General features: G+C 36.1%; 7 protein-coding genes across 17 annotated transcripts; 3 read left to right on the top strand and 4 right to left on the bottom strand.

Annotated features, from left to right (window-relative positions):
* Window positions 1–31689: 31689 nt before the first annotated feature.
* On the bottom strand, window positions 31690–32918 carry LOC114368280. Its single transcript, XM_028325597.1, has 3 exons — window positions 32694–32918; window positions 32026–32223; window positions 31690–31863 (listed from the first exon to the last, which is right to left on the bottom strand). Exons 1-3 carry the CDS (start codon window positions 32916–32918, stop codon window positions 31690–31692), a joined length of 597 nt encoding a protein of 198 aa, XP_028181398.1.
* A 4702-nt stretch (window positions 32919–37620) lies between these two features.
* On the top strand, window positions 37621–40022 carry LOC114367956 (trihelix transcription factor GT-2-like). The gene is made up of 2 exons (XM_028325235.1): window positions 37621–38118; window positions 38283–40022. Exons 1-2 carry the CDS (start codon window positions 37889–37891, stop codon window positions 39523–39525), a joined length of 1473 nt encoding a protein of 490 aa, XP_028181036.1. The 5' UTR covers window positions 37621–37888; the 3' UTR covers window positions 39526–40022.
* Window positions 40023–42632: 2610 nt separating this feature from the next.
* LOC114368279 lies at window positions 42633–43470 on the bottom strand. Its single transcript, XM_028325596.1, has 2 exons — window positions 43105–43470; window positions 42633–43001 (listed from the first exon to the last, which is right to left on the bottom strand). Exons 1-2 carry the CDS (start codon window positions 43468–43470, stop codon window positions 42633–42635), a joined length of 735 nt encoding a protein of 244 aa, XP_028181397.1.
* An 8623-nt stretch (window positions 43471–52093) lies between these two features.
* Window positions 52094–53044, top strand: LOC114367959. The gene has a single exon (XM_028325246.1). It carries the CDS (start codon window positions 52246–52248, stop codon window positions 52813–52815), a length of 570 nt encoding a protein of 189 aa, XP_028181047.1. The 5' UTR covers window positions 52094–52245; the 3' UTR covers window positions 52816–53044.
* Window positions 53045–53545: 501 nt separating this feature from the next.
* On the bottom strand, window positions 53546–62105 carry LOC114367957. 11 transcript variants are annotated; one of them, XM_028325244.1, is made up of 13 exons: window positions 61994–62105; window positions 61116–61262; window positions 59869–60084; window positions 59622–59699; window positions 59470–59504; window positions 59166–59374; window positions 58054–58371; window positions 57766–57795; window positions 56716–56814; window positions 55722–55812; window positions 54951–55251; window positions 54796–54850; window positions 53607–53897 (listed from the first exon to the last, which is right to left on the bottom strand). In XM_028325244.1, the coding sequence occupies exons 7-13, from the start codon at window positions 58189–58191 to the stop codon at window positions 53823–53825; spliced, it is 789 nt and encodes a 262-aa protein (XP_028181045.1). In that variant the 5' UTR covers window positions 58192–58371; window positions 59166–59374; window positions 59470–59504; window positions 59622–59699; window positions 59869–60084; window positions 61116–61262; window positions 61994–62105; the 3' UTR covers window positions 53607–53822. The 11 variants fall into 11 exon arrangements, 9 of the variants coding, with proteins under 9 accessions (XP_028181037.1, XP_028181041.1, XP_028181045.1 ...); XM_028325237.1 differs by having other exon boundaries at window positions 58054–58223; window positions 59311–59374; XR_003657291.1 differs by adding an exon at window positions 54628–54690 and having other exon boundaries at window positions 53635–53897; window positions 58054–58223; window positions 59311–59374; window positions 59622–60084.
* On the top strand, window positions 62002–62674 carry LOC114367960. Its single transcript, XM_028325247.1, has one exon. It carries the CDS (start codon window positions 62060–62062, stop codon window positions 62624–62626), a length of 567 nt encoding a protein of 188 aa, XP_028181048.1. The 5' UTR covers window positions 62002–62059; the 3' UTR covers window positions 62627–62674.
* Window positions 62675–63562: 888 nt separating this feature from the next.
* On the bottom strand, window positions 63563–65369 carry LOC114368278 (the record flags this gene model as incomplete). Its single annotated transcript, XM_028325595.1, has 3 exons — window positions 63563–63950; window positions 64898–64952; window positions 65053–65369. Coding segments are annotated over 3 exons (447 nt in total), but the record flags the coding sequence as incomplete, so codon positions are not given.
* Between the last annotated feature and the right edge of the window lie 6361 nt (window positions 65370–71730).

Here is a 71730-nt window from a genome sequence, read left to right as displayed (position 1 = left end):
TTTATCCTCTCAAAAGATTAAGAGTTTTTCTGAACTAAAATGTCTTATCCTCTAAAGGGGTATTTTTCGCTTTATTTTACTAAAGGGGTATTTTTTTATTTTTTGTTATTATATTATTATTTACCTCTTTTTTTGGTTTCCAACGTGGTTGCAGCACGACCGATTGGTCGGAATTTATTTCAACCAAAGTTAACGGATAATACAATTCAAACGATCGGTGGAAATTTATTTTATTTTTAGGTTAAGCGAGAAATGACTTAAATAAAATGGCTTAAGCACGTCAAAAGGGGGTATAAAAAGTGAATGAAACGAGAATAAAAATACATGAAACCAAATGTGGACCACCACGGGTACATAGAATGAATTGAAAAGCTTGGTTTGAGATACTTACCTGTTGAAGACTGAAGAACGATGAAGAACGAATGAAGAACGTCGAAGAACGGTCGAAAACCTTCACGAAATCACTCACGGAAATGTTACGGAAACGTTACGGAAGCGCCTCGGCTTGGATTTTCTTCACGGAAACAATTTTCCTAAGCAAATTCGAAAGAGAGAGAAGTGCCAAAGGGGCTGAACCCTTTTCTACTTCACTTCTCCCCCTATTTATAGAAAATTGGGGGAGAAGCTTGCCACCCAGCTCGCGCAGGCGAGCAGGGTTGCTTCCTCCAGAAGCAACAGCCTTCTGGAGGAATCTTCTGGAGGGCCCAAGTGGGCCTGGTTGCTATTTGCACCCCTATTTTTACTAAGTACACCCCCTGCCCTTTTTTGGTGATTCTTTTTTCGTAAAGTTACGGAAACTTACGAATTTCGTAACGATACTTGTTTTCTTTCCGTAATGTTACGGAACCTTGCGGATTACATAATCATCCCCTTTTTTGACTTACAGAATGTTACGGAACCTCACTAATTGTGCAACGATGCTTCCATTTGATTTCCGGTGTGTCACGGAACCTTACGGATTGTGCATCAATATTTTCTTTTGTTTTCCGGCATGTCCCGGAATTTCACAAATTGCCTAATGATGGGTGCCAAGCACCTCACAAGGACCAAACAAAAGTTGCATGTCATCAAGCAAAGGTCCCCGGACGAAATTAGGGTATGACACAAATGTACTAAGATGCAACAATCAAGTTAACAACCAATACAAATGCCACTAAAAATATTTAGGCATGCAAAAGCCAAAACTTCTTCAAACTTTTCCTTGAGCTTCAAGCTTTAGCCTTAGGTTGTTCCATGTTGCTGCTCCCTTATCTCTAACATTGCCCAGGTGGCTCCTGCCCTAAAAATAGCTAACAAAGTCCAACCAATCTCTGAACCAAATGTATGTGTCATCCCCTCTACTATTCCAAGACGTATCAAGACGAGAGCGACTAAAGCAAACCCAAGATTAATGACCAGGAATGGGCAGTTTCCTTCACTGGGAACAAGCAAGATCCAAACTCATCATCAGGAGATAGTGAGTCCATAGACGAAACTTATACCTCTCCCCCCCCTCCAACAAACATGCTCCTTCTACACAACCGCATCCACTTGCATCACCTAGCCATCTAGACAAATTTAGAAGGGTTTCTCCAAGGGAACCTGTCGCAACCTACCTGATGCAAGCTCCATTGGAGCTTGTAGGCCTAGGATCTTCTTCATCAATGGATTCCTTTGCTTCTTGGAAGATGAATGGCAGCGTAATGGAGAAAGGAAGAGAGAGAGGAGACGCCACTTCAAGGAGAAGATGAGTCTAGAAGAAGCTCACCACCATATGAGGCCATGGATATGAGCTTGGAGGAAGAAGGAGATGAATGAAGGGAGAGGGAGAGAAGAGCACGAAATTTTGTGCTCTAAATGAGCTTTGAAATCTGAAGTTTAATATTCAAATGATCAAAGTTGAAAAAAATGCACCCACATGACCTCTATTTATAGCCTAAGTGTCACACAAAATTGGAGGGAAATTCAAATTTCACTTGAATTTGAAATTGAATTTGTGGAGCCAAACTTTGGAGCCAAAATTTCACTAATTATGATTAGTGAATTTTAGTTATGGTTCAGCCCACTAATCCAAGATCAATTCCAAGATTCTCCACTAAGTGTGCTTAGGTGTCATGAGGCATGAAAAGCATGAAGGACATGCACAAAGTGTGACTATATGATGTGGCAATGGGGTGTAGTAAGCAAATGCTCACCTCCCCCTCTAAAATTTAATTGTATTGGGCTTCTACCAATTTAATTAAATTTATTTCCAACCACACACATCAAATATCCACTTAGTGCATGTGAAATTACAAAACTACCCCTAATACAAAAACTAGTCTAGGTGCCCTAAAATACAAGGGCTGAAAAATCCTATATTTCTAGGGTACCCTACCTACATTATGGAGCCCTAAATACAAGGCCCAAAAATAATGAAACCTAGGGTCATAAGTGGGCTCGTACTTAGCCCATGGGCCCGAAATCTACCCTAAGGCTCATAAGAACCCTAGGGTCTTCTCTTGCATCTCTGGCCCAATCTACTTGGAGTTTTCTATCCAATGCCCTTGCGGGGTAGGATTGCATCATTACCCTTCGACGGGAGGGCTAGGCAAAACAAAAAGGTGCGCCTTCCAAAAAGGAAAACTTGTGGGAGTCACCACCAATGTTTATTCAAGGAAAACGTTAAAAAAAACCAAAAAGAGATCTGCGAATTTTGAAAATAAGGGTTCAGGAGTTGTTTACGCACGGGGAAGGTATTAACATTAGCACCCCACACCCCGTCACAAGGAATGATAGCCTTTAATCGAGTGAGCGCAATGTGACTTCAAAATTATTTATTTTCCCTTTTTACATATTTTTACTTTTTGGGGTCAACAAGGGTGTTGCCCTTGCTCCTACGTATCCTCAGGTGCGATGAGAAATTCAAACCTACGTAGTTCTTTTAAAGCAAGAAAGGTTTGTGTTGAGTTGATTTTAGGCTTTTGAAAGATTCATTTTTAACTAACAAGAAAAAGAGGCCGTTAAGGCATCATACCTTGAGCGATCTCAAGTGACTTTAATGAAATGAAATTCAGTTATATGTTGATTTCCTCTTTGTTTTATTCATTAACTTTCAATATCTTTAAAAAGATGATTTACAGCACTAATGATCAATTGAAATTTTCTTTACAACAAGAAAAAAGATTATTTACGATAGAAGAAGGAGATGAAGATGCACAAAACAAGAGGACCCCTAAGGGTGCATAAATCATATCCAAATCCTTAAAACAAAAACTAACCGGATGACTAATCGGTAGCGCCTTGACCTTGTTTTTCCCTTCTTTCTTCTTCTTCTTCTTTTTGATTTCTCTCAAAATCCTCGTAATACTGAATGTACAACCCCTTCCTCGGCCTCCCTCACACCTGTTTATAGGAAATGAGGGCCTTTGGAACTAAGGCAGCTCACCCAGGCGAGCTGATGCTTAGTCCAAATGAAACTGGATCGCCCAGGCAAGCTGCAGCTCACCCAGGCAAGCTGCAGCTCACCCAGGCAAGCTGGTTCCTTCAGCCCTAAGCAACTTAGGGGCACAGGCGAGCCAAAGGCTAGCTTGGGCAAGCCAAGGTCCAAAAAATTGCTTGAAATGACCCTTTTGCCCCTTCCCTTGGGTATTTTCCACATCTTTGACCAAAATGTCGAACGGTCTCACGTCTTGTGCAAAAACTAGCGTCGAACAACACCTTTCGGTTAGTGAGAATCAAAATATCAACGAATGATAGTTCTCAAACGAAATTAGAGTCTAACAGTTGCCCCTCTTTACTTATCTTTTGTTGAAAATGAAAAGGTAAGTAAAGATAAAGACACTAATTTCATCCAAGAGATCTTGCTATCCAACCAACAACTGGCCAAAACCAAAGAAGTGAAGCCTGTAAAAAGAATAAATGGATGAAGAATCAAAAGTACTAAACAAAAGACAATGTAGTCTTGCACAACAAAATAGGAGAGATTGAAGTCTTGAAATGTAAAGACTGAAGACATTGAAGTCTTGAAAACGTAAAGACAAAAGACGTCAAAGTCTTGGAAATGTAAAGACAGAAGGCATTAAAGTCTTGAAATGTAAAGACAAATGACATTGAAGTCTTGAAAATATAAAGACAGAAGAAATTAAAGTCTTGGAATGTAAAGACAAAAGACATTGAAGTCTTGAAATGTAAAGACAAAATACATTGAAGTCTTGAAAATGTAAAGACAAAATACATTGAAGTCTTGAAAATTTAAAGACAGAAGACATTGAAGTCTTGAAATGTAAAGGCAAAAAGACATTGAAATCTTGAAAATTTAAAGACCGAAGACATTGAAGTCTTGAAATGTAAAGACAGAAGACATTGAAGTCTTGAAAATATAAAGACAATAGACATTGAAGTCTTGGAATGTAAAGGCAAAAGACATTGAAGTCTTGAAATGTAAAGACAAAATACATTGAAGTCTTGAAAATGTAAAGACAGAAGACATTAAGTCTTGAAATGTAAAGGCAAAAGACATTGAAGTCTTAAAATTGTAAAGACAAAAGACGTTGAAGTCTTGGAAATGTAAAGACAGAAGACGTTGAAGTCTTGAAAATATAAAGATAGAATACATTGAAGTCTTGGAAATGTAAAGACAGAAGACATTGAAGTGTTGAAATGTAAAGATAGAAGACGTTCAAGTGTTGAAAATGTAAAGACAAAAGACATTGAATTCTTGAAAATGTAAAGTTAGAAGACGTTGAAGTCTTGGAAATGTAAAGACAGAAGACGTTGAAGTCTTGAAAATATAAAGATAGAAGACATTGAAGTCTTGGAAATGTAAAGACAGACGACATTTAAGTCTTGAAATGTAAAGACAAAAGACATTGAAGTCTTGAAATGTAAAGGCAAAAGACATTGAAGTCATGAATATGTAAAGACAGAAGACATTGAAGTCTTGAAATGTAAAGATAGAAGACATTGAAGTCTTTAAATGTAAATACAAAAGACATTGAAGTCTTGAAAACTTTCACTAAAATGAGAAAACGCATGGTAAAGAAACAAACCCCCAAACTGATCAAAACAACACACATTTTTTTTCAAAAATAATGTGACTAATGGGGAATGAAAGCATACAGATAGAATTTCTCATAACCAAAAATTAGATTTAATACATTTGCATTTCGTTTCTAAAAGAACATTAGAAGAAACACTAGGTCCAACCAAATAGAGGAAAACCGCACAAAGGTGTATAAAAATCCACATAGGCAGGTGTTTCGTCTTAGTTCCAAATCACAGATATGTCATAAATTGATTTTGTAAGTCATTTCCCATCATATCAAAGCTAATATGCATAATCATCATGAATCAATAGGACTTTCTAAGGTCAGACTTTGTAGGAAATTAGTTTTGGTTTCTCTTGCCTTTCCCCCTTCTTTTTATGTGAGTAGGTGAGCAGGCACAAAGATTTGGTTAGTAACTTAAACGGGTGACAATCAAGTCCATTGGCATGCGGAGAGAATTATGGTCATCTGCTACATTTCAAAGATGACAATGTCTTCAAAAGGCGACAATTCCTTCATTTACATTTCGAAGATGACAATGTCTTCAAAAGGCGACAATGCCTTCGCTTACATTTCGAAGACGACAAATGTCTTCAAAAGGAGACAATGCCTTCACTTACATTTCGAAGATTACAATGTCTTCAAAAGGTGACAATGCCTTCATTTACATCTCGAAGACGACAATGTCTTTAAAAGGTGACAATGCCTTCACTTACATCTCGAAGACGACAATGTCTTCAAAAGGCGGCAATGCCTTCATTTGCATTTTGAAGATGACAATGTCTTCAAAAGGCAGCAATGTCTTCATTTACATTTCGAAGACGACAATGTCTTCAAAAGGCGACAATGCCTTCATTTTCATTTTGAAGACGACAATGTCTTCAGTCATTCAAAAGGCGACAATGCCTTCATTTACATTTCGAAGACAACAATGTCTTCAAAAGGTGACAATGCCTTCATTTACATTTCGAATACGACAATGTCTTCAAAAGGCAACAATGCCTTCATTTTCATTTCGAAGACGACAATGTCTTCAGTCATTTCATGCTTTCAAAAGGCGACAATGCCTTCATTTACATTTTGATGACGACAATGTCTTCAGTCATTCAAAAGGCGACAATGCCTTCATTTACATTTCAAAAGACGACAATATCTTCAACCATTTACGCTTTCAAAGGTGACAATGTCTTCATCTCAAAGACTTCAATGTCTTTTGTCCTTGTGCTTCATAGGACTCAACGTCCTCTATTTCTATGCTTTAAAAAAAAGGAAAAATAAATATATATATATATATATATATATAAAGAAAAAAAATAAAATAGAAAAGAAAAAAAAGAACTTCAATGTCTTCATGTTTTCACGGGTTTTACTGCTTGGACTTCCGCTAGTGGCCGGCCGGTTGGATGGTGAGATCCCTCGAACGAAATTAGTGTCTTTATCTTTACTTCCCTTTTATTTCCAATAAAAGATAAGTAAAGAGGGGCAACTGTCATACCCTAATTTCGTCTGAGGATGATCATTTTCAAACATTTGGATTCTTTCCAGCTGAATCGAGCTGCTTAACACCAATTTATGCACATTTCGTAAGATTTTTCAACGTTTCGGAAGGAAATGTGCAAAATACTCAAAATGGGGGCAAAAGGGTCAGTTTTGGGTCATTTTTCAGCCCCTGGGCCACCTAGATAACTTCATGATGAAGTAACTAGCTCGCCTGCGCGAGTAGGGTTGCTTCAGGATGAAGTTGTTTGCTCGCATGGGCGAGCTACCTTTATCCTAAATGCCTTGTTTTTCTATAAATAGGCGTGAGAAGGTTGAAGTAAAGGGTCCTAAGGTTCCTAAGGTCCAGTGGTCCAACAAGAAGAAGAAAGAGGAGAAAAGGAAGCTAAAACGCCACCGAATTGTGACTGCAATCGATTTCTACATCGTTCATCGGTCGTTCTTCATTCGTTCATTGTTTGTTCTTCGTTCTTCATCTGGTTAGTTCAGGCTTTAAGGATTGGAATTTGATTTTTGGACCCTTAGGGGTCCCCTTTATTGTTTGTACATCTTCATCTCATTCTTCGATCATCGGTAATCGCTTTTCTTTTGTAAAGTAAGTTTTAACCGATTATTAACGCTGCAAGTTATCTCTAATAAAGGATAGAAGATTAATGAGCAAAAACCAAATAAAATCAACTCATAAACTTCTTCATTTCATAAAAAAAATCAAGAGATCGTTTAAAGGTCCAACGACTTAACGATTCTCTCCTTTCAAAAATCAAGAGGGTCGTTTCAAGGTCCAATGCCTTAACGATTCTCTCCTTTCAAAAATCAAGAAGGTCTTTTCAAGGCCCAAGGCCTTAACGATTCTCTCCTTTCAAAAATCAAGAGGTCGTTTCAAGGTCCAATGCCTTAAATGAATTTTGCTCAAATTAAAATCAATCTTTCAAAAAGATAAAAAATCAATGTAACACCACAAAATTTCAGACTTAAGGAACTACGTAGGTCTAATTTCCTCATCGCACCCGAGGATACGTAGGAGCAAGGGCAACACCCTTGTCGACCCCAAAAAATAAAAAAACATAAAAAGGGAAAATACATAAAAAAACATAAAAATGGAAAATACATAATTTTTGAAGTCATGTGTGCACACTCTATTAGAGACTGTTGTCCCTTGTGACGGGTGTGTGGGGTGCTAATACCTTCCCAGTGTGTAAACAACTCCCAAACCTTCAATTTCAAAATACGTAGACCTTCGTCTTTTTTGGTTTTTCTAACTTTTTTCTCAAATAAATGTTGGTGGTGACTCCGCTCATTTTCTCCCTCGGAGACAAACTCCTTGGCCCTTGATTTTGGCCATTTCGGGCCTCCGCTGTATGGTAGGTCGCGACAATAGCAATGACCGGGCTTTCCTTGCTGTGGTGATAAGCAAGAAAAGCGTCAATCGCTACTAAATCCACTAGCTCGTCTACATTTGGAAAGAGTACAATCCCAAACACCAACAATGCTAATATATCAATGAATAAAGTCCACTCTCCTTTATCTACCAAAGCTTCGGCCCTTTCCTCCAAGCGCTGCCTTGGTATCCCTACCACCCTATTCCTATTTTGCTTCACTCGGTCCAACTCTTGTGCTGAGATCTTGACCAGTTTTGCTACTCTTGCCATGGAGGGGTAGGAATCTGAAAAATAGATACGAATTTCTTCCTCCCAGCGAGCATCCCAAGATCCCTTCAAACTCTTCTATGGTTGGTACCAACTGAAAGTCCCCAAACATGAAGCATCTCAGCGACTGGTCATAATATTGAGTGAGGGATGCGATGGCTCCAACGGACACTTCTATCATGCCTTGTGGAAGGTTCAACGTTGAACATGATCCATCCGCTGCCCTAGCTCTTGCAAGTTGGCTAGTTCTAGGCTCTTGACTTTGACATGATAAAACCCTTTTTTAAAAGAGGGCGCTTGATTCGACCCCATGTTTGCTAGAATGAAAATTGTGATGAGCAATACTTCAACATCCTATCATAGAAGAGGTATGATGAATGTAATATGAAATGTTTATTCTATGCATGACAAAACATGCTTATCTATAGACACAAGAGTCTAGAAGACCATCCTTTCTTACCCACAATGCATTGGGTATCATGGTTCGTTCGCAGGCGTTACCATGGTGTCCAATGCATGCAATTAAGAAGGTGATGCTGACCTTTCGGCTTCCTGTGACAGAGATGATGAGACAAATGTGATGCATGAGTAATGGCACGATATGAGTATGCATGTGTGAGAGCATGGGGTTGGTAGCACAAAGAGAAACATACTAGACGAACGAGCATGATAGTGCAATAAATTAATGTCAAAATTACATAATAACATGGAAAACATAGGAATGATGCATACAATCATCATGTCATAAAAAAATGCATGGACAGTTCAAGGAAACAACACAGTGTGTTTGTTCCGTGTCCCTAAATTAGGAACCTAATTGAAAGAGCTAAATGTTTGCTATTTAGTGACAACTCCCAAAGGTGGTCACACATAACTTTCGAAGGTTTATAGAGATACCATCCTCTTTGATATCAAACATTGTGGCGGTAAGGACTACCAGCGACAATGTATCATCAAAGAGAAAAACTCTAGATGAGGCTTCACTGTCATCAAGCGAGTTGGAGACCCAGCATGACCACAGATCAACCTCCACTACCTATGTCACCATGAACCCGGGTATAGGTGATGGAAGCTTGCTTGTGGGGCTTCTATGGAGGCTAGATCTTTGAGCTTCAATAAGGTCCTTCAATGGTGATTTTCTACCATGGAGATGCAGCAAAAGAAAAAGCAAAAGAGGTGAGAGGAGGCGCCATCCACTAGGGAATAAGCCATGGAAGAAGGAGCTTCGCCACCAACAATGTGCCTTGGATAAGAAGCTTGAAGAGGATGCTTCAATGGAGGAAAATAAAGAGAGACAGAAAAAGAGAGAGAGGGGGGGCATGAAATTGAAGGAAGAAAAGAGGGGGAGAAGTTGAACTTTGAAGTTTGTCTCACAAGACTCACATTCATCAAAGTTACCACAAGTGTTACACATGCTTCTATTTATAGACTTGGTAGCTTCCTTGAGAAACTTCCTTAAGAAGCTTCCTTGAGAAGCTTTCTTGAGAAAATTCCTTGAGAAACTTCTTTGAGAAGCTTCCTTGAGAAGCTAGAGCTTAGCTACACACACCCATCTAATAACTAAGCTCACCTCCTTGAGATGCTTCCTTGAAAAGCTTCCTTGAGAAGATTCCTAAAGAAGCTAGAGCTTAGCTACACACACCTCTCTAATAGTTAAGCTCACCTCCTTGAGATGAGAAGCTAGAGCTTAGCTACACACCCTATAATAACTAAGCTCACCCCCATGCCAAAAATACATGAAAATACAAAAAAAAGTCCCTACTACAAAGACTACTCAAAATGCCCTAAAATACAAGGCTCAAACCCTATACTACTAGAATGGCTAAAATATAAGGCCCAAAAGAAGGAAAAACCTATTCCAATATTTACAAAGAAGAGTGGACCCAACCTTGGCCCATGGGCCTTCTTTAGCAGCTCTAGCTCAATCCTCTTAGAGTCTTCTATTCAATACCCTTGGGGGGTAGGATTGCATCATCCTCTCCAACTTGGAAAGGATTTGACCTCAAATCCCGAGGCTTTTCATACTCAGGGCTCCTTCCCTCGACACTTGTAAAAAGAATAAAAATATATGTATTAGTGGTGTTGGGTATGTTAGAGTAGGGTAAGGTTTGAAAACCCCTTTCATGGACATCTTCCCATGAAGGAACATGGTTCCTCACCAACTCAATGAGTAGTGCTACAAGTATAGAAAAATATGGGACAAACCTTTTGTAAAAGATTGTTAAGTCATGGCAGCCCCAGATTTCCCTTATACTCGGTGAAGTGGGCATATTAGGAATGACCTTTATTCTCTAAGGGTCCGTAGGAACCCCTTGATCACTATTTAAAAAATTAAGGAAAGTAATGCAATAAAGCATACCTTTTTTCTGTATTTTCATGTTAATTATTCCTACCAAAAAGTATGACAAACCTAAGATGTCCCATATGAGAACCTAAGTCAGTATTGAAACTAAAAATAAGAACCAACCTACCTAATGGGTCCCTATGTACCCAAATCATGATGATGTTGGGTGCATAAGTGATTTTACAAAAGAGGGTTGCACCACTCAAAACATTCATCATGCCACCTATTTTAGGGATTTGGTGCCTAATAATACCTATTTTGGGCACCAACAAAGCACAAAGATTTAAGCTCTTACAAACCAAACCCTCATCCAACAACTCCTTTTCGTGAGGAATAACCTCAAGCCCAAGAGGTGTGGCAATGCTAACAAGTGTCTTTTTACAAAGGAGAAAATGTGGAGGTTGTCTAAGAGGGAAAATTTCTTTAATATTTGTCCTTATTTAAAAATGTCTTTCCTTATTAGCTAATCTCTTGGAGGAGACACTTACCTCCTTACACTCCTCCTTAACCATCAAAGGTTGTCCTTCTTCTTGGGGGTAGATTTCTTCACTATATTCTTCCCTTTTTGCTTCTTCACTTTCACTAGCGGTAGGTGAAGTAGTAGCCTCATCTTGGCTACTATAAATGGCTTGGCCCCTCATAATCATGGTTTTCTTGGTGGGGCATTGATAAGTAACATGTCCTCTTCCAAGACATTTAAAGCACTTCATGGACCTAGTCTTCTCTTGCATACTAGCCTTAAGGGGTTGCTTTTCTATTGTCTTCCCCTTATCATCTTTGGGCTTAGAAGGTGTCACCCCTAAGATGCCTTGACCTTTGTCTTTCTTTGGATAAGAGTGAGAGCCATAAGATTTTGAAGTAGACTTCCTTTTAAGTTGTTGCTCTACCCTTATTTCCCGATCTAAGTTAGCCTCAACATTGTCCTTCCCATGGAAGTATGGGAGGTTAATGTTAGCCTCTTGAGGCTTTCTTTCCTTTTCTCTCCTATGAGAGTGAGGTCTATGATATGACCTATGCCTTCCTTCGTAATAGTCACGAAGTTCTTCACTTAGGCTCTTACAAGAGTTATGACTACTATAGGAGGCATGTTTTTCTCTTTTCATTTCTTTCATTATTTTTCTTCTTTCTTCCACTCTTATTTTCTTTCTTTCATCTTTACTTATTTCTTCCATTTTTTTTTCCTTTTTCATTTCTCTCTTGTTCTTCTTTCCACAACTTAAGGGATCTCAACTCATCTAATATCTTATACAAGGGGTCCATAGGAGTAGAACCCTCACCATTAACACTAGATGAAGAATAAAGACTCATGTTGGTTTCTATATTGTGGTTCTTTCTGGTTGGGGTTTGAAAACAAAAGGTAAAAGAAACTACGGTTGAAACTAGCCAAAATAAACACTAAAAGAGGTGTGAAAGATAAGGTAAAAACTAATTGGTAAAAGGCAAGCTATCTAGGCAGTTTGACTATGGACGGTAAAGGAAATAAGCTATGAAAGTAAGCAAGAAATGTAAACTAGGCGAATCTTAAGAGTGTTTGGATGACCACATTTAAGGTTCCCAACAAAACACTCACAATCCTAAGGGAAAATTGCCTAAACTTATTACACACAAATGGAAGTAGAGTGACCTATTGGAGGTTCCCAAGACACTTCCAATGAAAGGCCTTTTTGTTACAAAACTTGAAAGCAATGAAGGTAAGTAAATTGCAAATTACAAAATTACAAAAAGGTCCTCAATTTTGGTGGTTGTTCTCTCTTTGGTGATTCACTCAATTTGGAGTGCTTCTTAGTACAATATCTCTTAAGGTGGTTGGCCCCTAGCTTTTTGACTGAAATTCTTCAATGGATGGCACCAATCCTCATTTCCAATTCCCTATATGGAAACTCACAACAAGGAAACAAAGAGACAAGTAATAACCAAAGACCAAAAAATAAAATGAAAGCTAAACCAATAGAGTTTTAACAAGACAATTTTTCAAGGATTATTCAACAATTAAAGCAATGAAAAGGACATAGAAGCAAGCTAGGACTCAAAGAAAAACTTAGAATGGCTCTAGAGTAGAGTAAAAAACTAAAAAACAAAGGACTCAACAAACCTCTATTTTTAGCACTTGTTTTCACACTAATTTTCAATTGAAATTTTGGAACTTAGATTGGTACCAAATAGGCACCAATTATAGAATAAATTTTGATCCAAAACAAGCACACTTCCCTTTCACTTTTTTTTTCCTGGACTGATTTTTCTTCCAACTTGTGAGATTTTTCATATTTTTTTCCTTTTATCCAAATCACTTGGTTCTTTTTTTTATAACTTTTTTCTAGATGTCTAGAAAATTCAGTAAAAATTTCAGCTCAAAATTCGCAGTGACTAATTATCAGTAATTTTTACAAGTTCGTGTGTCCAAGCTTCTAGCACCAGTGATTTCAGACTTCAATTTTTTTTAGCATAGAATATTGATTTCCTTGGGCTTACTTTCAACCTTCCTATGTATGTTGAACTCACTAGGTTTATTTACCATAGTTTTAGGAGTTCAATATTCACTTAGGATCAAAATTTCAGCCAGCAATTCACTCACCAAAACTCAAATTCACTATAGACACAATCATAAGGAAACCTAAAAGTTCAAGAAAAGGTTCACAATCAAAGACTCTCACTAAGAATTTTGCATGAACATGTTAAGGACTAATTGACATGCAATATTTGACTCAAATCAAATAATAGGCTAAAATAATTTCATACACTCATGAACAAATGAGTTAGACAAAGAAACAAGAAAAATAAAATTAAGCACAAATAAGAAATCTTATCTGACAAGTTTCATGACTAGACATGACTTCTATGACAAAACTACAATAGGTGAACAAGTCACTCTAGATTTTTGAGGTTTTCTTACACTTTAATGTTTTTATAAGAATTTTATGGTTTAGGTTTCAGCCACAAAAAATATCAAGACAAAACTCAAAGGAACCTAAACTCAACACAATTCATGGTTCAAGAACAAGAACAAGAAATTTGAACCATAGAAAATCAAATCTAGCTTCTATAGCTAGTTTAATCGGTGGAAATCCTAAACAATCATGTTAATAAAGAAGAGTGGATCCAACCTTGGTCCATGGGCTCCGAAATCTACCCTGAGGTTCATGAGAACCCCAGGGCCTTCTTTAGTAGCTCTAGCCCAATCCTCTTGAAGTCTTCTATCCAATACCCTTGGGGGGTAGATTGCATCAATAGGGCCCAATAACTCACTATGTGTGCAAAGTTGTACCCATGTGTGCATAGAATAAAAAATATTTCTAAATATGCATGTGATAGGTAAACAGCCACACCAAATACCAAAGCATAGAAAGGAGTTATTTGAACATAAGAACACAAAAGAAAGAACGGGAACCAAAACAAAGAGAAGGTCACAATAAAAACATAGCACACTGATCGAATGGCCTGACTCTATAATAGTTCCCCAGTGGAGTCGCAAACTATCACAACTACCCTTCAGCAGAAGGGTGAGGCGAGATTCAAGGGTGTGTCTTCCAAAAATAGAAAACGCGTGGGAGTCGTCACCAACGTTTATTCGAGAAAAACATTATAACAAAACCAAAAGAGGGTATGCAAATTTTAAGAATAGGGATTCGGGAGTTGTTTACGCGAGGAGAAGGTATTAGCACCCCACACGTCCGTCACATGGGACGACATCCTTTAATCGAGTGTGCAAAAACGTGACTTCAATATTTATTTATTTTCCCTTTTTAGGTTTTTTACTTTTTGGGGTCGACAAGAGCGTTGCCCTTGCTCCTACGTATCCTCAAGTGCAATGAGGAACTCAGACCTACGTAATTCTTTAAAAGCAAGGAAGTTGTGCGTTACATTGATTTTAAACCTTTGAAAGGTTCATTTTAACCAACAAAAATAAAAGAAACCATTAAGGCGTTGGACCTCGAATAGATTCAAGCAACTTTTGTGGATGAAAACTCAATTACATGTTGATTTTATCTTGGTTTCACTTATTTACTTTAAATCTCATTAAAAGGCGACTCATGATGTAAATGATCAACCAAAACTCAATTTACAAGAAGAAAAAAGATTACTGATGGTAGAGGAATGAGATGAAGATGTGCAAAGCAACAAAAAGGACCCCTAAGGGTGCACAGATTGTATCCAAATACTTAAAATTAATACTAACCGGATGACAAACGAAGAACACCAAACAAAGAACGATGTAGAAGTCACAAAATGCACTACACAATGAACAAAACTACTTTCTACACTACTACTCCCCTTTTTTTACCATGACTCTGTTCTGCTAACACTTTTTGTATATGACAACATTAACAAGACTAATGCAATATGTCAAATAGTTAGTGTGTCAAGAATGATATTACAAAATGCACAAAATGCATAACCTACTGTAACATGCATAACAACATGCAAAACATGTACACATGTGTATTTTTTTTCTTTTGCCAATAGGCAAATGCAAACCTATACTACTATACTAATGTGAGTTATGAGTGAATCAAGGTTGGCACACAAAAAATCATATCCCTAGAAACAGCACTAGTTTTGATAACAACTGTCAAATCATTACAAAAACTAATGTAGCTCCATGTGGAGCTTGTAGGCCTTGGATCTTCTTCGTCAATGGAGTCCTTTGCTTCTTTAAGATCAATGAAATCAGAATGGAGAAGTAAGAAAGATGATTAGAGACATCACTTCAAGGAGAAGATGACTCAAGAACAAGCTCACGACCATAGGAAGCCATGGAATTTTGTGCCTCAAATAAGGTTTGAACTTTGAAGTGTAATTCTCAAATCATCAAATTTGAAAAAATGCACACACATGGCCTCTATTTATAGCCTAAGTGATACACAAAATTGGATATTCAAATTTTACTTGAATTTGTGGAGCCAAAATTTCACTAATTATGATTAGTGAATTTTAGCTATGGTTCAGCCCACTAATCCAAGATCAAGTCCAAGATTCTCCACTAAGTGTGCTTAGGTGTCATGAGGCATGTATAGCATGAAGAACATGCACAAAGTATGACTATATGATGTGACAATGGGGTCTAGCAAGCAAATACTCACCTCCCCTTAAGATGGTCCAAAATTTAATTGTATTGGGCTTTTCCCAATACAATTAAATTTATCTCCCAACAAACACATCAAATATTGCACTTAATGAATGTGAAATTACAAAACTACCCTTAATACAAAAACTAGTCTAGGTGCCCTAAAATACAAGGCTGAAAAATCCTACATTACTAGGGTACCTTCCTTACACTATGGAGCCCTAAATACAAGTCCCAAAAATAATGAAACCTTAGTCTAATATGTACTAAGATAAGTGGGCTCATACTTAGTCCATGGGCCCAAAATCTACCCTAAGGCTCATGAGAACCTTAGGGCCTTCTCTTGCATCTCTGACCCAATCATCTTAAAGTCTTCTATCCAATGCCCCTGGGGGTAGGATTGCATCATTCCCTTCCCCTTGAAAAGGATTTGACCTTAAATCCAGAGGTTCTTGAAGCTCTAGGCTTCTTCCCTCAAAACCTGTAAAAAGCATTAAAACATATTTAGTGGTGTTTGGTATGTTGGAGTAGGGTAATGTCTGAAAACCCCTTTCCTGAGCATTTTCCCAAGAGGGAACATGGTTCCTCACTGTCATACCCTAATTTTGTCCAGGAGTACTTGCGATTGGTTCTCGAACTTTGTTTGCTCCCTTCGGGACCCTCAACACAGGCATTGTTGCGTAATCCGTAAAGTTTCACAGCATTCTAAAAGTCAAAGACAAGCATCGTTGCGTAATCCGTAAAGTTTCGCAACATTTTGGAAGGAAAACAGATATCGTTGCGTAATTTGTAAAGTTTCGCAACATTTCAGAAAGAAATCAATTAAAAAAAAACACAAAAGGGGGTGTATTTAGTGGAAAAAAGGGTGCAAGTAGAACCTAGGCCCACTTGGGCCTTCCTGAAGTTTCCAAAAATGGGCGGTGGCTTCTGGTGAAAGCAACCCAGCTCGCCTAGGCGAGCTGGGCGGCAACCACCTCCCTCTTTTCTTCTATAAATAGGGGAAAGAGGGCAGAAGGAAGGGGTTCAACCCTCTGGTATCAAGAAATCCCTCGGAATTGGTGAGAAAAATTGTTTTCGTGAAAAAAATCCATGCCAAGGCGCTTCCGTAACGCTTCTGAGACGTTTCCGTAAGCGATTTCGTGGAGTTTCTTCACCGTTCTTCATCGTTCTTCACCATTCTTCGTTCGTTCTTCATCATTCTTCGATCTTCAACTGGTAAATTCCCGAAATCAAATCTTTCAATTCATTCTATGCACCGTGTCATACGCTAATTTTGTCCGGAGGTTATTATTTGATGATATACAACCTTTGATTGGCCGCTTCAAGATACTTGGCACCCTTTGTTGTACAATATGTGAAGTCCCGAGACGTGCCGAAAATCAAAAGGCAGCAGGCTTACGCGATCCGTGAAAATTCCGTAATGTGACGGAAATCGAAAGAAGGTGCTTTTCGCAATCCATGAGTTTTCGTAACTTCTTCGAAAGCTAAAAAAGAGTAAATACATAATACGTAAGGATTAGTAACCTTGCGGAAGGAAAATAAGTATCGTTACGAAATTCGTAAAGTTTCGTAACGTTACGAAAAAAGAATTACCAAAAAAGGTAAATGGGGTGCATTTAGTAAAAAGGGGGGTACAAATAGCAATCAGACCCACTTGGGCCTTCCAGATTCTTCCTCCAGAAGGCTGTTGCTTCTGGAGGAAGTAACCTTGCTCGCCTGGGCGAGCTGGGTGGCAAGCTCCTCCCCTATTTTGCTATAAATAGGGGGAGGAGTGAAGGGAGAAAGGGTTCAGTCTTCTTGGCACTTCTTATTCTCTCGAAATTGTTGAGGAAAATTATTTCCGTGAAGAAAATCCAAGCCGAGGCGCTTCCGTAACGTTTCTGTGAGTAATTACGCGAAGATTCTCGACCGTTCTTCAACATTCATCGTTCGTTCTTCATTTTCTTTAGTCTTCAACGGGTATGTACCTCAAACCGAGCTTTTCAATTCATTCTATGTACCCGTGGTGGTCCACATTTTGTTTCATGTATTTTTATTCTCGTTTTCATTCGCTTTCTATACCCCTTTTGACGTGCTTCAGTCATTTATTTAAGTCATTTCTCGCCTAATCTAAAAATAAAATAAATTTCCACCGATCATTTGAATTGTATCATCCGTTAATTTCGGTTAAAATGAATTCCGACCGTTCGGTCGTGCCGTAACCACGTTGGAAATCAAAAAAGAGGTAAAATAATAATATAATAATAAAAAAAATACCTTTTAGTAAAATAAAGTGAAAAATCAATCGGACGTTTTCTCTTTGGGATTTCTCATTCTTAATTGAATTGACTAATAATTAAAGTGAAACTAAGGCTAAAATCAACTTGCCTAGTCAAGCTCGTCCACAAAAAATAGGGTTTTGAACGTTTATCATTTCAGTTTCTTACCAAGTAAAATGGATCATTTTTAAGGTCCAACGCCTTAAAATGATCACCTTTCAAGTAAAAGAATTGCTTGATTCACGCTTAAGAAAGAACTACGTAGGTCTGATTTCTTCTTCGATGGAGGGTACGTAGGAGCAAAAGCCCCGCTTTTGTCGACCTCAAAAAACAAAAAGAAATAAAAGTTAAGGTAACACAATTTCCACAATTCTAAAAAATAGGTTGTTGTCCTTTGGGACAAACGTGAGAGGTGCTAATACCTTCCTCAAACGTAAATACAACTCCCGAACTTAGAATTTTCATTTTGGCCGGTTTCCTTCGATTTTCCCGACGTTTTCCACAAATAAACGTTGGTGGCGACTCAGCGCATCTTTCCTCCTTTGGAAAGCGCACCCGTGAGCCTCGCCTCGCTCGCCCGCAAAAGGGCACGTTGCGACACACCCTTAGTGGTCCCTACTTGTTCTATGTACTTTTACTTTCATTGCGTTTACTTTCCGCACCCGTTTTAACGAGCTTTTACCATTTATTTAAGCCGTTATCTTGCCTAATAATTGATAAAATGAATTTCAACCGATCATTTGTGTTGTAATCTCGTTTAATCACTGTTAAGATAAAATTTAATCAAACGTTCACGCTGTAACCTCGGTTAAACCAAAAAAATAATAATAAAATAATCAAAAAAATCAATCGAACGTTTTTCTTTGGAAGTTTCCTTGAATGAATTGATTAATAACCAAAGTGAAACTAAGGCTAAAATCAACTCACAAATCAAGCTTTGTCCGCAAAAGTCACTTAAAACAGTTTTAAGGTCCAACGCCTTAAACGATCCTCTTTGCTTTTATCGGTTAACATGGACCTTTCAAAAGCATAAAATCAACATGTAACTTTACCTCTTTTGCAAGAACTACGTAGGTCTGATTTCCTTATCGCAATTGAGGATACGTAGGAGCAAAAGCCACGCTTTTGTCGACCACCCCAAGAGATCGTAAATGGTCCAATGCCTTAAACGACTTTTGTTCGATTAAAATATATCATGTGAAAAAAAGATAAAAACAACTTAACCAACATTTAGTTCGAAAGAACTACATAGGTCTAATTTCCTCATCGCAATTGAGGATACGTAGGAGCAAGGGAAGCACCCTTGTCGACCACAAAAAGATAAAAAATACAAAAAGGCCCATAAAAAAGCTATAAAAACATAAAAAAGGAAAAATATGTAGTTTTGAAGTCATATTTGCACACTCGATTAAAGGTTGTCGTCCCTTGTGACGGACGCGTGGGGTGCTAATACCTTCCCCGTGCGTAAAAACAACTCCCGAACCTTTCACACTTAAAGTTCGTAGACCACACGTTCTGGTTTTTTTGACGTTTTCCTCGGATAAACGTCGGTGGCGACTCCGTGTGCCTTCCTCCCTTGGAAGACGCACTCGTGAGCCCTCGCGTCGCCCTCCCCCAGAAGGGTAGGTTGCGACACTCACCAACTCAATGAGTGGTGGTACAAGTATAGAAATATATGAGACAAACCTTTTGTAAAAGTTTGTTAAGTCATGGAAGCCCCAAATTTTCCTTATACTTGGTGGAGTGAGTCACTCAGAAATTACCTTTATTTTCTTAAGGTTCGTGAGAACCCCTTGATCTTTATTTAAAAATTTAAGGAAATTAATACAATAAAATATACCTTTTTATGTATTTCATATTGATTATTCTTACCAAAAAGTACAACAAACCTAAGGTGTCCCATATGAGCACCTAAGTTTGTATTGAAACTAAAAATAAGTACAAATCTACCTAATGAGTCCCTATGTATGTGAATCATGAAGATGTTGGATGCATGGGTGATTTTACAAAAGAGGGTTGCACCACTCAACACATTCATCATACCACCTATCATAGGGATTTGGTGCCTCAGAATACCTATTTTGGGCACCAACAAAGCACAAGGATTTAAGCTCTAACGAACCAAACCCTCATCCAACAACTCCTTTACTTGAGGAATAACCTCAAGCTCAAGAGATATGGCAGTGATAAGGGATGTTTCTGTTGATAGGAGAAGGTAGAAGGATTGTTTAATAAGGAGTGCTCTTTTGATATCACCTTTTGTTGCAAAATGGTTTTCCTTCTTAACAATCTTCTTCGAGGAATCCTTTTCCTCTTTTCTAGTTTTTCTTCCTCATCCCTCTTATCTTTCATAGTTGATCTTTGGCCACCCATAATGGTGTTTGAGGATGCAACACAAACTTTGTTCCATGGTGGGTGAGGATTAACTCATTAGTTAGGTCATTATAGATGATTTTCCTATCATATTGCCATGGCCTACCTAAGACAAGGTGTCCTGCCTCCATAGGAACTACATCACAAATCACTAGCCCAAAATTTCACTTGTTGATTGATTATCATCTCCCCTTGCTCATTGAGCCATTGAAATTTGTAAGGCTTTGGATGGGGAGTGATAGCAAGGCTCAACTTAGAGACTAATCTTATACTGCAACAATTGCAACATGAGCCACTATCTACAATGAGAAAGAATGTGTTATAAAAAATTTTACACCTCGTGTGAAATATATTCTCTCTTTGAGATTGGGTCAAGTCACAAGATTGGCCTCCTAGAAGCCTTTTGACCATTAAAAGGTCATTTTCTTCTTGGGGGTAGATTTCTTCACTAGATTCTTCCCCTTTTGCTTCTTCACTTTTACTAGAGGAAGGTGAAGTAGTAACCTCATCTTGGCTACTATAAATGTCTAGGCCTCTAATAATCATGGTTTTCTCGATGGGGAATTAAGAAGCTATGTGCCCTCTTTCAAGACATTTAAAGAACTTTATAGAGCTAGTCTTCTCTTGCATACTAGCCTTAGGGGGTTGCTTTTCTATTGTCTTCCCCTTATCATCTTTGGGCTTAGAAGGTGCAGCCCCTAAGATGCCTTGACCTTGGTCTTTCTTTGGATAAGAGTGAGAGTCATAAGATTCTGAAGTAGACTTCCTTTTAAGTTGTTGCTCTACCCTTATACAAAGTTGGACCAGGTCATCTAGGTCCCTGTATGAAAGGAGCTCAACCTTGTTCCCTCACTTCCATATTAAGCCTACTAAGGAACCTACCAATACTTGTTCTTTCCTCCTCCCTAAGCTCAGCTCTCAAAAGGAGTAGTTCCATATGTTGCCTATACTCTTCAACACTCATACTCCCTTGTCTAAGCCTTTGGAGCTTGTCCATAAGCTTCCTTTCATAGTAGGAGGGGATGTGCCTCTTCCTAAGGGCACTTTTCAAGTCATTCCAATACTCTACTGGAGGATCCCCACGAATCCTTCTTTCCCTAACAAGGGAAGTCCACCAATAAAGTGCAAACCCTTGGAAGCTAAGGGTAGCCAAAGGAACCTTCTTTTCCTCACTTGTATGATGGCAAGCAAAGAGTTGCTCAACCTTCATTTCTCAATCTAAATAAGCCTTTACATTGTCCTTCCCATGTAAGTATGGGAGGTTAATGTTAGCCTCTTGAGGTTTTCTTTCCTTTTCTCTCCTGTGGGAGTGAGGTCTAGGATGTGACCTATGTCTTCTTCTATAATAGTCACTAAGTTCTTCACTTAGGCTCTTGCAAAAGTCATGACTACTATAGGAGGCATGTTTTTATTTTTCCATTTCTTTCATTATTTTTCTTCGTTCTTCCTCTCTTATTTGTTCTCTCTCATCTTGATTTATTTCTACCCTCTCTTTTCCTTTTTCTTTTCTTTCTAGTTTTTCTTCCCATAATGTTAGACCCTAATTTCGTCCGGGGACTATCATTCATTGATGTTTTGATTCTTACTAGCCGAATTGAGCTGTTTGACACCAGTTACCACATAAGACGAAAGATCATTCGACGTTTTGGTGAAGAATGCAAAAAGTATCCAAAGGGGAGGGCAAAAGGGTCTTTTTCAGCTTTTTTCTAGACCCTGGCTCGCCTAGACCCCCAAATAGCTTAGGGGTGAACTAACCAGCTCACCTAGGTGAGCAAGGTTACTTTAGGTTGAAGCAACAGCTGGCCTGGGCTAGCAACCAAAGTCCCAAACCCCCTCATTTCCTATAAATAAGCGTAAGGGGGGCTGAAGAAAGGGTTGAGCATTCAGTATTCAGAGCTTTTAGTGAAAATTGAGGAGAAGAAGAAGAAAGAAGAAAAAGAAAAAACAAAGCTGAGGTGCTACCGAATCGCGACCGTGATCGATTTCTACATCATTCTTTGTTTGTCATCCGGTTAGTATTTGATTTAAGAATTCGAATACGATCTATGCACCCTTAGGGGTCCCCTTTGTTGCTTTGCACATCTTCATCTCATTTGTCTACCATCAGTAATCTCTTTTCTTTTTGTAAAGCAAATTTTGACCGATCATTTATGTCACAAATCATCTTTTAAAGAGATTGAAAGTTAATAAGTGAAACCAAGATGAAATCAACATGTAATTGAGTTTTTATCCATAAAAGTCACTTGAATTCATTCAAGGTCCAACGCCTTAATGGTCTCTTTTGTTTTTGTTGGTTAAAATGAACCTTTTAAGAGTTTAAAATCAACTTAACGCACAACTTTCTCGCTTTTAGGAACTACGTAGGTCTGAATTCCTCATCGCACTTGTGGATATGTAGGAGTAAGGGCAACACCCTTGTTGATCCCAAAAAAATAAAGAAACATAAAAAAGGGAAAATAAATAATATTGAAGTCACATTTTTTGCACACTCGATTAAAGGCTGTCGTCCCTTGTGACGGACACGTGGGGTGCCTATACCTTTCCCGCGCGTAAACAACTCTCGAACCCCTTGTCTTTGAAATTTACAGACCTCTTTTTGGTTTTTTCTAACTTTTTCCTTGAATAAACGTTGGTAGCAACTCCCGCGCGTTCTCTTTTTTTTGGAAGACACATTTTTATCTCGCATCGCCCTCCCGCCGAAGGGTAGGTTGTGACACATAATTTAAGGGAACTCAACTCATCTAAGATTCTAGATAGAGGCTCCTTATGACTAGTACCCTCACCATTAACACTAGATGAATGATGACTTATGTTAGTTCCTAATTTGTGGTTCTTTCTTGTTGGGGGTTTGTAAAAGGTAAAGGCTAGGGTTCAAAAGAACTCAAGATAAGCGTGATAAGCAAGAAGAAAGTATTATGTAATTACAAGATAAACTAGGCGTGACTAGTAAAGAAAATAGGCTATGAAAGTAAGCAAGAAATTAAAGTGCAAGAAATGTAAACTAGATGAATCATAAGAGTGTTAGGATGGCCACGTTTAAGTTTCCTAACAAAACACTCACTATCCTAAGAGAAAATTGCCTAAAATTATTACACACAAATGAAAGTTTGGTAACATATTGGAGGCTCCCAACACACTTCCAATGAAAGGCCTTTTTGTTACAAATTTTGAAAGTAAATTGCCAATTACAAAATTACAAAATAGTCCTCAATTTTGGTGGTTGTGATCTCTTTGGTGATTCACTCAATTTGGAGCACTTCTTAGTCCAATATCTCTTAAGGTGGTTGGCCCTTGCTTCTTGACTCAAATTCTTCAAGGGATGGCACCAATCCTCCTTTCCAATTCCCTTAAATGGCCCATATTCATGCGGAAGGGTGTTCAAAATGAAATGCACTAGGAAGGACTCAGACATATCAACCTCTAGTTTCTTAAGTTGAGCTGAAATATCTCGCATTTTCATGATGTACTCACGCACACCTTTCACACTGGCGAGCCAAAGAGAAGAGAACTTCATGATCAAGGTGCTTGCTAAAGTCTTATCTGAAGTGATGAACTGATCATCAATGACCTTAAGCAAGTCTCGAACCTTTTCATGCTGGTCAACAGAACCACGTATCCCAGCCGAGATTTTGGCCTTAATGAACATCACGCTGAGCCGGTTGGATCGCTCCCACCGCTCATATAGTGCAATGTCAGCTGGGCTACTTTCATCAGTGATTGCAGGTGGTTCGTCTTTCCTTATAGCATAGTCTATGTCCATCCACCCCAATTGTAAAAGAATTCTCTCCTTCCATATCTTATAGTTATCTCCTTTGAATTCGGGAACATCACATTGAATATCAAAAAAATTAATAGTTTGAGAAGCTACAAAATTCAAAGACTTATGTCAAAATTTGAGGCATACTAATCTTAATTGTATCTTTTACCAATGTAAACATACCATAAAATTGAATCTTGTGACATAAAAATTGTCTGTGGGCTAAATTTTTAATTCAATAAGAAACAATTAAACCTTATGATAGAATAATGAAATTACTTGCTCAATATTCATGCTTTACGGGTACAACATGAAAATAATTTAATTTCTATCATAAATATTTACTTTATGATAAAATCGACAAATTATACATACATCATGATGCCAGTGGGTAAATCATAAAAAATAATACGTCATTTTATCCCAATTAATTATACAGATATAATAAAAATTCCTGTGAGATAAAATTCATTATATAAGTATAATTAATTACAATATTATGTCTAATTCCTTATATGATCTTTAACCAACTTAATATATAATTTTAATCAAATATAGATGTTGTGGCTAATCCATAATTAATCAAAATTATAAAGATCACTTAGACATAAGACTTTATTATATGAGAATAAATGATATTTTGCATTTCAAAATCAAGATACAATATAATTATGAATAAGATTCTCATATAATTTTATAATTGAAACATAATATTATGCATTTGATTTCATATATATATGCATAGAATAAAATTTTCCAGAATATATTCATGCATAAAATAAATCAAAATTCCAAAAATTGTAAAGCAGAATAAGTATATATAACATGAAAAACGATTACTTATCAAGAAAGCTTTACTGGTTTAGTGGTCTACACATACTACAGCATTTGATAGAGTCAAGGGTTTGACAACGAAATCAAATCGGAAAAATACCGAAAACCGAAAATGGACAAGGAAGAGGCAAAGTGGCTCTGATACCAAATGTTAGACTAAACCTTTTAACTTGTGATATTACAAATTACAAAAGAAACACAGATTATTAACAAAATGCGGAAAATAAAATCAAAATTATACCTCCAGCCATTGCCATGAAGAATTTCTTGTTTTTGGTTCTTCCAAGCTCTCTCTCTCTTCCTTTCTCTAGATGGTGTATCAGACTGAATTCGAAAAGGATGAGCTTAGGGACCAAATTCATGTGCTTATATAGGCATTCTACTATCAAGAATGCATTTAGTAGCCATTATCACTCATTATTGACTGTTACAATTCATTAGTGGCCATTACCACCCATTAACAACCATTCAATTTGGCTTCCAAAACTGACGAGCGTTACAAATTTTCAAAATGTTAGGATCAAACATTATTACAAACACATACTAGTTTTCCTTGTATAAACCAGTTTACATGATAGAGAAAATTTAAAATACCAACAATACGATGGATGGTATAATACTTTACAATGTTAAAACCCATATAATGATTGGTTTGATAAGCTTCTTATATTTATAAAAAAAATAAAATAGGCCAAAACATATGTACTAGATCACCTAAGAAAAACAATCTATATATTCCTTTTTTTTCTAGTTATATGCTCCAATGCATATCTTAGATGGTTGTTGACCTTTTTTTACATCCCCAAGTAAAAAAAATAAAAACATTGTATTAATTTCCAAACTTTGTCATAGTTAGTAAAAAGTTAATCACTTGTCCAAAAAGAAATGAGAACATAAACAACCCAAACTAAAAAAGATGATAGACAAACATTTTTTTGTATATCATACAATATAAAGTCTCTCATTTTGTCTTTGTCATATATATGAAACTAACTCATCGATATTGACACCACCACGAAAGCAAATCGCCTTTTGAAAATCAAAAAATTTTTAAATAGAAAAAGAAAAAAAAAACTCACGGAGTTGAATTTGTTGTTCCACTTCTAACACGAACATAGGAATCATGGAATGAGCAGGCTAAAGCCCACACGATATGGGCCTTAAAATTGTATTTTTTTTTTGGCAATTAAAACTTACACCCTTATTACTAGAAACACCCCTTTTCAATTTACTTGCAATTTTATTTTCTTTTCATTATAAATAAACATCTTAACACTATATGTACCCAAAAAACATCTCAACACTAATCAATAGTTATTTCATGAATATTTTACCAATGATATTTTTTGAATTTCTACAACTATTAGTGTCAGCAACACCTAATTTTTTTTCCAAAAAAAAACAATTAATTAATATTGAATATTTTATTATTGATTTTAGCATCTTATAAGATTGAAAGAAGTTCTAAACACCTCTAAAATTGATTTTTAAAAAACATTCTAAATTCAAATGATATGAAGTCAATTATAAATATTAAAAACATTTTACCTTTTTTAAGAGAAAAAGTTTAACCTGTTAAAGTTATATGATATGTTAATACATTAATCAAATGTTCCTTTTAAGTAATCAAAGTTTTAAGTCATCAAAATTGAATTGTATGAATAAGCAGATAAAACTATATTTTAATTTCAAATATTTAAACATTAAAAAATAAAGTATCATATTTAAGTGTTTTTTATTAGCATTATCTATATAGTTCTATTTTTATCAATTCAAGGTAACGTAAGCTAAATTTCAACAAAAATAATTTTTAAAAAATATTAATTTAAAATACATAAATTTGTAGAATTTAATGTAAACACATGCATAAGAGAACTCTCTTAATTATCAATATTCATTCACTCATTTGAACGGAATACCTGAAAGTTCGCATGTGTTTTCAAAGAGTCCAATTTGAAAAGGTTGCGGGGGAAATTTGCAATAATAAACTATTTCCTGTAGGTAGAAAAATCGAAAGATGAGATTCTGTAATAAAGATTTATTTAAAAATTAGAGTGCTTAAATAATAGATAAACCACTGAGATTTAAAATACATAAATTATCAATATTCATTCACTCATTTGAACGGAATACCTGAAAGTTCGCATGTGTTTTCAAAGAGTCCAATTTGAAAAGGTTGCGGGGGAAATTTGCAATATTAAACTATTTCCTGTAGGTAGAAAAATCGAAAGATGAGATTCTGTAATAAAGATTTATTTAAAAATTAGAGTGCTTAAATAATAGATAAACCACTGAGATTTCAAATCCAACTGCAAGTTCATTAAGGACGGTATTGCGAAAAATACGACATTCACAACAAATGGGCGAAAACAAAAAACAAATTTTCATGCAGTAAACAAATGGGTACATGAAATGTACCGAAATTACATAAATAAATAAAAATTATTAGATTGTACCGTGAGTGTGAAAAGAATAAATCACACTATTATCTAATATTAGATTATTACAAATGGTAAGATTGCTAAATTTTACAATCAGAATTTAATAGGAATGCCCTTTCTTTATAAAAGTTTTAAACTGATAACTAGTCAAAAAATAATATTAATATAAGTTTTAAGATAATTTTTATAAAATTTATTAAATTTATAATATATATATATATATATATATATATATATATATTAATTTGTAATTTGACAACAACATAAAAACTTTATCTTATCATGTATATATTATTTTTTAATAATAGTTACTTTAAAATTATATATAAAATCATTCTTAATTGATAGATAGTGTCAAAATATTTACACTGATAATTTGAGAGAAGTAAAATGATGCTTGAGAATGACTATTTAAATAAAATAATTATTTTAAAAATATTAAAATTTAATAGAAAGGTTAATAGTTTGTTGAAATGAACTAAGCAAACATGCACCAATTGTAGAATAATAACAAAGAATTCGAGTACTTTTTATGGAAAATTGTAAGATCCAATTGTGATGTCTGTATTGTATAAAACAAAGAGGTAACATAGCGTGAAGATTGCACCCAAGATAGATACGCGAATGATGCCCATCGCAATCTAACACCACCATTATACGCGATGCGAGACCCACATACAACTACTCACTAACAATTAATTTGTTGGGCTCCAGTCAAATGGTACCAATATACTTTAGAATCTCTGGGCGGGAGTTGCTACGTGCACCAATATTGCTGGGGCACTCAGCAAACACTAAATGGGCTATTTTGCCCTTCTGCAAAGGCTGTTTCTGGAAGACCCTTCTTCTGGAAAAATTTTCGGAAGACCCTTCTTAAATGATTTAGGTAACATAATTGTATTTTGTTGTAGTAGAAAAATGTTTTATTAGTTGTTTATTATAGTGTTAAGTTTAGTTTAAGTAAATAATGTAGTTATAAATTTAGAATGTATTTGTATTAGTTGTTAATATGTTTGTTAGTTAATATGTAGTCAATTTGTGGATGTGGTTATATGATAATTTGAATATACTTTTGTATGATGCATATGTCCTCTTAATATGTTTGTTAGTTAATATGTAATAAATTTTTGGATATGGTTATATGATAATTTGAATGTACTTGTGTATGATGCATATGTCCTTAAGATGGACAAAGATCAATGGATGTATAACTATGTGATGTCACAAGAAGTTCATATGGATTATGATTATGATAATGAAGAAGAATGTGGTGTGAATGAACCACATGTCGATTGTTCAAATGCTTTTAATACGTCTCAGGTAATCATGTTGATTAGTTTGAATCATTTGGTTGAATTGATGTTTTGTATAAAAATTAATATGTTGGGGTTGCGTTGTAGGTATTTGGTACTCGAGATGATGTTTTGCAGTGGGCTCGAACAGTTGCCCATGAAAATGGATTTGTTGCAGTGATTATGAGGTCTGACACAGATACCGATAGCAGAGGAAGAAGTTCATTTGTCTTAATTGGGTGTGAAAGGAGTGGTACGTACAAGTGTAGGAATAAAGAATTCGTTAGAAAAGACACTGGGAGTAGGAAATGTGGTTGTCCCTTCAGGCTTCGTGGGAAACCAGTGCATGGAGGGGAAGGTTGGATGGTGAAGTTGATCTGTGGGATTCACAATCATGAATTGGCCAAGTCCTTAGTTGGACATCCATACGTTGGGCGATTGACTAAGGTTGAAAAGAAAATTATTGCTGATATGACAAAGTCGATGGTGAAACCAAAAAACATCTTGCTAACGTTGAAGGAACACAATGCCAACAGTTGCACCACGATAAAGCAAATTTACAATGCAAGAAGTGCATATAGTTCTTCAATAAGAGGAGCTGATACCGAAATGCAACATCTGATGAAGCTTCTCGAACGTGATCAATACATTCATTGGCATAGATTGAAGGATGAAGTTGTGGTGCGTGATCTGTTTTGGTGTCACCCAGATGCAGTAAAGTTATGCAATGCATGTCATCTGGTGTTTTTTTTATAGACACTACCTACAAAACAAACAGGTACAGTCCCACTACTTCACTTTGTTGGGGTGACACCAACGGCGATGACATTCTCTGCTGGGTTTGTATATCTGGAGGCTGAGCGTGTTAATAATATTGTATGGGCTTTGGAACGATTTCGAGGCCTACTTATAAGAAACGATCGCCTCCCTGTTGTTATTGTCATTGACAGAGACCTAACACTGATGAATGCAGTGAAAACTGTGTTCTCAGAGTGTACAAATTTGTTGTGCAGGTTTCATATCGATAAGAATGTGAAGGTGAAGTGCAAATCTTTAATCGGTGAAAAAATGCTTGGGACTATGTAATGGATAACTGGGGTACTTTGGTTGATTGTCCGTCCGAACACCAGTTCGCTGAGTCACTTCAGAAGTTTCAAATTGCTTGTTCGCCTTGGCTGATGTTCATTGACTATGTTAACGACACATGGATTATCCCCCACAAGAAAAAATTTATCACAACATGGACGAATAAGGTCATGCACCTAGGCAACACAACAACAAACAGGTATTAAGAACTGATTTTATTTGTTAGTAAGGATTATTAATAAATGGTATTTAATTGTTGTATATTTTTCATGTTTGTTGTGTATTTTAAATGTAGGGTTGAATCAGCTCATTGGGCTCTCAAAAGAGTACTACAAAATAGCCTTGGAGATCTATGTAGTGTTTGGGATGCCATGAACAACATGATCACGCTGCAACACATTGAAATTAAAGCATCCTTTGAAACTAGTACGCATGTGGTTGGGCATGTATTTAAAAAAAACCTTATACAAGAGGCTTCTTGGGATGGTTTCAAGGGACGCTTTAAATCAGATTGCTTCTGAGGTTGACCGTCTACGTTATCTCAGCAACAATACCTCTTCTTGTGGTTGTGTGATGAGAAGCACGCATGGTCTTCCTTGTGCATGTGAGCTTTCTAGGTATACTGCTGGCAGCATCCCAGTGGAGTCAGTCCATATTTTCTGGAGGAGACTTTGCTTTTCAGACCAAGGATTATGTGAGGCGGAAGTCAGCATCAAGAAAGAGATAGAGACCATATCTAAAAGGTTTGACAAACTTGATGTGTCTGGCAAAGTAACTTTGAAGAGTAAACTTTGAGAAATTGCATACCCTGATCATAACTCTATGTGCCCTCCTCCGTCAAAGGTCAACACTAAAGGTGCACCGAAGAAACCGATGAAAAGAAGTTAAAGATCCACAAAGCGTGATCCGTCTTACTGGGAGTATGTTGATGCTTTTCATTCTGTTCAAAGCAACAACTCTCCAGTCAAACGTAGTGCATCATGTTCTGAACCGCCTCAGCCAACAAGGATCATCCCGATGTTGGATCAATTTGCGCCATTCATTCAAGGTTTCATTCGTGACATTGTAGATGTGAAAGCGGACGGTAACTGTGAATATCGGTCCATTGCCGCTTTATTAGGTATGGGGGAAGATTCGTGGCCGTTAGTGCGTAACGAATTGATTAAAGAACTTGGCAGGTGGTCGCATGAGTACATGAACCTCTTCTGTGGCACAGAGAGATTTGAACAATTAAATTTGTCCCTACTTGTTGATGGGTTTTCGAAGGTATATTTTTAGGTTAATTTTTTTAATAACAAACTTTAAATTACTTACATGTGTATGTTTGGTTGATTCAGGTTAGTGTGGACAAGTGGATGGATATAACGGAGATGGGATATGTGATTGCATCACGGTATAACATAATCCTTGTATCGTTATCCCGACAACAAAGCATGACATTTATTCCTCTTAGAAGTCAACCACCACCTGATTCTTCTGGGCACCACATGATATGTGTCGGTCATGTGTTTGGAAATCATTTTGTTCAGATACATTGAATATAGTTAGTATAACAATTATGCAATGACTTCCCTGGTTCATTTGAGTCGGTCATCGCATGATATAATCTTTGTTCATGTACAACAAGTTTATTTGAAAGATCATTGTCCCTTACCGCCTCCAGCGTTGTTGTGGTCAAGCAATTGTTATTCTCAGGCAAATGCCATTGGAACCTGGGGGCTGGGCAGCTGCATGTACTCCTTAGGGTCTGCGGCAGGTGCATCTCTAGGCTGGTCACCTGCCTGGGTCGGTATCATGAATGGGTGAGATATCCGAAAAAACCACTTCATGTAATCCGCAGATACCTGCCCAGGCACTAGACAAAGCTCACCCACAGCTAGTACGTGGTCCGCGAAATGCATCCACCTGTCATCCATATCATCATGTGACAATCGAGCACTAACATGCGACGGAGGGATGCTCTGAATGTAACCAAACTGTCGTAGCACCCTCTCCGGTCGAGCTGTGACCACCATAGGACCCCATCTCAGCTGACCCTGGAATGATGAAATCAACTCAAAGGCCCTAACCCCCCGATGCTCAGTGTAAGGCAACTAGGACACATCTGTGACGGTCAAAGCATCACAACGTGCCCTGTACGGTGCTCCTGTGATTCCCTTGATATGCGCTTTCGACGTCAGCCACCGGGAAGCACATGGGGACGTCTCTTGGTATGCATCATCTGTGACGCACTGATGCATACTAGAAAAGTGCTCATAGATCCAGCACTACAAAAAAAATGAGGTTAACATAACATAAAAACATGTTTAAATCATAATCGAACGTAACATATTTAAAAACACAAAATTTACCGGTAATAGAGTCAGGTACCCCGCAATCTGTCATGTGGTGGTCCTAGAAGCCTCATCTAACTGGTCATACATATGAACCAGCGCGGCAACTCCCCAAGCATAACCAACACTCTGACCCAGGTCGCGAAAAGCGTCTAGGTGCACCACATGAACATATGTTGCACTCTTATTAGCAAAAAGAGTGCAACCGACCAGGTGCAGCAGATAAGCACGAGCTGCTAAAATCCACCGCCGGGCCTGACATCTCATCTCATAAATGTCTCGAACCCATCCCAGCTGTACGCATGTCCCACATGATCGTGATGTCTCGGCTCTAGCCTCCTCAGCAGACACCTCAAGCAACTTGGTCAATAAAAATATCGCCTCCTCCGCAGAAAGAGCATGAAAGTTGTGCAACGCGCCAGTGATAGGCAAATGGAGGAGTGACGACACATCATCCAATGTGATCGTCAACTCTCCTACCGGAAGGTGGAAGGTGCTGGTCTCGCTGTGCCACCTCTCCACAAATGCAGATATAAGTCCAGGATCGCCAGTAACAACTGAACAATCGATCAGTGGACTTAATCCTGTGACACCAACCAATCCTTCAACCTCAAGCACTGGCCTCCCAATCAATGTCACTTTCCTCCCATGTGACACCAACTTCAAATCAGGACGTTCCTGATTTGAAGTACAAATTATACAATTATAAAAAAAATTAATGACAAACAAATCAACAATGATAAATAATTAACAAACTAAAATACTTGTCCACTCCAAACGGCGTGTGCAACATGGTCCGCAAATGATGTCAGCACTGATGGGTCACGTGGCCCACCTGGGAATCCCTCAGCATCATCAACATGTGACCTCTCAGCACCATCATCACCCTGTACGTTCGCAGTCATCTTAGGTGCATCCTCAGCCATATCAGGGACATCCTCAGCCATGTCAGGAACATCCTCAGCCATATCAGGTGCATCCGCAGTCATCTGATGAACCCGTTGCCTACGGGCTAATGCAGTAGGTCTACGCCTCTCGGGAACATCAACTGCATCATGGGATGTCTATCTCTGCCTATAAGTCTACCTATAGCACGATCTAAACCTTGTGTCCTAGCCATGATCTGCAAATCATGTGGAACACATATTTTTTTCGGTCAAAACATACACAACTTTCTTTATAAAATAAAACAAGTTTATTTATAAAAAAAAATAAGACTAATTTAAATAAAATTATTTGAAAACACACACAACATAATTTTAAAAAAAATAAACAACTTCATTTATAAAAAAACACAACTAATGTAAAAATAATTAATTATCCACAACTTAATTTTAAAAAAAAATAAACAACTTCATTTATAAAAAAACACAACTAATGTAAAAATAATTAATTATCCACAAGTTAATTTTAAAAAATAAACAACTTCATTTATAAAAAAACACAACTAATGTAAAAATAACTAATTAGTAAACATCCACAACTTAATTTTAAAAAAAAAAATATACAACTTCATTTATAAAAAAAAACACAACTAATGTAAAAATAATTAATTAGGAAACATCCACAAATTAATTTATAAAAAAAACAACTTCATTTATAATAAAAAAAACAACTTTATTTATAAACAAAAAAACACAACTAAAATTATATATAAAAATAAAACAAAAATGGGAAAAAAATTTCAAAACATACACAACTTAATTTATATCATTTATAAAAAAATAGTATTTAAAAAAAATTCCAAAACACACCCAACTTTATTTATAAAAATAAATAACTTCATTTATAAATAAAAAACATAACTAATTTAAAATTAAATAATTAGTAAAATACTCAACTAAAATCATATAAAAAATAAACAAAACCAATTAACAAAAATAACCAACTTAATTTATACAAATAAAAAACTTTATTTATAAATAAAATATACTAATTTAAAAAAAAATAAACAAAAACACACACAACTTAATTTATAACAATAAACAACTTCATTTATAAACAAAACACAAATAATTTAAAAATAAATATTTGGTAAACATACACAATTTAAATTATAAAAAAAAAACAACTTCATTTGTCATGAAAAAGTCAAACCTCATTTTTTTATAAAATTTCAAAAACATGCACCTACTTAATTCATACAAATAAAATAATCATTCATTTAAAAAAACAATTTTTTTTTTAAAAGAAACAAACTTTCGGAAGAAGTACTTCTTCCGGAAACTTTCCGGAAGAAGTGGTTCTTCCGGAACACTCAAAGGTCATCTGGAAGAACCCTTCTTCCAGAAATTTTCCGGAAGAATTACTTCTTCTGTAAAGTTTCCGGAAGAAGGTGTTCCGGAAGTTTTCCGGAAGAAGTGTTCTTCCGGATGACCTTTGGTTACTTCCGGAAGAACCCTTCTTTCGGAAAGTTTCCGGAACATCTTCTTCCGGAAGTTTCGGAAGAAGCCTTCACGGTTCTTCCGGAGGACGCCACCGTAACCTCCTTTCCCCATTTTTTTCGGCGTCTTCTACCCTAAGGTTCCACTACCCTAAGGTTCCATTATCCTACCCTAATTGCTACAACTATACTGCATAATAAAAGCAATGGCAAGTTAGGGACACCTACCTCGAAGGCAAACAACAAGTGGTTCGAGGAGAAGAAGAAGCACGCTGGTCTCGCGGAGAAGAAGAAGGGGGTGTTGGTCTCGCGGAAGAAGAAAAGAAGCAGCAGGCAGGAAGTGAGTGCTTCTTCCGGGAGGAGGGGCGCTTTTTAAAATTTTTACTTAAAAGGAAAAATGGCCCATTCACTAAAATTGTTGGGTGCACCAGCAATATTGGTGGGTGCACCTAGCATATCCCTCTCTGGGCCCTTATAAGAGATGAATGTGATGGCCTGCAAATTTGGATTAAAGTTAGGGAGTATGTTGTGTAAAGTACGAATATTTTTTTTTCATATTAGATGGCTTTCAAAATTATGTTAAAAATAAATATTAGATATTATAAATAACATAGACGCATAATTAATTTGGATGAAAATTTAAAATACATTAAAATGAAAAATATAAAAAAATATTTATATAATTTAAGGCTCTTCTTATTCCCACTATTTTAGTAGGCATTTTCTATATTCTTTTCTCTTTTGAAAGTGCATTTTACATACTATTCCCATAACTAACAAAAAAAGTTTCCATCTCAACAATCTTAAACTATCCTCTTTATTTTTAACCAACAAAAAAATCATTTTCAATCTACCATTTTTTTAACTTAAATTTCAATATTTTAAAATATTACCAATAATTAAAAAATATATCACAATTTAAGTTGTTGGTTGTAAGTTGTATTTTTTTTAATTAGCATTAATCAATTATTATAGAATTATATATCAACTATGAAAATAATTAGTTTAATTTTTTGCCATATGTTAAATAATGGATATTATGTTGGGTTTTTTTTTATGTGAGTTCCTTTATGGTGGATTGGGCCATTCATTGTGTAGCCTATGAAGAAGCGCTTGGCTATTGCTAGTGAGTTAGTAAATGGACATCTCATTACTCAATTTTCACACATACAAACAACTCACTAAAAAAATGGGTAGTTTGCTCTCAAGACAATAACATAAAATTTTATCATAAGATAAAGTCTTTTGAACCCAAATATGAATAAATATGCACTCTGTTGATCTTTTTTTATTACATATAATGACTATAGACAATATTAGTCGTCATAAGTAATAGAGAGATCAAGAAATTATAGATTTTATGGGTATAAGCTATTGTAAGGTCTTATGGGTTCTATCTCTTAAAATCTAATTTAAGTATGATCCATTATTCCTACATCACATTGAAAATTTTCCAAACAAAAAAAAGTAACTTATTTCTTTATCTTATTAACCCTTGTTAGTCTAATTTTAGGGATGTTGGATTTCTCTATTCCATTGTTGATTTTCTTTAAGTATGATCCATTATCCCTACATCACATTTGATTTTCTTTTCTTTTATAAAAAATAAAATTAAAATTCTTATATGAAAAAAAGTAATCATTTAAATTAGAATCCAATAATAAACATGAAATCATGTACGTGTAAGTATCATGATTAAACTTTTAGTTAATTATGGATAGCTTAGTTGTACTTGTACATTGTAGTTCATGGGTCTCCTGTCCAGCTAAAAGCTTGTAAAGAGAGGGGATGAAAAAAGAGGCGATAAAGATAAAAAGCGGAAAAAGAGTTTAAGAAAACGACAAGACTGGACCTCGCGTGAAGAGTGTTGGAACGGTTTATGTAACTCAATTACAATTAGGATGAATGCTGTCATTTTCTACTGTAACAATGGATAGCATTTTCAAAATGAAATTCCAAAATTACTCAATCAACCAAATAACAATGGATTAAGATAAAATAAAAATATAAAAAGCATACCACGCCGATAAATTAGACTATCAACGATAGTCATAGATAAGGATGGTCACAGTTTCCAATCTCATCTGTAATATCTCCACTTGGTAGTAAAGTCTTGATTACCTTATGGCAATAACAAAACGAAAAGCTTCACTTTCACGGTAATTTAATTTCAACTCCTCGCCACTGCTTTTTTTTTTTTTGGGTACATATTCTAGGTTTGCTTTGCACTCCTTTTATTTTTTTTTTAATCTCTATCAATATTCAATGTTGTAGGAAAAGAATTAATATAGAAAAAAATTGCCAAGCATCAGGTATGATTAGATTGGGTGTCGCCGCTTTAGCTAGTAGTAGCTATAAATAAACATAATTAGTTGTCAATTGGACCATTCCCATTACTTTATCAGTTTATAATTCGTTATTAACGAACTCAATCTTTAATATAGTCACTCTTTTTGTGAGTGAAGTCACATCAACTCTAATAATTTCGAAACAATATATTTTTCAAAACAATTATTTATTATTGTTGGTCAATTATATCATCCTATCCCACAAACTGAAAGAGTGATGCGTGTTACCAGAGACCCAACTGTGCCCTAATTGGTACAATATGTGTTAGAAAAACCTATTACAGGAAGTGAGAGAGTGTGTTAGAAAAATTTAAAATAAAATCAAATTAGAATACATAAATGAGAGTAACCATAGTTTCTTAGATAACTTTTGGAGTTAAATAGAATAATTTTATTTTTCAAATAGATGATTATAATTTATTCTTATTTCATAAATATGAAAAAAAAATTATTAAAAAAATGGGAGAGGAATGGATATTTTAGTTTTTTTACCGACAGGCAAAAATGCCGTCGTCGCTGGCAAGTTTATGGCACACGTAATTGTGATTTGTGTGTGGCGTGGGGCAAAGCCAGCAGAAACGTACAGAACAAGAATGTGGGCTCTGTGGGCCTTCTTCCCCTTACGAACCCAATTCCATTACCACACAATAATAAAAAAACAAGAAGAAAGAAGCCAACTTTTGCTTCGGCCACAAGTGTCCTTTTCCTTCTTCCCTCTTTCCCCGTTTTACCCCTTTCACACCCAGCAAGAGGATAAAAAAAGCCCACAAATATTGACCGTAGTTGTCAAATTTTAATTTGGCTCCCTGCGTGCAAAAGGTTAACAAACTTAGCACAAGTGGGTAAAATATTCTAATGACTTGTTGATAGGTATCTATCTGATCTTCTCACTCTCCCCCATTTCACTTCTTTTTATATTTCAAGTTTTGTTTTATAAATAATATATAATGTAACCCCCTATTATTATTATTATCATTGTTCACCTTTCAAAGTTCAAAATGCTCTCCCTTGTTTAAACTTGTAAGTAACAATAATGGTATGGTAGAAGTAGTAGTCGCCCTTGAAATAGCACAAACAATACGAACTCTCCCCAACTCAAAACAACACACAAACAGTTACTGAAATTACCCTTTTCCATTTTTTCCCCCTAAATTTCACCGACGCTGTCTTTTTTCTCTTTTGCCCTCACCCTTTTGAGAGTTTCATAGCTGTAACTTGGGTGTAACCGATGCTGGAAATCTCAACTTCACATGAAACCCCGCTAGAGAACGCGGACGGCGGCTCCGCGGCGGTCTCGGACGGGTCGAAAGCCGAGCACGGCGAGGACGATGACCGGAATCCCGCCGCGAACCGGTGGCCGAGAGAGGAGACAATGGCTTTGCTCAAGATAAGGTCCGAAATGGACGTTGCTTTCAAAGACGCAAACCTCAAAGCCCCTCTCTGGGAACAAGTCTCAAGGTCAGTTCCTTCTTTTGTTTCCCCTCTTTTCAACTAAAACCCCTTCTATCATTCCTTAATTAGTAATAATAATGTTACACATAAATGTATAATGTATAGTCTGCTGAACAATTTTATTTTTGAATGAATTAATTAGAGGTTTGTATGTATGTGTATATATTCAGGAAATTATCGGAGCTAGGTTATAATAGGAGTGCGAAGAAGTGCAAGGAGAAATTCGAGAACATTTACAAGTACCATAGGAGAACTAAAGAAGGTCGTTTTGGAAAATCAAACGGTGCAAAAACTTACCGATTTTTCGAGCAATTGGAAGCTTTAGACGGAAACCACTCACTTCTTCCTCCGACAACAACCGTTGGTGATGATGTTGTCCTGAACGCGGTTCCGTGTTCGGTTAGTGCGGCGGCGCACGAGCATTCGAGTTCGACAACGTCGTGTTCGGGGAAGAAGAAGAGGAAGCTGACGCAGTTTCTGGAGGGGTTGATGAGGGAAGTGATAGAGAAGCAAGAGACGCTGCAGAGGAAGTTTGTGGAAGTGTTGGACAAGTGTGAAAAAGATCGAATGGCGAGGGAGGAAGCGTGGAAGAAGGAGGAGCTCGAAAGGATCAAGAAAGAACGCGAGCTTCTGGCTCAGGAAAGATCAATTGCTGCTGCCAAAGACGAAGTTGTTCTTGCTTTTCTTAGAAAGTTTGCAGAAGCAGAAGGCACGGTGCAGTTACTCGAGAAAATTCAGGTTCAAAACGACAAACAGAAAAACATGAAACAAAATGGCGGTAATGATAATGCTAATGGAGGTGGTGGTGTCACAGTTGTCACTGATATGGATAAACAAGAATGTGGAAATACTAATGTTCGTGTTAGTGTTGGGAATTTTGTGCACATGAGTAGTTCTCGTTGGCCGAAGGATGAAGTGGAGGCATTGATAAGGTTAAGGACTCAAATTGATGTGCAGGCACAATGGAATAATAATAACAATAACAATAATGGGTCTAAAGGGCCTCTTTGGGAGGAGATATCTTCGGCTATGAAGAGCCTTGGTTATGATCGAAGTGCAAAGAGGTGTAAAGAGAAATGGGAGAACATAAACAAATACTTCAAGAGGATAAAGGAGAAGAGCAAGAGGAAGCCTCAGGATTCCAAGACGTGTCCTTATTATCACCACCTTGAGGCTTTGTACAGTAAGAAGCCTAAGAAGGTGGATCATGGGAACGAGTTGAAGCCTGAGGAGCTGTTGATGCATATCATGGTGAGTCAAAGTCAAGAACAGCAACAAGAGATGCAGACTCAGACTCAGTCACCATCTGAAGATGCTGAGAGAGATCAGAATCAGGGAGATAATGAAGATCAAAGTGAGTATCAGACTCAGATGGTTGATAATAATAGTCCTTCCATTGCAATTATGAGTTAAAAAGCTTGGTTTCAAGAGATTCTTTCTTTAGTATGCTAAAATTGAACATCTTCTCTGATGACAACCAACGTGGGTTCCTTTGACTTTCCAACCATTCATCAACAAGAGCAGGAGAAGATTTCAATATTTCATTTTGTTGCTGGGTTTAGGTGGTAGTAAATACAAATCAATCTCAAGGGTGTTGTTTTTGTATGTATTACAGTACACTGTATTTTCCAATTTTCAATTCTTCATCGTTTTTTTTTCTTTTCTTTAGCGAACATGGTAGATGATACAAGGAACACCTGCACAGAGAAAGAGAGAGAGATTTACCTCTCAGTAAAAAACAAAGTCACTGGACGTGTTATTTTAATATTAAAAACTTTTCCCTAGAAGTTTGTAAACCCATGTGTGATCAGGTGGGAAACGGTTGGATTTGTTTGCTTGTGAGAATAAACAATGGCACAGAGGTGAACAATGAACTGCAATGATAATGAGTTCGTTTTTGTATTGAGTTATAATAATAGTTTTACCATAAATTTATTTTTTAATCTTCTTTATAATTCATTTAGAAAAAAAAATAAGAAATGTTGATAAATTATAAGTAAGAAGTGTTTAAAGGAAATGGATGTTTACTTGTCATTACTCTTTATCTTATCTTGCACTTTTTCTCTTCCTCTTATTTTTTCTTCCTTGTATTGTATCTTTCCAATTGTAAAATAAATGTATAAAGCATGTACAATGATATTTCTATTTTTATTTAAAGTAGCGAAATGGACGATTACATCTCGCGCGGGCATTGGCAATCGTGTTGGATGGATATGTTTGTGCATCTTACTTCTGGCCAAAGTTGTGCTTAACTCCTAACTTTTTGGGGTAAATGTAATCACTTAAGCATTATTGGCTCTGGCAAAGTAATAGGAAGCTCAAGTAATGAATTGAACGTCTCCAAATTAAAGTAGAATGGCATCTATCTTTCGTGAGAATATTTGGGAATTTATACACGAGTTTATACTCTAGTATTGACTGAATTTCCTTGCCTTCAGTATAAGTTGTGATCTACGTAATGATCTTGTTGACTCCAATTATCACGGTCGTTGGAGTAAATTTTGAGAAATGATTATTCATTTATTCTTACATTTTTATATTACTACAACAGTACTGTAATTCTAATTCCAATCGCATAAATTTCTCAATAAATACTTAAAAATGTTTTATTTCATAAACTAAAATTAATTTATGTACTTCAATTTTATAAAAATTTTCTCATTTAAGTTTTATGAAAACAAATTATAACTTACATAAATTAATTTTGAATAAAATTAATTCAATTTATCTTTTTATTCAAATAGAACTTCTTGTAAAGGGCTTTAATTATCCATTACAACTTGGGATTTGCTAGGGGCACCCAGCAGCATTGCTGGTGCACCCAGCAAATTTCCAAAATGGCAAAAATGCCCTTCAGCTTTTTTGCGAGGCGGAAGAAGGTTCTTCCGTGGATGCCCGCGGAACATTTCTTCCGCGAGTGTCAACGGAAGAAGAATTGCGGAAGAATCATCTTCCGTGGAACTTCGCGGAAGAACTTCTTCCGCCAGAGTCAACGGAAGAAGGTTCTTCCGTGGGTTACCACGGAAGATGGTTCTTCCGTGGGTTAATTAGTTAAATTATTTTGTTAATTTTAAGATTATTTGGTATTAGTTAAATGATATTTTCCTCTCACAAGTTGACCAATGGCCGATTCTTGTATGCACCGCATGATATGTGTTGGTCACTTTTTTCCTCAAATTATTTACAGTAAAATTCATTTTGGACTCGTCGTTCTTCACAGTTACACACACTCTAGTCACACACTTCTTCCTCTCTCCATTTCTCTAACTCTGACCATGCAATTGGCGTTGGTCTCATTGCATTGTCTGTAGAAATGATGAACAAGGCCAAAGGAAAAGGCAAGGAGGTCGCCGGAAAAGGTTCTGCCGGCAAGCGCAAGGGCGCCTTCGACGATGACAAGACCGGTGGCGTCCAAAAGAGAAACAAGCGAGGTGTCCTTCAGTTATTTCTGACGACGAATTAAATGCCGCGCCAAGAAGGATGAACATGCCAGATAAAGGCCAGAGTAGCAGGTCACATGTCGTCCCTCAAGAGGAAATGTTGGCCCGAAACTAACTTTTTTGAGTTTTGGGCCTTCCGTTGGAGGCCTTGTTCGAATGAACCGGTGTCTCTTGTTATTTTTTTTGGATTCGTTGATGTGCAAACATGAGACAGGCCACCTTTGGAGAGTCTCACGGCTTTCCCAGATAATTTAAAAAAAACCTCAAACAGGGGTACTTAGGCAAGTTTACATGGGCCGAAACTAACTTTTTTGAGTTTTGGGCCTTCCGTTGCAGGCCTTGTTCGAATGAACCGGTGTCTCCTGTTATTTTTTTTGGATTCGTTGATGTGCAAACATGAGACAGGCCACCTTTGGAGAGTCTCACGGCTTTCCCAAATAATTTAAAAAAAAACCCCGAATAGGGGTACTTAGGCAAGTTTACATGGCCCGAAACTAACTTTTTTGAGTTTTGAGCCTTCCGTTGCAGGCCTTTTTCGAATGAACCGGTGTCTCCTGTTATTTTTTTTGGATTCGTTGACGTGCAAACATGAGATAGGCCACCTTTGGAGAGTCTCACGGCTTTCCTAGATAATTTTAAAAAAACCGCGAACAGGGGTAATTAGGCAAGTTTCATGGCCCGAAACTAACTTTTTGAGTTTTGGGCCTTCCATTGCAGGCCCTTTTCGAATGAACCGGTGTCTCCTGTTATTTTTTTTGGATTCGTTGACGTGCAAACATGAGATAGGCCACCTTTGGAGAGTCTCACGGCTTTCCCAGATAATTTTAAAAAAACCGCGAACATGGGTACTTAGGCAAGTTTACATGGCCCGAAACCAACCTTTTTCTCAGACGACAATGACTGATGTGACTCGACAGTGAACGACTTGACATAAGGTTGCTTTAGTTTTACGCTTCACAATGTAAAATAGTCACGGGTCTGGTAAAAGGGAAGCCATGTGCCTGGCTGGGCCATTTATATAAATGATAGATGGGGATGTCCATGGTACTCAACAACAACTAGTATTCAGAGTTTGTCAAGTTAATTTTCGATAAACAATGGCATTCTTAGGAGAGACTTTGTCCCAGACGATCGTGAACTCGAGGTTGGCATTAATTTTCGATAAACAATGGCATTCTTAGCCAGCGGCCCAAATGAATGCAGCGCTCCAGTAATCGGGATGTGCAGGAGCGACGAAACGTCGTCTAGAGTGATCGTCATCTCCCCTACTGGGAGGTGGAAGCTGCTCGTCTCCCTAAGCCACCTCTCAACAAAGGCGGATATGAGTCTAGGATCAGTGGTGATCACAGAACACCTGATCAATGAATCCAATCCGGTGGCCGCAATCATACCTTTGATCTCAGCAGCCGGTCTCCAAAATTTATCTACTTTCCTACCATGGGAGACCAACTTGAGATCGGGTCACTCCTAAATTGAATAACAATTTATAAATTTGTGTATTTCAAAATTAAAGAAATTACTTTCTAATTACTGGAATAAAATATGTACGTACCTGTCCACGCCATATGCTGTGTGCCACATGATCAACAAATCCTATCAAAACAGATGGATCGCGTGGCCCACCGGGGAACCCCTCATCATCAGCAGCTATCCCATCACTAGCCACTCCATCCGACTCAGCAGCATCGACAACTCCTGTCCTCTCTGGGCTACCATCAGAGGCATCAGGGACATCCTCAGCCAACTGAGGAACATTCTCAGGCAACTGAGGAACATCCTCAGCCATCTGGGTAACCCGTTGCCTACGTGCTGAGGCAGTGGGCCTACGACGGCGAGGAACATCCTCAGCCACATCCTGACTAAGGTCTCTGGCTCTACCTGTGCCTAGCACACGACGTAGACCTCGTGTTCTAACCATGATCTGAAATCATGAAGAACATTTACTTTTATTCGTCAAATTAAACACTCAAATAATTTGTATAACAAAGCTTTCGAATCCTAACTAATCCGCATAATTTATCCAAATCCATAGATTATATATTTAGTTCAACATAATTTATCCAAATAATTGACATAAAAATGCATATATAACAAATGCATATATAAATCACACCAAATATAATTTCTAATAGTCAACAGAATTCTAATAGTCATTTTGAATATAGTTTCTCACAACGGTTGCTTGAATACTATATCAATTAGGTTTAATCAGCATTAACTAAGATTCCAGATTTCAAAATGTCAATTGCTTAATTAAGATGGTAATTTCTCACAGCAGTTTGTTGAATATATCAATTAGGTGAATTAGTGTTTAGAACATAGTCATAGGTGGTAATTTCAAAATGAGTAATTATTTCTCTCACTAGCTAGCAATAGCATGTAATCATAGTCTATGGATTACTTTTTTAACTTTTAGCCATACAATTTGCTGACTAATAAGTGGCAATCAGAGCAATTCAAAATACCTAGTCGGAGCAGTCTCGATGATCGAGTGAACTTTACTTAAGTGGGATGTTGCAACTTTTCATGATTTTGGTGAATTAGTGCTTGGTGGTTCTTTTATGAAGAAGGAAGAAATGAGTGTGGTCTTTCAGTTTCAATATTATGAATTTAGATGGTAGGCATGTTGGGAGAGGCTGTTTGACTAATAGTTTTGGATTACATAATTTCATTTATAGAATTTAAGAGAATTTTTTTTCCATAGGGTATACTTTATCCTCTTCTTGCACAATCTATGATTGTAGTATATAAAACATGGTTAGAGAGGGTAAATTATTACATTTTTTAAATACTTTTAGTAGGATTGGATTGATGGGGAGTTTGAGCCACTTGTGGTAGCCTGGTAGGCATTAGATTCACAACTCCATGCTGCCATGTACCAAAGAAAAGGATGATTAGAAGATGTGCTTTTCTGGAGTATCTTTTATACTATTTAAAGCTATTTTATATTCTTACAAGTACAAGCTAGTCAAGTTGGTTGGAATTTATGTTTTTATGTGGTGTGGTGTGCTAGCTAATTTTTATGGATCATGCAAATTTTGTTTTAGACTTGTTTTAACATTGGTTGACCCGCGCTCATTGTCTATAAGACACTCGTGCCAACCAATATAGTTGCCATTCTCTTTAAATTTTAAAAGCACACTACCGCTTTCTCTAGTTCTTATTTTTAAAGAATCACTACTCGATCTTAAGCTGGTAACAATAATTCAACTTCGATGATTCATGTTTGATCAACATAACTCAGTGCATGTTTAGCTTGACATCCATGATTCATGTTTGATCAAATTTTGATATCAACATGTATCAAAAGCAACTAAAATTTGTTTCTATGATTCATATTTGAGTTGTAATTGTTAGCTAATTGACAACCACAGTGCCTTAGCTGAATACCATTAGCTAATTGACAACCACACTGCCCACAACTTAGCTTCATTAATTATGCAACTCAAATCACACCAAATTGTAATTCAATTTACACCAAATATTTGATATCAACATGTATCAAAAGCAACTAAAATTTGTTTCTATGATTCATATTTGAGTTGTAATTGTTAGCTAATTGACAACCACATTGCCTTAGCTGAATACCATTAGCTAATTGACAACCACACTGCCCACAACTTAGCTTCATTAATCATCCAACTCAAATCACACCAAATTGTAATTCAATTTACACCAAATATTTGTATCAACATGTATCAAAAGCAACTAAAATTTGTTTCTATGATTCATATTTGAGTTGAAATTGTTAGCTAATTGACAACCACAGTGCCTTAGCTGAATACCATTAGCTAATTGACAACCACACTGCCCACAACTTAGCTTCATTAATCATCCAACTCAAATCACACCAAATTGTAATTCAATTTACACATATACATGCATATTTAAATCACACCAAATATAATATCAATTTACACATACAAATGCATATATAAATAACACAAACTAAATAGTAATATGAACAAAAGATGGTTCTGGAATAATTTTAAAAAAAATCCAAAATTCTATAAAACAAGTACTCGCGGAAGAAGGTTCTTCCGCAGGAAGGAAAAGCACTCCCACGAAAGAACCTTTCTTCCGCGGACTCCAGCAGAAGATGACAGAAATGGCACTTTCGTGGGATCCCGCGGAAGAACCATCTTCCGCGAGAACGTAATGGAACGTCTTTGACACACGTGGAAGAAGCTTCTTCCGCGGGTATCTAGTCCGTGACATTTCCTTCTTGCGGAAGATGGTTCTTCCGCGGGATCCCACGGAAGTGCCATTTCTGTCATCTTCCGCTGGAGTCCGCGGAAGAAACGATCTTCCGCCTGACCTCCAACGGCACCCAGACACGCGCGGAAGAAACGAACCTTCCGCGGAAGAAGGCTTGTCTTCAACCTCGCGCAACCAAAACCATCAAAAACCTAACCAGACCAAGCATGTCTTCTACCCTATGGCCATCAAAAGCGATTAAAGGAGAAAAATGAGGTTAGAACACTAACCTATAGGGCGTAACGCGAATGCTTCAAAGCTTCAAATGCCGGCAATGGAGGACGACGCGCGCGGAGAAGAAGACTTAGACGCGGGGAGAACACTGCTGCACGCGTGGAGCTCTGGTCGCGGAAGAAGAAGAACTCGAAGGTGAAGAAGCTTTGGGTCGCGGAAGAAGAAGAAGAAATCGAAGGAGGAAGAAGAAGGCTTTTGGTCGCGGAAGAAAGTTTCAAACAAAACGGGAGAAAGGATTTTTTATTAAAAAAATTTAATTTATTAATTTTATTATAAGGGGCAATTGTGTAACTTCACATAATTGCTGGGTGCACCAGCCATTTTGTTGGGTGCACCTAGCAATAGCCTTACAACTTATAAGGAGCATTCATGTCAAAGCCTAGAAGAAAGAAGAACCCACAAGGATTAAGATAAAATATATCTCGACTTCATTTATTTTTTATAGGATTTGATATATGATAAAAAAATATTTTTGTAAAGAAAATCTCAGACACAAGATATTAGATCTTAAATGTCATCTCAATGTATCAGATAATGACTTTATCGGCCTATCATGTGTAACATTAGACACAAATTCTTTAAGGCATGGTCTGATAAAACATCAAATATGGAATATATGTAACTTTTAACATTTGCATTATTTACATCTAATTAGAATAATTAAGCGTCTTGATTTGTCTTTAAGATAAAATGTTTTTTTACTCTAGATCGTGCTATATGAACATGTAATGACTCTTTTTTTTTTAGGGAATAATGAATATATGATAATAGATTTAAAGTGGTTGCTTTTTAAACAAGATAAAAACACAAATCAAAACTTAACGGTAAAGAAACTAAAACTAAAAGTTACTATATTAATAAAGAACAAAATTATGAGTAAGATGTAATATGAATGATGCTAATTTTTCGATAATATACCATACCGATTAACTTATAACATTTTCTTTGAGGGGTCAAATATAAAAATTAAATTAGACTATTTTTTTAATTAACATATTAAATGTAACCAACAACTAAAAAAAATTATAATAATTTATCACATATAACAAAATAAGATTATAATGGTGTCGAGGAAAGAAAAGAGATTTAGTTTTAAAATTCATTGGAGCAATTCTAATGATACAAATATTTATTTTATTTAAATATCATATTTGAAGCTTTAAAAGTAAAATTGACACTAAAATTTGGCAAGGCAAAATTTATTTTTTTAACCTAATAATAACAATTCATTCTCTGCTTCAAAATATGAAATAATATTCTTTCAATTTTTTTTAAAGAAACATTTAGAAAAAAATAGAAACCTTAAAATGGTTTATACTTTTTGGGACCTTATCTATCTTGATTTGTGATTATTGCTGCTCTTATTTCATTGTGTAAAAAATAAGAAGCATCATGTACACTGTATAATAGACAAAGTCAATCGTGGACATGTCTTGAAATGTAGTGCCAGCTAGAGGAAAATGCACAGTATGCAAAAGGTAAAAAAATATATTTTAAATAAATAAGTGAAGATGAAATTAAGAAAATAATAAAGTCAGCAAGCTTATTTCCATGGTAAAAAAAGGTAAAAGAATTTTAAGTAACTTCTGAAAATAAGTTATAAATTATATTAAAATAAGTTCGTATACTTTAAAAAAAAAGTACATTTTGATCAAACTAGCTTACGAACACCTAGTCAAATAGTTTATAAGCTACTTTATAATATTTTTTTGGAAATTTTAACATGTCATAATTTTTTTTTTACCGTGAACAAATATGGACATCACGGAGGAGCATTTCGACCTTTGTTGAGCAAAAGTGGATCCTGGACAATGTTTTAGTGGCCACTGCTTCACAAGTGCATTGCGGAGGACCAATCGGCCTTTGTTGAGCAAAGGTCGATCCTGGACAATGTTTTAGTGGCCACGAAAATAATTCACAACATGAAATGTAGGAGGAGGTGGCTCTGAAAATAGACATTAACAAAGAAAATGACCATGTTGACTAGGGCTATATGAGAGCATTATGCTTAAGATGGGTTCTGATGTGAAGTGGGTTAACTGAATGTCCATGTGCATTGAGTCAAGAAGGTAGAAGCTTGTGGGAATCTCCATGGGGTTGAGGATTTGTAGAGGTGCATCCGTGGTGAGTCACTTGTTCGCGGATGATAGTTTTTTGTTCTAATGAAAAGGAATGTTTGGCAATGAAGAATATCCTTCAAACATATGAGGCAGCTTCCGATCAAGCTATTAATCTAGCGAAATCAGAGGTTTTCTACTGCAAAAATGTTCCCTTGCCCCAACGTAATATGATTTCATCTACCCTAGGTGTTACCAAAGACCTTGGGTCAGGTAAATACCTTGGGATACCATCTCTTATTGGGAGAAGTAGGAGGAGTGTGTTTGGATATATCCGGGACAGAGTTTGGAAGAAGATTCAAATCTGGAATGGTAAGAATCTATCGAGAGCGGGGAAAGAAGTCTTAATCAAATCGTTTCTTCAACCAATTCTAAGCTATTGTATGAGTGCTTTCTTATTGCCCGAGTCCATTGGTGATGAGATTCAGCGGAAGCTCAATTCTTTCTATTGGGGTTCTGGACAAAGAAACAGGAGAGGGATAAACTGGATGAGCTGGATGTTGGGTTTTTTGGACTCCCATAAAAATACAAATGAGAAATGAGAAGACTCATTTTGTCTCACTTATTTAAGTAGAGAGGGTCTGATTAAGGTGAGAGATGGATTTATTTGAGAGAGAAAAACAGTTAAAAACATTAAGAGAAAAAAGAGAAGAAAAATTATTGTGATTTTAGTATTGAGGGTTAAATTGGATGAGGTGAGAGAATCTTACAACGAGAAATATGAGATTTCAATCTAGCTATGCTGGGTAAGTAGGGGTGGAGGTTACTATCAAATCCAAGTACTTTGGTGGTCAAAACTCAAAACTCTAATAGTAAACTAGATGGTAGATGGGGTGGAGAGTCTGAAGGAGTTAATCTTTAAATGCGCTAGAGCCTTTTCTGACCAACATGGATAACTTTTCTTGATGATTTTATGGAGCATATGCAAGAGTCATAATGTTAAATTGTGGGAGAATAAAAAAGTGAGACCCCAAGGCAGATATCATGCATGGCAAAGGAGGTTCTGGATAGTTGGAGAAAGCCAAATTAGCACATTGAGCAGGCCCATGCTAGGAAGGAAACAGGAGATGATCATGTTTGGAGAGCTCCTGAGACAGGCAGACTCAAGTGTAATTTGGACGCTTCACTGCATGCAGATCATGGGAGTATGGGGATGGGAATGTGCATTTGAGATGATAGAGGGGAGTTTGTTCGGGCTTGAACGAACTTCAAGAAGTTTCTACCTCTTCCACATGAGACTGAAGCAGTGGCGCTACTGGTGGCAATTAAATGGTTAAAATAGTTGCAGATGGAGAATGTCGTGATCGAGCTAGATCACCACCCAACTTCTAGTTTATGCAATAAACAACAGTAGGGAACATTTATCAGAGTTTGGAAGCATTGTTCAACAATGTAAACCCCTGGCCTGTTAAATTTTTTGCCAAATGTTAGGATTGGCATTGTGAGGAGACAAACAAACATGGTTGCTCATAGTTTAGCTAGGATTTCATGTTTACATGCTAGTCCCAAGGTCTTTAGCAGGATACCCAACTTTATTGCTGATTACATTTTAAGGGAAATGAACCAAGCCTTTGGATTTAAAAAAAATAAAATTGGCATCACGAAAGTAAATTAACTTTCAAGAAATCAATTTACACCTTGCAAATAATTTTAAAAGGTATGTTAGTTCATTAATTTTAAAAGGCTTAATCATTTTTGATTCATTATGTTTTACATATGTTTCATTTTGGTGCATTAAATTTTAAAAGTTTTATTATGATTTTTTATTTTTTAAAATGTATCATTTTGTTTCTTTTTTTAATTTTTCTTTAAAAATATTAATATTTTATGTAAAGAATCAAAATGAAACTTTTAAAACTTAATATATTAAAGTGAAAGAACTGCGAAACATAATGGATCAAAAGTGACATTAAATTTTTTAAAATAATTAACTTTACATAGTAACGACTAAAAAACATTAATATCTTTAATTTTTTTAAAGAAAATAAATAATTAAAAATATCATCATCTCCTCGAATTTCTTTCAGATATAAAAAGGTTAAAAATAGAGTACCACACAGAAAAAACAATATCAATACATAATCTTACTAGAACCATCGAAAATTCCTATACTTCTTAGTGAAAAATCAAAACCTTTCATATGTTATTGGAAATAGAAACATGAGAGATAGTAAGAGTTGTTTTTGATAAAAAAAAAAAAAGTATATGATCCTAAATTGCCAAATAACTCAGTTTTGAATGAGGAAGTCACCGTGTGTCTCTTTGTGAGATTTGTCTACAATGAGGGGCCAAATGGTGCATTTCATTGCAAGATGATTTTGACTGACATGATCGGTAAAATCTCATCCACAACCTGACATTGTTGGTCTTCATTTTCACCTTCGTCAATGCGCTACTATCGGATGCGACGATGAGACGATTGTTGTCGTTAGTTGAGGCGACAATTTTAGTTGTGTAAGGAGATTGTGGAGGAGACATAAGCATGGCAGGACAACACTCTTTTTGGGTTGACGAAAGGAGAAAAATTCCTTAATGGTGTTATTGAGAATAATTGGTCAAAGAAATTATTATTATTATTAAATGATTAAATTCAATGAATGAATAAATAATAATAATAATAATAATAATAATAATAATAATAATACCAACTAAAGTAATTATAAAATATAATGGACCAAAAATAACATTAAATCATTTTAAAACAATGCCATCATTGCTCACTCATCGTTCTCCTCTCATTACTCTAACCGTTCGATTATTTCAGTTTGAATATAGAATCTAATCAACCTATTGATCGAGATCCCCAACACTTCGTTTTTATTCAACACTAACATGCTTTAACATACTCTATTTGCTCTCTTTTATATAAAGAAAACTGTTTTCATATTTATTAATAAAATTAAAATTGTTAAATTATATCATTCCTATTTAAAAAATAAATATTTTATTAAACTATCTTTCATTCTAACTTGATATCAAACATAAGCTTCCTATTAAATTAAAGATATTTTAAAGATAATTTTATTAAATAAAAAAAATAGTTGAATTTTACTTGTATCTCATTCTCATATCTTTTGATATTTATGGCCACTCTGCCTTGGACATGGATTAAGAAAATTTAATGGAACTAAAAATTATTATATTTAAACTAAAATATCTTTATTTAATACCTTAATCTTTAATACTTATATCATTAGTAGTGAATATTAAATAAAGATATATATGAGAAAATTTCATAAAATAAAGAATGTACACATATAAGATAAGATAACTTGAATGAAAAAACTACATTTACACTATTTTAAAAGATCAACAATACTAAATAGATAAAATTAGTTTTTTCTTCTTAGTATACGATCTAATCTGGTCAGACATACACCCTAATGCATATTTCTTAACGCTGAAGTATCCTGAATAGTTGAAAATTTTGTGATGTTTTGGATTGGATTAGACTTTAAAATCCTAAAATATCAATTGTTTAGAAAAAAATTAAGAAGCTAAAACACCAAAAAAATATAAAAAAATGTAGTATTTGAATTTTATTTTTTACTTTTAAAAGATGGAGGAAGTAAAGCACCTCCCATCAGTCAACAATCTTTAAATATAATTAAATTAAAGCGAAATAAAAATATAAGTAAACACAATTCTAATAAATTAATTCTATTTCATATTCTCAAGTTAAAAAAAGTAAATACTAGTGCTAAACAAAATGAGGTCAATGAAATTTGAGATAATTCATTACACCGTCTATGTAAAAGTTTTTTTACCAACCTAAGTGGCTAAGTTACCGAGACCAGTGTTACTGTGACAACAAGCATGAGTAAGACTATATTTTAATTTTTAGAATCTTAGACCATTAATTAAGTTTTTTTTTAAAAATATATCATATAAAAATGTAAAAAATCATAAACAACATAATATTTTACCTTTCAATCAAGATATTATTTAACATATGCATAGCTTAAAAGCCTATGGATTGGGAGGTAGTAGTATAAGAGTATAGGAGTAGCAATAATAACCCGGGCGAAGAAATGTGGCGACGTTCTTGTCGGGACAAGGACAAGGGAAGAGGTTAGCTTCCATCCATGGCAGAGTACGAAAGGAGCATCCAGCACCAGTCGAAAGAAACAGCCTTCCAGGCCCTGAACACCATAATCCAGCTCCACTTCGAGAAAACCCTGGAGAAGAAGCGTGCCATCGACCTCCAGAAGAAGGAGCTCTACAAGCTCTTCCAGATATTCTTCATCTTCCTGGGCCTCGTCTTCCTGGTCCTGGCCCAGTCCCCCCGCCTCCAATGCCGCCACTGCTGGATCCCCATCACCCTCCTCTCCATCGCCCACCTCATCTTCTACGTCTCCGTCGCCCAAACCCTAAGGTGCATCAACGCCTTCAAGTACCAGCGCCGCTGCCACAAGCTCACCCTCGGCTTGGCCACCGAGAAACTCAGGGACATCAAGATCAGAATCGCCGCCGCCTCCGCCGCCGATGCCGACTACGATTCCGTTGTTGCCGACGACGAGTTCGAGATTCACTACCAGGAACCCCCTGAGACCTATTTCGGAAAGTTTAAGAGGAATTGGGCTCTGCATTTTGGCTTCTTGATCTTGATCTACGCTTTTATGATCTCTTCCTCTGTCGTTCTTCTTTGCTTTTAATTTCCACTTCAGTGTTAGTTCTGGAATCAAATCCATTCTCTTATCATTCGTTCTGTGCATTTTTTATTTATTTTAGCATTAACAGTCATTTACCGAGAAACGGTTAGATCCGTAGATTGCTATGGCCAGTCAAAAGGTCTATATTGCTTTATAGTAAGTAGCCTATGGTTATGAGTATATTCTATTCTCTATCAAGTGTTTGAAATGTCAATCGTCGAATTCGAATCCAGGACTTGATCTTTCTTTTGTAGCCTTGAAATATCATAAAAAATATATCTTTTGTGTGCTTGTCTTTTGCCAAACTAGTGCAACAAAAGGAGCAATGAATGAGGCCATCTATCTCAAATTGGTGTAAAAGAAACCACTTTTTAAGCTGTGAATCACTTCAACTTCCATATCGATACATTTAAGATAGCGTTTACTCAATCAGTTACGAATTAATGCATAAATTCTGTTCTATATTTAATACATTGAAAATAGAATTTAATTTTCATAATTTCTCGTATTATCAATCCATTAAAAAATATTCTATAATTTTAAAATAATTGATTATAAAAATCAACAATTTTAAAAAACCTTTACACTATTAAATGAGTGTAAGTCTGTAACAACCCTTTATACTGTTACTATATTCTAATTAAGTTTTTTAAAATAAAACAAAAATAGACATGAAATTATTATAAACATAACGAAAGGAAAAACATGATTGTTCCATTGCATTCCATCCTGATTCTGTTAACAAATCCGCATGAGATGATTGTTTTGCTTTGTAGTAATTACTCTTTAAAAAATGTCTAATGATCATCAAATCACAAGATATAACTCAAGGGAGCATCCCATAGTTGGAAAATTATATTTGCGTCAAAAAATTAACTTCTTTTCCACTAAGAGAGTGCAATTATGACCTTACTGTGAATTAAATGCCAACCCAAAATAATAAATTTAATCGTACAACATTGATCAATTGTGATGGATATCTTTACTGACTTGAAGCTGTAACAAGCCACCTAAGATGGGGAGAGAGCATTGCATAATGTTTTGTATGCATTTACACACAGTTTGAATTTTTCTTCAGCCATTGCCTGCCATCACATAAAGGTAAAGCGCAAACATGAGACCAGATAGCACACTTACAATAACCAAAAGATGAAGAATGAAAGGTGACTTTTGTTGTGCTCAAAACACCTGATACAATTTTTTACAATTGGCTATTCAGAGTATAACCTATATTTGTCATTCATCCTTCATATATGACAATAAATTTTCAGTTGTCCCTTTGCAAACATTGAAAACCATTGACCATCAGAGCTGCCTACAATTGATGGAAAACCAGTAAAAATGAACTACATTTTCAAGTTTTGTGCTGAATTCAAGCAATTTGAATCTTCTTTTCATTTTTTAATAAAAGAATGCACATATATCAGCCTAAACAGAGATGCACAAAACCTATTTGCTGAAAAACCCATCAAAGACATTCGTTACCTCCCATTTTTTTTCTTCTTTTATGAAGGGCTGGTTAACAATTTCCAATTTTTAGGGAGACTTTTTATCAATATCAAATTTTAAAAATAACCTACTAAAAAAATTATAGGTAATGATCAGTGAAAATTAACCATTGATGCAAAATTCATTTTAATCAATGCAGATATTAGTAGGACTGATAGTGCACCCTTTATGAGAGGGCGCACCATAAAAGCCACCAGACAGACACAGATGGCTATTTATCCATTGTTCATAAATGTCATAGATGGTATATAATGCCAATTAGGGTCACAACATAAATGGTAGTTCGGGATGGATTATACTTTACACCTACACTCAAGAAGACAGTTTGTAGGTGATACTGAGTTTCGAGTGGGTGGGTTAGCTGTCAACCTAACATATGAAGTTGTCAATTGTCATACATAATGCCCCTTTGAATTCCAAATTTCTAACATGTATTTAAGATGCAAATCGGTCAAAGGAATATTTCAAACTCACCTGGGAAGGGCCCTGATGCTTATCAGGATGCCATTTTAAAGCTGATAACCGGAAACTACAAGGGAAATAAACATATATTAGCAGTTTATAATGCATATATTGTCTTTATGTCCGGTAAAAGGCCTTGCACTGAACAGAAATGCTGAAGCACTTACGCATTTTTAACATCTTCAATCTTTAATGGACCTGTTGGAGGCAGACCCAGAACAGTTCTATCAGAACTTGATCCTTCACAACATGAGTCATCATCTTCATGCTCAGTATCACTTTCATTTTTCCACTTGCTTGTCCTATTTGAATGTTCCCTCCATTCAAACCCAGATGTGGAATGTTCAGAGGACGAACTGCTCCAATTGTTGAAGGACCATGTATACCATTTGTTACCAAATGTTGCCTGGAATATTTGCTCAGTGTGGCCGTCAAAGTCCTCGGAGAAACATTCTCTTCTGATTTTTCCTGAACATATAATGTAGATCAGTGGTTAGGAAAGTAAGCAAATGTTATTTAAAAGAAACAATCACAAGGAAGTCCCAGATGGCATAACAAAACATCTTCAATCTATGCTCAGATTATTTACTACTCTGCAATGATGAAATTAATAAATTGTAATTATGTGCCAATTTTTTTTAACTATAATGACAGTACTTTAAACCTACATATATTGCTAGAAAAGTGTACTTTTCTTCATAAACATCCATTAAAAATAATTGAATGAAATACATATATTTCCTGAGATTTTAAATTAAATATTACAAATGTAACTCAAAATGGGGTAAATCAGGAAAACAATCTTTGCCTACGAAATAAGGGTTGGCCTTTTCATTTTAAACTATAAATGTTGGTGATGTTGAGGGTGGGTTGGGGAAGAAGTGATGGGGAAAAAAAATGAAGGAACAAACTATAAATGTGAACTACGAAGAACTCACGTTTACTTTTCTTTTGTGGTTTTCCACCAGAATGTTGACCAGATTTTGGCTGACCTTTATTGGAAAATCTACCTTGGTATCCACACTTTTCCTAGGAGGAAGTATAAAACATTGTCATTGTCAATTGTTGACAGTTAGCAATTCCAGTGCATACAAATAGAACACAATGTAAGGTATCAAGTACAAGCAAAAACATCTTAGAAATGTGTGAAAAAGAATGAGAAGCATTTTCAGGTTAATGTGATTTAATTCCTTAACATCTCTATGATTGTTAGCTGGAGGGGGAGAGGATAATTCTCCAGCCATTGCTCATGGCTTTTCAGGGAGACAAGTCTTTACTTCTAAATGAGATTGAAATTGATTGACAGGCTATACTCAGCAGGTAGGTTTTAGTTAGTTTTAATTGCAACTAGAACAATGGGCAACACTATGCATACAAAAAACCACAAATCATCAACACAAAAATACCTATCATTCATACAAATAACCAAAAGCCAATTTGACTCATATGGTAAAAGCTTTGGATCCAACAATGAAGTTTGTGAGAAAACTATGTAAGAGTGATTTGACTCATACCAGTATAAATCAATCCCTCCCTCCCTCCTCTTTCTCTCTCTCTCTCTCTCACACACACACACATGTGGGGTTCGTTAATATACACTCACTCTTTTTTCATAAAGAGTCTGTTATCAAGCTATACACATGTACTGTTTGGATTTCCCATCCAGCACCTGTTGTCTACAGGCAATTATTTATCATGAGTTCATGGCCAATTCATGGAGAAAGTCCCATCTAAATAGTGCAAAATTTTTACTCCAAAAGCCACTAGTTCACACTTTTAGTCCATCTCTGCTTAATCCACATACTTTACACACACAAATCCTCACCCAGAAATTTTTTAGCAAACACAGGGACAGTGAACAATACAAAAGGAATTAGTGATAATAACATAAAATAACAAAGTTTCTCAACAGTAAGATCTTAAAAAACATACCTCAAAAGAAAATTTAGAGGCTCCATTATTGTAAAGAAGACTATTGAGTGCTTTCTTTGCGTCAGCACGCTTCTGACGTGTAATAAATTTTATGTGATTCTGAAATTCACATTTCCATCCTCAGTAAAGCAACAATATTAATAATTATATTGATGTCAAACAAGCAGCAGAGTTTTCCCCATAACAGTTATATGAAGTAAAGTAACACATGGGAGACATAATTATGTCAGTCGTAAACTACATGCTAAACAAATTTCCATCTGCATTTCTTAAGAATACAATCGATATTGCACATCAATAAAAAATCTTATAGCATCTAATAGTTAAAAACTCCCTTGAGCTTGAGAAATGAAAAATCAATACAATCTGATCATAGGAGTGCAACCCACTCTAATACATGCAAGACTAAAGATTTGTTCAGCAATAAATGCAAGCTTGCACATAATTTTAGTACTTGGCAAAAAAAATTCATCAACCATAATAGTGCAGCAATTGATTCTGAAATTCCTTGTATTTGTAAACAGAAACAATAAAAGATGTCATATGTTAACTAAGCACACTCAATAGTCAAAGAAAACAGGAAAAGATACAGAATATAGTACAAAATGTGAATATATCTTTCCTTCTCTCAACCCTTCCCTGATTTTCTTTTAAATTAGGGCTTGAATCCATTATCTACAAAGGGAAATAGCAGTTTCACTACATGTCTAATTTAAGGGGTAGAAAATCTTCACCATACAGAAACAGCTTAACAGGTACCAGCTAACTTAGGTGTTGTCATGTGTGAATGTGTTCAAGAGGCATTCAACTGGACATGCCCAAATTGCTGCCCTCTCTCCTTGTATAAACCAGTTTACATGATGGAGAAAATTTAAAATACCAACAATACAATGCATGGTATAATACTTTACAATGTTAGAACGCATATAATGATCGGTTTGATATGCTTCTTATATTTATACAAAAATAGGCCAAAACATATGTGCTAGATCACCTAAGAAAAACAGCCTATATATTCCTTTTTTTCTAGTTATACGCTCCAATGCATACCTTAGATGGTTGTTGACATTTTTTTACATCCTGTAAGTAAAAAAAATAAAAATATTGTATTAATTTCCAAGCTTTGTCGTAGTTAGTAAAAAGTTAATCACTTGTCCAAGAAGAAATGAGAACATAAACAACCCAAACTAAAAAAAAGATGATAGACAAACATTTGTTTGTATATCATGTAACGTAAAAGTCTCTCATTTTGTCATATATTGACACCACCACGAAAGCAAATGGCCTTTTGGAAATCAGAAAATTTTTAAATAGAACAAGAAAAAAAAAAAAACTCACGGAGTTGAATTTGTTGTTCCACTTCTGACATGAATAAGGAGTGGAATGAAACTCGGAATGAAACTCGGAGAAATGCATAAGAGAGGGAATAGCGTGAGTCTTCGGAGACAACAAGTTTCGCCATCGTGCTAATTGCATATCGAAGGAGGAAGAAAGCGGCTTGCTATGGGCTGCGTGAGTTAGAGTGCAACCAAATTTAAAGGAATCTGAAGCTAACACCGTCGTCGTTTTGAAAGAATAGTTTTTGGGGAGGGGGGTTGAGGTAAGGCCACAACTACGCCGAGGTTGTCTCGCTAACCTCGTTTCTTTCTGGCTCTCCTACATCATAGGAATCATGGAATGAGCACGCTACAGCCCACAAGATATGGGCCTTAAAATTGTATTTTTGTTGGCAATTAAAACTTACACCCTTATTACTAGAAACACCCCTTTTCAATTTACTTGCAAGTTTATTTTCTTTTCAATATAAACAAACATCTTAACAATATATGTACCCAAAAAAACATCTCAACACTAATGAATAGTTATTCCATGAATGTTTTACCAATGATATTTTTTGAATTTCTACCACTATTAGTGTCAGCAATAGCTAATTTTTTTCCAAAAAAAAAAACAATTAATTAATATTGAACATTTTATTATTGATTTTAGTATCTTATAAGATTGAAAGAAGTTCTAAACACCTCTAAAATTGGTTTTAAAAGAGCATTGTAGATTCAAATGATATGAAGTCAATTATAGAAAACAAATTGAAGAGCAAAGCAAGCAAGTAAAGCAAAGGTGCTTCGATATTAGGGGAAAAACTTAAACAGCAGAAGCTTGTTGGTGGCAAAAATATACCAATAAAATCAATAAATAAAAGTTTTAAATGGTCATAGAAAGTGCCAAATCATGTAAATAGTTGAATGGGAAAAAAAAAAGGTAACTGTTTGCTTTGATGGTGGTTGAATTTGGTTAGGCAGTTGGTGACGTTTCTCACATTTATTGCATAACTTCCTTAGTTGTATTATACATGAAAGCTAACGCTTTTCATGGGCTGGGGTCTATTAGCACATTTTAGTCAGGCTCTCACAGAAAACTAATAGTCAAGGTACAAGTGATGTGATGTACACCTCATTGAAGTTACATTGCTTCAGAGCAAGAACTTGGAACCTTCCCTTCCCCCACCTTAGCACCTAAGGCATGCTTTGTAGGTTGCACTGCCTTTAACTACACTGATCACTTGGAAATAATAAAAAGGAGATGTAAACAACTTACGGCAATCCTCCAGGAAAAGCAGGATCTCCACCAATACCACCAAACCAACGGGGGTCATTAGGCCCTGCTTCCAAGTGTTGAACTTAAGCATCAACAATTCTGGTTATGCAAAAATAATACACAATTTCATATAACTAGATTGGAATATTTTAAACTTACCTACAAGCATGCTTCCACCAATGCCATGACCACCCCTGAAATCAAGAGAGGAAAGTTTCAAAGAATAAAACATATAAGAATTAGAGAAAAAGGGGGGGGGGGGACTAACAATTCTGTTAAGAGATTAAAAAAAGTAATGCAGGTAAGAATACCTTGAAGGAAACACTCCAGCAGCAGGCCCAGGAACAAGATCACTACCAGTGAGAAATGCCACTGAAGGGAAAATAATTCTGTACAAAAGCAAAACAAAATATTAAAAATCAATTAGTACAAAAGAAAGTAGAACTTATATGCAGGGAAAATTAAAAAGAATGATCATAAAGACATCATGACATATAGGCAACTGATGGTTCCATTAAAGCTAATAAGTATAGCAATTGCATGTCATGCATGGTTTACTGTGAACAGTGTCAATCCATGAAGAAGAACCATCTGTCCAATATTAATGATGGATCTCTGCACAGATTTATTGCCTCCCCTAGCCTACACCTGTCAAAAATCAAAATGCAGCATGACCCTATCCTCTTTCATTCCTCTCCACTAAAAATTTGCCACTGATGCTGTCAAAGCACCATAATCACTAGCTGCCTTAATCAGTAGTTCAGAGAATTGTTTCTGCACAAATTAGAGAAATATGACACAAGCATTACAATGCCTGTCTTGCATTGATTAAAATTTACACTCAATAATAGTTCAACATTTACATCAATTTTCTACTAAAGTTGGTAGTGAGGATATATGGTGATATTAGAATTTAGAACTAATTTGTTATTGACCCCAAGATTAAAATTTGTAATTTCAATTGGGTAACTAGGTGAAAGTATAGGAAAAAAACATTTAAGGTTTAAAATTAGTTAACATGCTTTAGTCAGGCAAAGTAATGAAATATCACATTATAGACTTCATTTAGCAAACACAGGAATTAAACACAAAATAAGAAATTCTTTACCAATGAGAAATGCCACTAACACAGTGGGGAGAAAAATTAAAATTTCACCTGAATTTAAAAAGAAAGTAAAACTAAACAGGCATTGAAAATTATTTTATGAGCATAGTGAAAGTTATATATGATCTAGATTGATATATCAGCATAATGTTAGACATATATGATAATATGAAAGCCTACAGATAATTTTTTCTACAAAATTGTAACGAGTTTATTCATAAAATTTAATCAAGTCATAAAGTTCACAATATTGTGATGTGTATCAGATTCAGATATCTAACAAAAAATAAAAGATATTGTTTATAATTTATAAAGCCATGTAAAATGCATCAACACAGGGAAGAAGACACAAATATTCACAATTCCATTCGAGCAAATATTATTTTAGATCATGATGAGCATGAACAATCATTGTTGCAGAAATCTATACAAATCCCCAAATTAACTCAACACACAGAGGGGTGAAATCTAACACACAACAAAAGTCTAACACACAGGTGTTCAAGGCTGGCCCTGCACATAAGCCGACAAATTCAAAAACTCAATCGCTTAGATCCTCTATAACAAGAGGAACATCGCGAATTAGACCTAAATCAAACCCTAATCAAACAATAGGAAAGAGAGACAAACCAGAGAAAAAGAGAGTCTGAGTGAGAAATTCGAACTAGAGAGAAAAAGAATTCGAATGAGAGAGACGAACCACAAACGAACACGCGGTAAACACTTCCAAACCAAAAACGACGCCGTATTCCAATTGCATCCAACAATAATGGGTGCTATGGGATCGAAGATCCAACCGCGCTTGTCCTTTGCGATCTCGGAAGCGTCGAACCTGACGAGGTTGGCCCTGTTTAATATTTAAACTAAAATATCTTTATTTAATACCTTAATCTTTAATGTATATGAAAAAATTTCATAAAATAAAGGATGTATACATATAAGTTAAGATAGCTTGAATGAGAAAACTAAGTTTATACTATTTTAATAAATTAATAATACAAAATAGATAAAATTGATTTTTTTTAATATATAATCTAATCACATACACCCTAATGCATATTCCTCAATGCTGAATCATCCATATAAAAAAAATGCAGTATTTGAATTTTATTTTTTACTTATAAAAGATGGAGGAAGTAAAGTATCTCCCATCAGTCAATAATCTTTAAATATAATTAAATTAAAGCGAAATAAAAATATAAGTAAACACAATTCTAATAAATTAATTCTATTTCATATTCTCAAGTTAAAAAAAAGTAAATACTAGTGCTAAACAAAATGAGGTCAATGAAATTTGAGATGATTCATTACACCGTTTATGTAAAAGTTTTTTTACCAACCTAAGTGGCTAAGTTACCGAGACCAGTGTTACTGTGACAACAAGCATTAGTAAGACTATATTTTAACTTTTAGAATCTTAGACCATTAATTAAGTTTTTTTTTTAAATATTATATAAAAATGTAAAAAATCATAAACAACATAATATTTTACCTTTCAATAAAAATAACATATGCATAGCTTAAAAGCCTATGGATTGGGAGGTAGTAGTATAAGAGTATAGGAGTAGCAATAATAACCTGGGCGAAGAAATGTGGCAACGTTGTTGTCGGGACAAGGACAAGGGAAGACCTTAGCTTCCATCCATGGCAGAGTACGAAAGCAGCATCCAGCACCAGCACCAGTCGAAAGAAACAGCCTTCCAGGCCCTGAACACCATAATCCAGCTCCACTTCGAGAAAACCTTGGAGAAGAAGCGTGCCATCGACCTCCAGAAGAAGGAGCTCCACAAGCTCTTCCAGATATTCTTCATCTTCCTGGGCCTCGTCTTCCTGGCCCTGGCCCAGTCCCCCCGCCTCCAATGCCGCCACTGCTGGATCCCCATCACCCTCCTCTCCATCGCCCACCTCATCTTCTACGTCTCCGTCGCCCAAACCCTAAGGTGCATCAACGCCTTCAAGTACCAGCGCCGCTGCCACAAGCTCACCCTCGGCTTGGCCACCGAGAAATTCAGGGACATCAAGATCAGACTCGCCGCCGCCAATGCCGACTACGATTCCGTTGTTGCCGACGACGAGTTCGAGATTCACTACCAGGAACCCCCTGAGACCTATTTCGGAAAGTTTAAGAGGAATTGGGCTCTGCATTTTGGCTTCTTGATCTTGATCTACGCTTTTATGATCTCTTCCTCTGTCGTTCTTCTTTGCTTTTAATTTCTACTTCAGTGTTAGTTCTGGAATCAAATCCATTCTCTTATCATTCGTTCTGTGCATTTTTTTATTTATTTTAGTTATTAACCGAGAAACGGTTAGATCCGTAGATTGCTAAGGCCAGTCAAAAGGTCTATATTGCTTTATAGTAAGTAGCCTATGATTATGAGTGTATTCTATTCTCTTTCAAGTGTTTGAAAAGAATGCATCTTTGAAAATTGAAAGTATTAAGAAGAGAAATGATTTTTTTTATGGGGTTAATTTTGTTAAAAATGTCAATTGCGGAATTCGAATCCAGGACTTCAATTGGTATTTGTCAAAAAGATTGAATCAGCTTCTGTGGTGAGATTCTTGCTGCATTACACCGTTCTGTGTGGAGAGTAATAGAGCACATAAATCCACACACTTACTGCATTACACAAAAAGGGACTAACCCCACGCCCCAATCGTTGTCCCCAAACACTTTCTCAAGAGCATCTTGTGATCTTTCTTTTGTAGCCTTGAAATATCATAAAAAATATATCTTTTGTGCTTGTCTTTTGCCAAACTAGTGCAACAAAACGAGCAATGAATGAGGCAATCTATCTCAAATTGGTGTAAAAGAAACCACTTTTTAAGCTGTGAATCACTTCAACTTCCATATCGATACATTTAAGATAGCGTTTACTCAATCTGTTACGAATTAATGCATAAATTCTGTTCTATATTTAATACATTGAAAATAGAATTTAATTTTCATAATTTCTCGATTTATCAATCCATTAAAAAATATTCTATAATTTTAAAATAATTGATTATAAAAATCAACAATTTTAAAAAACCTTTACACTATTAAATGAGTGTAAGTCTGTAACAAACCTTTATACTGTTACTATATTCTAATTAAGTTTTTAAAAATAAAACAAAAATAGACATGAAATTATTATAAACATAACGAAAGGAAAAACATGATTGTTCCATTGCATTCCATCCTGATTCTGTTAACAAATCCGCATGAGATGATTATTTTGCTTTGTAGTAATTACTCTTTAAAAAATGTCTAATGATCATCAAATCACAAGATATAACTCAAGGGAGCATCCCATAGTCGGAAAATTATATTTGCGTCAAAAAATTAACTTCTTTTCCACTAAGAGAGTGAAATTATGACCTTACTGTGAATTAAATGCCAACCCAAAATAATAAATTTAATCGTACTACATTGATCAATTGTGATGGATATCTTTACTGACTTGAAGCTGTAACAAGCCACCTAAGATGGGGAGAGAGCATTGCATAATGTTTTGTATGCATTTACACACAGTTTGAATTTTTCTTCAGCCATTGCCTGCCATCACATGAAGGTAAAGCGCAAACATGAGACCAGATAGCACACTTACAATAACCAAAAGATGAAGAATGAAAGGTGACTTTTGTTGTGCTCAAAACACCTGATATAATTTTTTACAATTCGCTATTCAGAGTATAACCTATATTTGTCATTCATCCTTCATATATGAAATAAATTTTCAGTTGTCCCTTTGCAAACATTGAAAACCATTGACCATCAGAGCTGCCTACAATCGATGGAAAACCAGTAAAAATGAACTACATTCTCAAGTTTTGTGCTGAATTCAAGCAATTTGAATCTTCTTTTCAATTTTTAATAAAAGAATGCGCATATACCACTGTCTAAACAGAGATGCACAATACCTATTTGCTGAAAAACCCACCAAAGACATTCGTTACTTCCCATTTTTTTTTCCTTCTTTTTTGAAGGGCTGGTTAACAATTTCCAATTTTTAGGGAGACTTTTTTATCAATATAAAATTTTAAAAATAACCTACTAAAAAAATTATAGGTAATGATCAATGAATATTATCCATTGATGCAAAATTCATTTTAATCAATGCAGATATTAGTAGGACTAGTAGTGCACCCTTTATGAGAGGGTGCACCATAAAAGCCACCAGACAGACACAGATGGCTATTTAGCCATTGTTCATAAATGTCATAGATGGTATATAATGCCAATTCTACAGTACTTGTCAACTACTTTTGTGCATAAATTTATTCATCAAGAGGGTCAACACACATGGTAGTTCTGGATGGATTATACTTTACACCTACATCCAAGAAGACAGTTTGTAGGTGATACTGAGTTTCGAGTAGGGTGGGTTGGCTGTCAACCTAACATATGAAGTTGTCAATTGTCATACATAATGCCCCTTTCAATTCCAAGTTTCTAACATGTATTTAAGATGCAAATTGGTCAAAGGAATATTTCAAACTCACCTGGGAAGGGCCCTGATGCTTATCAGGATGCCATTTTAAAGCCGATAACCGGATACTACAAGGGAAATAAACATATATTAGCAGTTTATAATGTATATATTGTCTTTATGTCTGGTAAAAGGTCTTGCACCGAACAGAAATGCTGAAGCACTTACGCATTTTTAACATCTTCAATCTTTAATGGACCTGTTGGAGGCAGACCCAGAACAGTCCTATCAGAACTTGATCCTTCACAACATGAGTCATCATCTTCATGCTCAGTATCACTTTCATTTTTCCACTTGTTTGTCCTATTTGAATGTTCCCTCCATTCAAACCCAGATGTGGAATGTTCAGAGGAAGAACTTCTCCAATTGTTGAAGGACCATGTATACCATTTGTTACCAAATGTTGCCTGGAATATTTGCTCATGGCCGTCAAAGTCCTCGAAGAAACATTCTCTTCTGATTTTTCCTGAGCATATAATGGAGATCAGTGGTTAGGAAAGTATGCAAATGTTATTTTAAAGAAACATTCACAAGGAAGTCCCAGATGGCATAACAAAACATCTTCAATCTATGCTCAGATTATTTACTACTATGCAATGATGAAATAATAAATTGTAATCACTACATGTGCCAATTTTTTTTTACTATAATGACTATACTTTAAACCTACATATGTTGCTAGAAAAGTGTACTTTCCTTCGTAAACATCCATTAAAAATAATTGAATGAAATACATATATTTCCTGAGATTTGAAACATTACAAATGTAACTCAAAATGGGGTAAATTAGGAGTGGGTTAGGGAAGAAGTGATGGGAAAAAAAATGAAGGAACAAACTAAAAATGTGAACTACAAAGAAGTGACGTTTACTTTTCTTTTGTGGTTTTCCACCAGAATGTTGACCAGATTTTGGTTGATCAGACTTTGGTTGATCTTTATTGGAAAATCTACCTTGGTATCCATACTTTTCCTAGGAGGAAGTATAAAACATTGTCATTGTCAATTGTTGACGGTTAGCAATTCCAATGCATAAAAATAGAACACAATGTAAGGTATCAAGTACAAGCAAAAACATCTTAGAAATGTGTGAAAAAGAATGAGAAGCATTTTTAGATAAATGTGATTTAATTCCTTAACATCTATATGATTGTTAGCTGGAGGGGGAGAGGATAATTCTCCAGCCATTGCTCATGGCATACCAGGGAGACAAGTCTTACTCTACTTCTAAATGAGATTGAAATTGATTGACAGGCTATACTCAGCATGTAGGTTTTAGTTAGTTTTAATTGCAACTAGAACAATGGGCAACCCTATGCATACAAAAAACCCCAAATCATCGACACAAAAATACCTATCATTCATACAAATAGCTAAAAGGCAATTTGACTCATATGGTAAATGCTTTGGATCCAACAATGAAGTTTGTGATAAAACTATGTAAGAGTGATTTGACTCATACCAGTATAAATCAATCCCTCCCTCCTCTTTCTCTCTCTCACACACACACATGTGGGGTTCGTTAATATACTCTCACTCTTTTTTCATAAAGAGTTTGTTATCAAGCTATACACATGTACTCTTTGGATTTCCCATCCAGCACGTGTTGTCTACAGGCAATTATTTATCATGAGTTCATGACCAATTCATGGAGAAAGTCCCATCTAAATAGTGCAAAATTTTTACTCCAAAAGCCACTAGTTCACACACTTTTAGTCCATCTCTGTTTAATCCACACACTTTACACACACAAATCCTCACCCAGAAATCCTCACCCAGGGACAGTAAACAATATAAAAGGAATTAGTGATCATGAACGTCCGATTGATTTTTTTGGTTTATTTTACTAAAAGATATTTTTTGATTATTATATTATTATTTTACCTCTTTTTGATTTCCAACGTGGTTACGGCATGACCGAACGGTCAGATTTCATTTTAATAGAAATTAACGGATATTACAAATCAAATGATCGGTGAAAATTTATTTTATTTTTTGATTAGGCGAGAAAATGACTTAAGTAAATGACTAAAACACGTCAAAAGGGGGTATGGAAAGTAAATGAAACGAGAATAAAAGTACATGAAACAAATGGGGACCACCACGGATACATAGAATGAATTGAAAAGTTCGATTTCGGGAACTTACCGGTTGAAGACCGAAGAACGATGAACGACGAAGAACGGTTGAAAATCTTCGCGAAATAACCCACGAAAACGTTACGGAAGCGCCTCGGCTTGGATTTTCTTCATGGAAACAATTTTCCTCACTAATTTTAAGTGATTACGAAGTACCAGAAGGGTTGAACCCTTTTCATCTTCACTCCTCCCTTTATTTATAGGAAAATAGGGGAGGAGTTTGCCACCCAGCTCGTCCAGGCGAACTCAGCTCGCCCAGGCGAGCCAGCTTGCTTCCTCCAGGAGCAGCTGCCTTCTGGAGGAACATCCTGGAAGGCCCAAGTGGACCTGGTTGCTATTTGCACCCCCTTTTACTAAATACATCCACCTTTGCTTTTTTGGTGATTCTTTTTTCGTAACGTTACGAAACTTTACAAATTTCGTAACGATACTTGTTTTCTTTTCGTAAGGTTACGAAACCTTACGGATCATGTAATTACTCCTTTTTTAGATTTTGGAATGTTACGGAAACTCACGGATTGCGTAACAATACTTCTTTTTGATTTCTGACATGTTAAAGAATTTCACAGATTGCGTAACAATGCTTCCTTTTGATTTCCGGCATGTCCCAGAACTTCATGTATTGTGCAACAAAGGGTGCCAAGTACCTCGAAGCGGTAAACCAAAGGTTGCATGCCATCAAACAATGGTCCCCAAACGGAATTAGGGTATGATAGTTGCCCCTCTTTACTTATCTTTTATCGGAGATAAGAGGAAAGCAAAGATAAAACACTGGTTTCATCCGTCTTCGCCCCTTCCGTGATTAGTCTATGACGACTCCCGTCTCTCCTTCTTCTTTCTCTGCACAACACAAAACAAACACAAACAACTAAAAACACCAATAACATAATACATACATATACACATGTTTGGCGAAGGAACCGATCGGGAAAATAACAAAAAACCATATTTCCTAGTCACCAGAGGCTTCGCGCTTGATAACGGAGGACGCATGAACAGCGCTAGGCAATCAATTCATGGGGCTCCGAATAGGACGATGGAGGATACATGAACAGCGCTAGGCAATCAATTCGTGGGGCTCCGAACTCGATGGTGGAGGACGCATGAACAACGCTAGGCAATCAATTCATGGGACTCCGAATAAGATTTGAGGGTGGAGGATAGACGAACAACGCTATGCAATCAATTCGTGGGGCTCCATACTTGATGGTGGAGGATGCATGAATGGCAATCAATTCATGGGGCTCCGGATAAGATTTGAGGGTGGAAGATAGACAAACAGCGCTAGGCAATCAATTCGTGGGGCTCCAGACTCGATGGTGGAGGACGCATGAACAGCGCTAGGCAATCAATTCATGGGACTCCGAATAAGATTTGAGGGTGGAGGATAGACGAACAGCGCTAGGCAATCAATTCGTTGGGCTCCAGACTTGATGGTGGAGGATGCATGAATGACAATCAATTCATGGGGCTCCGGATAAGATTTGAGGGTGGAGGATAGACAAACAGCGCTAGGCAATCAATTCGTGGGGCTCCAGACTCGATGGTGGAGGACGCATGAACAGCGCTAGGCAATCAATTCATGGGACTCCGAATAAGATTTGAGGGTGGAGGATAGACGAACAGCGCTAGGCAATCAATTCGTGGGGCTCCAGACTCGATGGTGGAGGATGCATGAATGACAATCAATTCATGGGGCTCCGGATAAGATTTGAGGGTGGAGGATAGACGAACAGCGCTAGGCAATCAATTCGTGGGGCTCCAGCCTCGATGGTGGAGGATGCATGAATGACAATCAATTCATGGGGCTCCGAATATGATTTGAGGGTGGAGGATAGACGAACAGCGCTAGGCAATCAATTCGTGGGGCTCTAGACTCGATGGTGGAGGATGCATGAATGACAATCAATTCATGGGGCTCCGGATAAGATTCATTGGTGGAGGATGCACGAACAGCGCTAGGCAATCAATTCGTGGGGCTCCGGATAAGATTCGTTGGCAGGACCGAATGGTCCACCGGGTTTTTTCACCTAAAAAGGTGAACATGCTTTAGCAAGGAAAAATAAATCATTCGCGAGAGCACCATATCTTAGAAAAACAATATACCCATGCCAAAAGTAATTTTCCTTGTAACCGAAAATGAAGGGCAGGATGTCAACATTTAGCTTTTAAATGAACATTCAGGGGAAACGTCGGGTCAAACTGAAACTGGGAATAAAATTACTCAAAGTGTATAAAAACTCACACAGGCAAGAGTTTTACCCTAATCCCAAACCATAACTGCACCATGACTTTATTTTGCACATGATTTCCTATTGAACCAAAAGATCACACGCACGATCACGGATCAATAGGATTTTCTCGAGGGTAGTGTTTTTGGAGAGGAAGCTGGGTGTTTCGGTCTTTTCCTCTTTGTTTATGTGGTGCGGGATATCGCCAGTCGAGAGCGACTTTGAATGGCATTCCCAAAGGAAGAACCACTTTAAAAATGTGTTTTCCCTTTATCGGTGGTTATTTACCTCGCTGAAAATTTATTTGGTCCGAAGATCTCCTGTCCTCTTTCTTGCTATCCATTATTGATCGGGAATTATTCTGTTTTCCTCCGATCTTTTCCTTTTTACTTTCTTCCGATCTTCGATCGGGAATCCTTCTTTTCCTTTTCTTTTCCTTCTTTTCATTTCTTCCTTTCCGATCTTTGTTTAGGAATTCGGGTTTTAGCATTCGTTATTCGCTCTCCCTTGAGGATATTCTACTGTCCTTTTCTTTGAGGGAAAGGATGAGGATTCTTTTCATGGGCCAAGGTTCATAGTAGCTTAAGGTTGTGTCTCAACATGGTCTTTTCATCGTGCAAGCCCGATTTTGATATCTGGGGCAAAACAAATTCGTGTGTCAAGGTGTCGGTCTCGGGTTGAATTTCCATATTATTTCCACGAGGCACGTGTAACAATGATGATTTGGAAACAACGTGCAAAATTAGTCATGGCTACAGCTAGGTGGGTACTCAAACATCCAGTTTATGGCTTGGGATTTACACAAGTAGACCCAATATTTCCAAATTATGTTCTTTCATCGGTTCAATGAATCCATCCATTCTTATCTCGGTTATTTTGGAAAATGAACTCTTAGCGTCAGTCTCTTGTTTCCAAAAGATATGTTTGCTCTCTACGAATGATTTATGCTTCCTATGACCATAACATGCCGACCTTCGAGGTCTTTCATTCTTTTTCTTTTTTGTCTCATTTTTTTATGTTTGCAAAAACTATACATCCATCGCCATCTATGAGAAAAGCTTTTCTTTGTACACCTACATTCCTATACACGATAAACTTTCTTTGTATACACATGTATGAAAAACTCTTTCTCTTTATATCAACACGGTCTATATAACAACTCTATTCCTGTTCAAAGACTTCTTTTTCGTTTTTCAACATACAAATCGTGGTTTATACAAAAACTTCTTTATATACACTCATGGCTCACACACAAGAATTTTTTTTCACACATTATTTACACACACACAAAATCTTTCCATACACTTTTTACATATAAAAAAATCTTTTCTTTTCTTTATATATAGACACGACATTTGTTCACAACCCCTCTTTCTTTTTCTCTTTTTTTTTATTCTTGGCGTTATCATGATTTTTTGTTCGTTTTATTTTTAGGACGACGTTCCTAAAGGAAAACTCTACAAGGTTTAAGAATTTCAACAAACATTATCAACAATAACAAAGTAAGCATTAACGCAACAGTCCAAACAAAATGTATGCACAAAACAAAAGACAATCGAAAAAACAAAACAAACGTTAGTCCCTCAAGTCATAGAAACAAGATAACATACAAATGATAAATGATGGAACATACGAATTTGGGGATCCCACGGTCATGTGGCTCCGCATGCCACCGGACTCTTGGGTCACGGTAACAAAAGGTGGGATGGTCGACAAAAGCAGGACTTTTGCTCCTACGTATCCTCAATTTGTGATGAGGAACTCAGACCTATGTAGTTCTTGCTAATTGTGAGACTAAAAATAGTCTCGGTGTTTTCTTCACTAAAATGCGAACATGCTTTAGTAAAGAGACAAAACTTCCAACTGATCAGAGCAACATATGCTTTTTGGATGAAAAAAAATGTGTCTATCGGGGAAGGAGAGTATGTTGATGAAATTTTCTCATAACCATAAATGAGATTTTGGATGTTAGCATTTCGTTTCTAAATGACCATTTAGAGGAAGCACTGGGTTCAACAAAAATAGAAGAAAATCACTCAAAGTGTATCAATCTCACACAGGTAAGTGTTTTATCCTAATTCCAAACCATAGATATGTCATGACTTGATTTTGCAAATCATTTCCTATCAAATCAAAGATTACATGCGTGATCATGGATCAATAGGACTTTTTCTTGGGAATGGAGTTTTTTGGTGGGGAATTTGGCTTTGAGTGTTTTTGCCTCTTCCTTTTCTGTTTTTTTGTTTAGTGCGGGGCGAGAAAGTTGCTAGCGCATAGGATTTTGGTTGGCAATCAAAGGGAGAGGACCACTTTAGGTCGTGGTTTCTTTTCTTTTTTTTAACTTGGTGACCATTCTATATTGTTCAGATATTGTCTGGTCCAAAGACCTTTCTGTATATTTCTTCTATTTTCTTCCGATCTTTGATCGGGAACTTTCTTTCTTTTTTGCTTTCTCCCACTCTTTGATTGGAAATTTTCTT

The sequence above is a fragment of the Glycine soja genome, chromosome 9, assembly GCF_004193775.1.
Source record: "Glycine soja cultivar W05 chromosome 9, ASM419377v2, whole genome shotgun sequence".
In the NCBI taxonomy this organism is placed as follows: Eukaryota; Viridiplantae; Streptophyta; class Magnoliopsida; order Fabales; family Fabaceae; genus Glycine; species Glycine soja.
The sequence above is the reverse complement of the archived record's forward strand: the minus strand, read 5'-3'. Positions and strand labels throughout refer to the sequence as shown.

Bases quoted from the DNA above. Each gene is read 5' to 3' on its own strand.
- LOC114367959 (XM_028325246.1), top strand. From the start codon at position 52,246: ATGGCAGAGTACGAAAGGAGCATCCAGCACCAGTCGAAAGAAACAGCC.
- LOC114367957 (XM_028325238.1), bottom strand. From the start codon at position 59,368: ATGACCCCCGTTGGTTTGGTGGTATTGGTGGAGATCCTGCTTTTCCTG. The intron at 55,813-56,715 runs GTATGTTTTTTA...ACTTCCTCCTAG, and splicing joins CCTCTAAATTTTCTTTTGAG to GAAAAGTGTGGATACCAAGG. The intron at 53,898-54,795 runs GTGAGTTTGAAA...ATGTGATGGCAG, and splicing joins AGCATCAGGGCCCTTCCCAG to GCAATGGCTGAAGAAAAATT.
- LOC114367960 (XM_028325247.1), top strand. From the start codon at position 62,060: ATGGCAGAGTACGAAAGCAGCATCCAGCACCAGCACCAGTCGAAAGAA.
- LOC114367956 (XM_028325235.1), top strand. From the start codon at position 37,889: ATGCTGGAAATCTCAACTTCACATGAAACCCCGCTAGAGAACGCGGAC. The intron at 38,119-38,282 runs GTCAGTTCCTTC...GTATATATTCAG, and splicing joins CTCTGGGAACAAGTCTCAAG to GAAATTATCGGAGCTAGGTT.
- LOC114368280 (XM_028325597.1), bottom strand. From the start codon at position 32,918: ATGACTGCGGATGCACCTGATATGGCTGAGGATGTTCCTGACATGGCT. The intron at 32,224-32,693 runs GTATTTTAGTTT...ACATGCGTACAG, and splicing joins ACGCCGTTTGGAGTGGACAA to CTGGGATGGGTTCGAGACAT. The intron at 31,864-32,025 runs GTTCATATGTAT...TTTTTTTTGTAG, and splicing joins CTTGGGGAGTTGCCGCGCTG to TGCTGGATCTATGAGCACTT.
- LOC114368279 (XM_028325596.1), bottom strand. From the start codon at position 43,470: ATGGTTAGAACACGAGGTCTACGTCGTGTGCTAGGCACAGGTAGAGCC. The intron at 43,002-43,104 runs GTACGTACATAT...CCCGATCTCAAG, and splicing joins ACAGCATATGGCGTGGACAG to TTGGTCTCCCATGGTAGGAA.